We start from the raw sequence: 72,089 nt of genomic DNA, 5'->3' as shown, positions 1-72,089 counted from the left end.
AATTTGGACCTACCTCAATTAAAACTTTAAATAATGTTGCTTGAGGCTGCAGGGGTTGTGGAATAGCTTCATGATATAATGCATAAAGGGTTGTGTGTAGATCTTGTCACTGTTTGTGAAAGATGAGCAATAGATTCTGGCTGATAATGTGCTTCAGTCTGACTACATATCACTTTGTTTATGGTGTTTTTATTGTAAGTAGTCAGCTGTATGATAAAACAACATGTCAAGTGTTATGTGTGAAGCATTTGAACTCAAGGCAGATGCCCCTCTGGGGACAATAAAGGAGGCTATCGCCTGCAAAGTGGTCTCCATGATATGTAAAAATGAAAACGTTCGTAGGACTATAGCAAACACATCGTTGGAAACTTCTCAACCTGGAGAGTAACATATGTCAGTCTGAAGAGGATACATTACTCCTGCTTTGAAATATTAACCTCTGAACCTTGAACCCAGTCCATCTTTGAAGGCTTGTTATTTAGCAACAGAAGGTGCTACACACATAGGACCAGCTGTTATAGAAGCTACTACACACATAGGACCAGCTGTTATAGAAGGTGTTACACACATAGGACAAGCTGTTATAGAAGGTGTTACACACATAGGACCAGCTGTTATAGAAGGTACTACACACATAGGACCAGCTGTTATAGAAGGTACTACACACATAGGACCAGCCGTTACAAAAGGTACTACACCAGGGGTGGCTAACCAGTCCAGCATAAAGAGCCAAAAAAAAAAACGCACCATAGTAAAGAGCCACACAACACATGCACGCCCGCACTACAACAGCGGCTTGCAGATCTAATGACAGTCATAATACAAAGCAGAACAGTTTTATAGGTTTCTTTCTTACCTAGACTGACTCAGTGGGAAACTTGGCAGTCTTTGTTATCCACAAGCCTTTTCAGGTCTGGCTTGTACTCAGTTGTGGCCACTCGAAGCAACTCTTTCACGTGTGTGTCGGTAAGAACAGAACGATGTTTTGACTTTACTTGTTTCAGTGTAGAAAACACTGATTCACAGACATAAGTTGCTGCAAACATTGACATTAGCTTGAGTGCAGCCTGTTTAACATTGGGATATCTGTCTGTGGGCACTGTTTTCCAGAACTCTGTGGTTCCTTCTCTCAACACAGATTTCAGTCTGTCATCCTCACAAAGTTCAATCATCTCCAACTGGGACGCTGCTTCATTTGTCACTAAAGGGGCTTTCAAACAGTCAGATTCAGCAGTGAAAGGGTTAATGAGGAAGGTGATCTGTGGCCGTTTTTCCCTCAGGTTGCAGAATCTGTCCTCAAAACTCTGCTGCAGATTTTCAACCAGTGTTGCATAGCGTGCAGTGCTCCTTTGTAAGACCTCAGCTGCTCCTCCACTTGCCTTCAACAAGGAGGGGAAATGTGTGAGCTCTCTCTTTTGAAGATGGGTCTGGAATAGCTTGAGCTTGCTGACAAATGTGAAAACACTTTGCACCAGGTCAGGCAGCATTTTTAACTTTCCTTGCAGCTCTACATTCAGTTTGTTCAGATGATGCAGCATGTCGACCAGAAACCCCAAATCTGAAATCCACTGGGGGTCATGTAGCTGAGGATATTCCTTATGTTTCTCTCCCAGAAACAGCTTCACTGGGTTCAACATTTCAAAAAAGCGGGAAAGCATGTTACCTCTTGAAAGCCATCTCACAGTGCAGTGGAAAAGCAGATCACTGGGAAGATCCTCATCAAGTTCAGCTATGAGGTTTTTGAACTGTCTGTGATTGAGAGCATGAGTGCGAATAAAATTCACAATTTCTAGCACTGGTTTCATGACGTGGTCCAAGTTCAGCTTCTTAGACACCAGATGCTCTTGATGGATAATGCAGTGAAATGTCCAAAAATCCGGGAAACGGTCATCCGCTTTACACAGCCCAACAAGGCCATTTGCAGCTCCTAACATAGCTGGCGCACCGTCTGTGGCTATTGCTGTCAGTTTTGACAACTGTAAATGTGCCTTCTCAGCAACAGTCATGAGTGTCTCTTTCAAGTCAATGCCACGGGTCCTGTCTTTTAACGGCACAATGTCAAGCAGCTCTTCCTTAATTGTGCAGTCTTCTGACACAGACCGTACAAATATTGCCAACTGAGGCTTATCTTGAATGTCACAACTCTCATCCAAAGCAATGCTGAAATACAGGCATTTCTCAAGGTCCGTATGTAACTGTGTTTCAATGGAGTTGTTAATATCCGATATTCTCTGTTCAATTGTGTGCCGTGACAGCTGCAGGTCGGACACAGACCGCTTTAAATTGTCATTTTCAGGCGCGAGGATAGCAATGACATCTTTGAGACATGTCTTCACAAAGTCCCCTTCACTGTATGGCTTTTTGGCACGAGCAATGTTCCATGCTACCTGATATGATGCTAACGTGACAGTCTCTGAGTGCTTCGCGAATTTTCGAAAAAGCTGAGTCTGCTTCTCTGACTGCCGTTTCAACGTGTTTACCTTGTGCTTGCGAAGTTCACTGCCTTTGGGGAAATCCCGGGCGATGTTAGCATGGACTGAGGTGAAATGGCGCTCCAGGTTTGATGCTTTAAAATGCGATAGCGAAGTCTCGCAAATCAAGCAGAAAGGCTTCTCATTTCGTTCCACAAAAAAATACAGTTCCTCCCACTCAGATAAAAATGTCCTGTGCTCCTCTTCATATTTGCGCTTAGCTTTACTTTTTCCTCCTGACTCTGCCATTATTCACTCACTCACTAGCATCACCTACCCTGCATTGTCAATACACGATATACAGCTAGCTACGGCAACACCACTTAAACAAACCACATAGTTACCGTCCTATGATGTTACCGACCGACGCGATACGAAACGCGAAAGGTTTAATATATATAAATATATACACAGTATTTTTATTTTTTTCCTTTTATTTTTTTAACCCAGAGCCCAGCCGCTCAGTTAGAGCCTCACAGGAGCAGGCAAAGAGCCGCATGCGGCTCACGAGCCGCAGGTTCGCCACCCCTGTACTACACACATAAGTCCAGCTGTTATAGAAGGTACTACACACATAGGACCAGCTGTTATAAAAGGTACTACACACGTAGGACCAGCTGTTATAGAGGGTGCTACACACATAGGACCAGCTGTTATAGAAGGTGTTACACACATAGGACCAGCTGTTATAGAAGGCACTACACACATAGGACCAGCTGTTATAGAAGGTGCTACACACACATAGGACCAGCTGTTATAGAAGATACTACACACATAGGACCAGCTGTTATAGAAGGTGTTACACACACATAGGACCAGCTGTTATAGAAGGTGTTACACACATAGCACCAGCTGTTATAGAAGGTACTACACACATAGGACCAGCTGTTATAGAAGGTACTACACACATAGGACCAGCTGTTATAGAAGGTACTACACACACACATAGGACCAGCTGTTATAGAAGGTACTAAACATAGGACCAGCTGTTATAGGTGTCACACACATAGGACCAGCTGTTATAGAAGGTACTACACATAGGACCAGCTGTTATAGGTGTCACACACATAGGACCAGCTGTTATAGGTGTCACACACATAGGACCAGCTGTTATAGAAGGTACTACACATAGGACCAGCTGTTATAGGTGTCACACACATAGGACCAGCTGTTATAGAAGGTGCTACACACACACATAGGACCAGCTGTTATAGAAGGTGCTACACACACATAGGACCAGCTGTTATAGAAGGTGCTACACACACATAGGACCAGCTGTTATAGAGGTACTACACACACATAGGACCAGCTGTTATAGAAGGTGCTACACACATAGGACCAGCTGTTATAGAAGGTGCTACACACACATAGGACCAGCTGTTATAGAGGTACTACACACACATAGGACCAGCTGTTATAGAAGGTGCTACACACACACATAGGACCAGCTGTTATAGAAGGTACTACACACATAGGACCAGCTGTTCAATTCAATTCAATTCAATTTTATTTATAGTATCAAATCATAACAAGAGTTATCTCGAGACACTTTACAGACAGAGTAGGTCTAGACCACACTCTATAAAGCCCCAACAATTCCAATAGTTCCCCCAAGAGCAAGCATTAGCAGTGGCTATTGCGACAGTGGCGAGGAAAAACTCCCTTTTAGGAAGAAACCTCGGCAGACCCAGACTCTTGGTGGGCGGTGTCTGACGGTTGGGGTTATGACGGTACAGGATGTAGCGTGGCACAGCAGAGCATGGGTGGACGCGGTGGACGCAGCAGGACGTAGTCGGGCATTGCAGGGAATCGCAGAGCGTAGCAGGGTGTAGCAGGTCCATAGCCACAGCTGCACCCAAGACCGTGGTCTTGGTGTCGCCCTAATCCGAGGCGATGTTCTGGGTGAAGAAGAAACATAAGGACTCCGGGGAGTAAACTCCCCAGAGCTAGGTTAGTAACAAGCACTTCTGAGACATGATGTGCATAAAAGGAAACAAAAGAAAAGAGAGTGTCATAAGAAGGAACTTCCTCGGCAGTCTAGAATTATAACAGCATAACTAGGAGAGGCACTATATTATTGATTATACGATAGGTAAATCTGATGACTGTAAAGAGAAGCAGAGAAAAGCAGGGGTGCTGTGTCTGCAGCTATATACCGTGCCCCGCCGGTCTAGGCGTTCACTGCAACTCCTCACTCCCTAACTATAAGCTTTATCAAAGAGGAGAGTTTTCAGTTTAGTCTTAAATGTAGCGACGGTGTCTGCCCCCCGAACCCAGATTGGGAGCTGGTTCCACAGGAGAGGAGCCTGATAGCTGAAGGCTCTGCCTCCCATTCTACTTTTAGAGACTCTAGGAACCACAAGTAACTCTGCATTCTGGGAGCGTAGTGCTCTAGTGGGACAATAAGGTACTAAGAGGTCCTCAAGATATGAAGGAGCTTGACCATTTAGAGCTTTATAGGTCAGAAGAAGGATTTTAAATTCAATCCTGGATTTTACAGGAAGCCAATGGAGAGAAGCTAATACAGGAGAAATATGATCTCTTTTCTTAGTTCTTGTCAGAACACGCGCTGCAGCATTCTGGATCAGCTGGAGAGTCCTAACGGACTTATTTGAGCATCCTGATAATAAGGAATTACAGTAGTCCAGCCTGGAAGTAACGAATGCATGGACTAGTTTTTCTGCATCGTTTTGAGACAGGATGTTCCTGATTTTAGCAATGTTACGAAGGTGAAAAAAGGCTGTTCTAGAGGTGTGTTTTAGATGGGCGTTAAAGGATAGATCCTGATCAAAAATAACTCCTAGATTTCTGACAGTAGTACTTGAGGCCAGGGCAATGCCATCCAGAGTAATTATATCTTCGGCTAATGAGGTTCGTAGGGGTTTGGAGCCCAGGACAATAACTTCGGTTTTGTTTGAGTTTAACATCAGGAAATTGTAGGCCATCCATGATTTTATATCTTTAATGCAAGCTTGAAGTTTAGCTAGCTGGCTGGTTTCGTCTGGCTTGATTGACAGATATAATTGGGTGTCATCCGCATAACAGTGAAAGTTAATTGAGTGTTTCCTAATAATATTGCCTAGAGGAAGCATATATAAGGAGAATAGAATTGGTCCAAGCACTGAGCCTTGAGGAACGCCATGGTTAATTTTAGCGTAATTGGAGGGTTTATTGTTAACATTAACAAATTGCGATCGATCAGAGAAGTAGGACTTAAACCAGTTTAGTGCGATTCCTTTAATGCCAACTAAATGTTCCAATCTCTGTAAGAGGATGGTATGGTCAATAGTATCGAATGCAGCACTAAGATCTAATAAGACAAGTACGGAGACAAGTCCTTTGTCTGATGCAGTTAGAAGATCGTTAGTGATTTTCACCAGTGCCGTCTCTGTGCTATGATGCTTTCTAAATCCTGACTGAAAGTCCTCAAATAAGCTATTGCTATGTAGAAAATCACATAACTGGTTAGCGACTACTTTCTCAAGGATCTTGGAGAGAAAGGGAAGGTTAGATATAGGTCTATAGTTGGCTAAGACCTCAGGATCGAGGGTGGGTTTTTTTCAGTAGAGGTTTTATCACAGCTACTTTAAATGACTGCGGTACATAACCTGTCAATAAAGACATATTTATCATATCTAGCAATGAAGTGTTAACCACGGGTAACGCTTCTTTAAGTAGCTTCGTTGGGATGGGGTCCAAGAGACAGGTAGATGGCTTAGCTGAAGAGACCTTTAGCATTAATTGTTGAGGGTTTATAGGATAAAAGCAATCTAAGTATATGTCAGGTCTAGTCGTTCTTTCTAGCAGTCTGTCAGTTAAAGGTGACCCATTAGAGGTTGGGGGAAAGAGGTGATGAATAGTATCTCTAATTGTTATAATTTTATCGTTAAAGAAACTCATGAAGTCATCACTACTCAGAGCTATAGGTATAGATGGCTCAGTAGAGCTGTGGCTGTCTGTCAGCCTGGCTACAGTGCTGAAAAGAAACCTTGGGTTGTTCTTATTTTCTTCTATTAGTGATGAATAGTAGTCTGATCTGGCCTTTCTTAGGGTCTTCCTATAGGTTTTCAGACTGTCTTGCCAGTCTAAACGAGATTCTTCCAGTTTGGTGGAACGCCATTTACTTTCAAGTTTGCGCGAGATTTGCTTTAATTTACGAGTTTGGGAGTTATACCAAGGTGCTAGTTTCCTTTGCTTCATCGTCTTCTTTTTAAGGGGAGCAACAGAGTCTAAAGTCGTCCGTAGGCAGGCCGTAGCATCGTCTACGAAATGATCAATTTGAGAGGGACTAAAGTTTACATAAAGATCCTCTGTTATATTACGGCACGTTAATGAGTTTAGTGCTGTTGGAATATCTTCCTTAAATTTAGCTATAGCACTGTCAGATAGGCTTCTAGCGTAGAAGCTTTTATCTAATTTCGTATAATCGGGTAGTAAGAATTCGAAAGTTATTAAGAAGTGGTCTGATAATAAAGGATTTTGCGGGAATACTATTACGTCTTCAATTTTGATGCCATATGCCAGCACAAGGTCGAGGGTGTGGTTAAAACAGTGCGTGGCCTCATGCACACTCTGACTGAAACCAATTGAATCTAGTAGTGAGTTGAAAGCAGTACTAAGGCTATTGCTGTCAACGTCCACATGGATATTAAAATCACCTACAATAAGTACTTTGTCTGATTTTAGGACTACACATGATAAAAACTCTGAGAATTCCGATAAAAATTCACAATATGGACCTGGTGCTCGGTAGACAACAACAAATATAATTGGCTGTACTGTTTTCCATGTTGGATGCTGAAGGTTAAGAACGAGATTTTCAAAAGAGTTATAATTTAGTTTAGGTTTAGGATTAATTAACAGGTTAGAGTCAAATATGGCTGCAACTCCCCCTCCTCGGCCTGAGCCTCTAGGAATTTGAGTATTAATATGAGTGGGAGGAGTGGCTTCATTTAGACTGACATACTCTTCATGGCCCAGCCAGGTTTCAGTTAGACAGAATAGATCAATTTGATTATCGGATATCAATTCGTTTACTAGTATTGCTTTAGAAGACAGAGATCTGATATTTAGTAGACCGCATCTAATTTTCCTATCCTGTTCTATCATTGCAGTGGTAGTTGTAATTCCAATTAGGTTGTTAAGTATTGCCCCTTTTTTGGTTACCTGTGGCTGACGTGAACTGGATGCTAAATTGACTATGTTTGCAGTCAACTCCTTATTACTTAGGGGATTCTGTTATAGAAGGTACTACACACATAGGACCAGCTGTTATAGAAGGTACTACACACATAGGACCAGCTGTTATAGAAGGTGTTACACAGATAGGACCAGCTGTTATAGAAGGTACTACACACATAGGACCAGCTGTTATAGAAGGTGTTACACACACATAGGACCAGCTGTTATAGAAGGTGTTACACACATAGGACCAGCTGTTATAGAAGGTACTACACACATAGGACCAGCTGTTATAGAAGGTGTTACACACATAGGACCAGCTGTTATAGAAGGTACTACACACATAGGACCTGCTGTTATAGAAGGTGTTACACAGATAGGACCAGCTGTTATAGAAGGTACTACACACATAGGACCAGCTGTTATAGAAGGTGTTACACAGATAGGACCAGCTGTTATAGAAGGTACTACACACATAGGACCAGCTGTTATAGAAGGTACTACACACATAGGACCAGCTGTTATAGAAGGTGTTACACAGATAGGACCAGCTGTTATAGAAGGTACTACACACATAGGACCAGCTGTTATAGAAGGTGTTACACACATAGGACCAGCTGTTATAGAAGGTGTTACACACATAGGACCAGCTGTTATAGAAGGTACTACACACATAGGACCAGCTGTTATAGAAGGTGTTACACACATAGGACCAGCTGTTATAGAAGGTACTACACACATAGGACCAGCCGTTACGAAAGGTACTACACACATAGGACCAGCTGTTATAGAAGGTACTACACACACACACACATAGGACCAGCTGTTATAGAAGGTACTACACATAGGACCAGCTGTTATAGAAGGTGTTACACACACATAGGACCAGCTGTTATAGAAGGTGTTACACACATAGGACCAGCTGTTATAGAAGGTACTACACACATAGGACCAGCTGTTATAGAAGGTGTTACACACATAGGACCAGCTGTTATAGAAGGTACTACACACATAGGACCTGCTGTTATAGAAGGTGTTACACAGATAGGACCAGCTGTTATAGAAGGTACTACACACATAGGACCAGCTGTTATAGAAGGTGTTACACAGATAGGACCAGCTGTTATAGAAGGTACTACACACATAGGACCAGCTGTTATAGAAGGTACTACACACATAGGACCAGCTGTTATAGAAGGTGTTACAAAGATAGGACCAGCTGTTATAGAAGGTACTACACACATAGGACCAGCTGTTATAGAAGGTGTTACACACATAGGACCAGCTGTTATAGAAGGTGTTACACACATAGGACCAGCTGTTATAGAAGGTACTACACACATAGGACCAGCTGTTATAGAAGGTGTTACACACATAGGACCAGCTGTTATAGAAGGTACTACACACATAGGACCAGCCGTTACGAAAGGTACTACACACATAGGACCAGCTGTTATAGAAGGTACTACACACACACACATAGGACCAGCTGTTATAGAAGGTACTACACATAGGACCAGCTGTTATAGGTGTCACACACATAGGACCAGCAGTTATAGAAGGTACTACACATAGGACCAGCTGTTATAGAAGGTACTACACACATAGGACCAGCTGTTATAGAAGGTGTTACACAGATAGGACCAGCTGTTATAGAAGGTACTACACACATAGGACCAGCTGTTATAGAAGGTGTTACACACATAGGACCAGCTGTTATAGAAGGTGTTACACACATAGGACCAGCTGTTATAGAAGGTACTACACACATAGGACAAGCTGTTATAGAAGGTGTTACACACATAGGACCAGCTGTTATAGAAGGTACTACACACATAGGACCAGCCGTTACAAAAGGTACTACACACATAAGTCCAGCTGTTATAGAAGGTACTACACACATAGGACCAGCTGTTATAAAAGGTACTACACACGTAGGACCAGCTGTTATAGAGGGTGCTACACACATAGGACCAGCTGTTATATAAGGTGTTACACACATAGGACCAGCTGTTATAGAAGGCACTACACACATAGGACCAGCTGTTATAGAAGGTGCTACACACACATAGGACCAGCTGTTATAGAAGGTACTACACACATAGGACCAGCTGTTATAGAAGGTGTTACACACACATAGGACCAGCTGTTATAGAAGGTGTTACACACATAGCACCAGCTGTTATAGAAGGTACTACACACATAGGACCAGCTGTTATAGAAGGTACTACACACATAGGACCAGCTGTTATAGAAGGTACTACACACACACATAGGACCAGCTGTTATAGAAGGTACTACACATAGGACCAGCTGTTATAGGTGTCACACACATAGGACCAGCTGTTATAGGTGTCACACACATAGGACCAGCTGTTATAGAAGGTACTACACATAGGACCAGCTGTTATAGGTGTCACACACATAGGACCAGCTGTTATAGAAGGTACTACACACATAGGACCAGCTGTTATAGAAGGTGCTACACACACACATAGTACCAGCTGTTATAGAAGGTGCTACACACACATAGGACCAGCTGTTATAGAAGGTGCTACACACACATAGGACCAGCTGTTATAGAGGTACTACACACACATAGGACCAGCTGTTATAGAAGGTGCTACACACACACATAGGACCAGCTGTTATAGAAGGTACTACACACATAGGACCAGCTGTTATAGAAGGTACTACACACATAGGACCTGCTGTTATAGAAGGTACTACACACATAGGACCAGCTGTTATAGAAGGTACTACACACATAGGACCAGCTGTTATAGAAGGTGTTACACAGATAGGACCAGCTGTTATAGAAGGTACTACACACATAGGACCAGCTGTTATAGAAGGTGTTACACACATAGGACCAGCTGTTATAGAAGGTGTTACACACATAGGACCAGCTGTTATAGAAGGTACTACACACATAGGACAAGCTGTTATAGAAGGTGTTACACACATAGGACCAGCTGTTATAGAAGGTACTACACACATAGGACCAGCCGTTACAAAAGGTACTACACACATAAGTCCAGCTATTATAGAAGGTACTACACACGTAGGACCAGCTGTTACAGAAGGTGCTACACACATAGGACCAGCTGTTATAGAAGGTGTTACACACATAGGACCAGCTGTTATAGAAGGTACTACACACATAGGACCAGCTGTTATAGAAGGTGTTACACAGATAGGACCAGCTGTTATAGAAGATACTACACACATAGGACCAGCTGTTATAGAAGGTGTTACACACATAGGACCAGCTGTTATAGAAGGTGTTACACAGATAGGACCAGCTGTTATAGAAGATACTACACACATAGGACCAGCTGTTATAGAAGGTACTACACACATAGGACCAGCTGTTATAAAAGGTACTACACACATAGGTCCAGCTATTATAGAAGGTACTACACACGTAGGACCAGCTGTTATAGAAGGTGCTACACACATAGGACCAGCTGTTATAGAAGGTGTTACACACATAGGACCAGCTGTTATATAAGGTGTTACACACATAGGACCAGCTGTTATAGAAGGTGCTACACACACATAGGACCAGCTGTTATAGAATGTACTACACACATAGGACCAGCTGTTATAAAAGGTACTACACACATAGGTCCAGCTATTATAGAAGGTACTACACACGTAGGACCAGCTGTTATAGAGGGTGCTACACACATAGGACCAGCTGTTATAGAAGGTGCTACACACACACATAGGACCAGCTGTTATAGAAGGTGCTACACACATAGGACCAGCTGTTATAGAAGGTGTTACACACATAGGACCAGCTGTTATATAAGGTGTTACACACATAGGACCAGCTGTTATAGAAGGTGCTACACACACATAGGACCAGCTGTTATAGAAGGTACTACACACATAGGACCAGCTGTTATAGAAGGTGCTACACACATAGGAACAGCTGTTATAGAAGGTACTACACACATAGGACCAGCTGTTATAAAAGGTACTACACACATAGGTCCAGCTATTATAGAAGGTACTACACACGTAGGACCAGCTGTTATAGAGGGTGCTACACACATAGGACCAGCTGTTATATAAGGTGTTACACACATAGGACCAGCTGTTATAGAAGGTACTACACACATAGGACCAGCTGTTATAAAAGGTACTACACACATAGGTCCAGCTATTATAGAAGGTACTACACACGTAGGACCAGCTGTTATAGAGGGTGCTACACACATAGGACCAGCTGTTATAGAAGGTACTACACACATAGGACCAGCTGTTATAGAAGGCACTACACACATAGGACCAGCTGTTATAGAAGGTGCTACACACACATAGGACCAGCTGTTATAGAAGGTACTACACACATAGGACCAGCTGTTATAGAAGGTGTTACACACACATAGGACCAGCTGTTATAGAAGGTGTTACACACATAGGACCAGCTGTTATAGAAGGTGTTACACACATAGGACCAGCTGTTATAGAAGGTACTACACACATAGGACCAGCTGTTATAGAAGGTACTACACACACACATAGGACCAGCTGTTATAGAAGGTACTACACATAGGACCAGCTGTTATAGGTGTCACACACATAGGACCAGTTGTTATAGAAGGTACTACACATAGGACCAGCTGTTATAGGTGTCACACACATAGGACCAGCTGTTATAGAAGGTACTACACACATAGGACCAGCTGTTATAGAAGGTGCTACACACACACATAGGACCAGCTGTTATAGAAGGTGCTACACACACATAGGACCAGCTGTTATAGAAGGTACTACACACATAGGACCAGCTGTTATAGAAGGTGTTACACACACATAGGACCAGCTGTTATAGAAGGTGTTACACACATAGGACCAGCTGTTATAGAAGGTGTTACACACATAGGACCAGCTGTTATAGAAGGTACTACACACATAGGACCAGCTGTTATAGAAGGTACTACACACACACATAGGACCAGCTGTTATAGAAGGTACTACACATAGGACCAGCTGTTATAGGTGTCACACACATAGGACCAGCTGTTATAGAAGGTACTACACATAGGACCAGCTGTTATAGGTGTCACACACATAGGACCAGCTGTTATAGAAGGTACTACACACATAGGACCAGCTGTTATAGAAGGTGCTACACACACACATAGGACCAGCTGTTATAGAAGGTGCTACACACACATAGGACCAGCTGTTATAGAAGGTGCTACACACACATAGGACTAGCTGTTATAGAGGTACTACACACATAGGACCAGCTGTCCTAGAAAGCTCTGGACCTCCGCTGTCATGTAGATATGGTCACCAAACTTTACCCACTGTAAGCACTGTCAAATATGGTAATAAGCTATTTTCACCTATTCAACGATTAGAAATTCTACACTGCCAACTTTTAATTATGAGAAATATACCAATATATTTAAAAACTACAACTCCCACTATAGACAGGCCCCAGAACCTGTTACAAAGCTTGTGCACTTGTGGTTCGTCCGGGGTGGGTGGGAGGACATGTTCGACTCCTGTGTTTCTGCTGTCGGCCGTGAATGGGCTTCATTCTATTTCAGATTGCTGCCGCCCGCCGGCCGGCCGAGCAAACATTACATAAGACAAATACATGAAAGTGTATTTTATGAGGGCCCGAGCGCTGACAGCGGCTTAACATATACAAAAACTCAAAAAAATTGGCACTCGCATCAAGTCTGGTGAAAATTTACATATTTTAAGGGTTTCGGGAATAGGCGCGCAAAAATGGCCTCCTACAATATTAAAAAAATTTAGCCCCTGCAGTACGTTTAACGTAGACTCACGAAACTTGGTACACATATGTAACATGTCAAGATGTACAAAAAACGTCATTGGAGCCATACACTAAACCCAACAGGAAGTCCACCATTTTGAACTGAAAGTTCGAAATTTGTTCAATTTTAGCCATTTCCACATGTCGTACTTTAACGAACTCCTCCTAGAAATATCATCCGATCAACTTCAAATTCGGTCTGTGCCATCTTAAGACATTAAAGATGAAAAGTTGTTAAAAGAAAAACTTTTCGTCATAGGGTGTGGCTGTGGCGGGGCGGCCATTTTGTGCGTTTCGCCATCGAAACAGGACGTGGGTTTAACTCGAGTGTACATTGTCCGATTGGCTCGAAACTTTTCAGGATTCATAAGAATCCAACCCTGAGGACAAATAAAGGCCGATATTTACTTAAAGTCATAGCGCCCCCTAGTGGCAACAGGAAGTAGGCCTAAAAGTCAAGGTGCTATAATTTAACGAACTCCTCCTAGAGATTTCATCTGATGGACTTCAAACTTGGTCTGTATCTTCTCAACACCTTAAAGATGAAAAGTTATTAAAATTTATATTAATATTTGTCAGACGGTGTGGGCGTGACGGCCATTTTGAGCGTTTAGCGATGGACAAAGAAGTTGTTGTAACTTGAGTGTACGTTGTTGTATCTGCCCGAAATTTCTCACGATTGACAAGGGTCCAGGTCTGAGGACATATACAGGCCAAAACTGACTTTTGGTCATAGCGCTCGGATGCGGGGGGCTGGCAACAGGAAATGTGCCTTATATGACAAACATCATCCGATTTACATGAAACTTAGAATGTTTGGTCTACATGTGATACTGAGCCGCCGCCTATAATATAACCAAGCCCACTTACTCAGGCCACGCCCCCTTTCATAACATTTGAACCATTTAAGGTAGAGTCTTGTGTGAGGTGTCATTGAACTCAGCAGAGACTTCTTTCTTCATTGGTGATGGTTTGGCCCGCCCTTCTATGCTTAAGCCACGCCCCCTTTCATAACTGCTGACCCATTTAAGGTAGAGTCTTGTGTGAGGTATCATTGAACTCATCATTTTTAATTGGTGATGGTTTGACCCAACCCCTATGCTTTGGCCACGCCCCCTTTTACAGCTAATAAATTGTATGATGTAGAGTCTTGTGTGAGGTATCATTGAACTCAGCAGGCAGAGTTCCCTTTTCATTGGTGACGATTTGCAGTGTCTGAGTGCCGCGCAAATGCTCGGTCGCAAGGAGCGGCGTCCGCAAGTAACCCCAACGCGCGCAGAGGCACGAGGGCCCGTCCATCGCTGCTTGCAGCTTTAATTATTATTAATATCTTCATTGTTTACATCCTCAAATACAACGTTAGACAAAAACATCAATATTACGAATATTATGTATTTTTTATTTTCTTATCCACCGAGTGGCACGTATCACATCACTTCCGGAGTATTCCGCGGATTTTTTTAAACGTTATTACGGTGCATAACTTACTGGAACAAAGCTGAGCAACGTGTTATTGCTGGTGACTAAACCACTGACTATATATATGTACAATGAAGTGTACTGGCGTTAAAGATCCGCTGATCACTGTCTGATTCTCTGAAATGAATGCCCGCATTGCATTGTGGGAAATCGGCTTTGCATGCGCCCAGCTCGGATCATATCGTGTTCTTTTTTACAGCATACTATAATATTTCACCGGTATTAAGAGCAAAATAATATTATTAAAATAAAGAAATGTATACTATGATACCAACTAAATAAATGTTGCTAGATGTTGCGTTATAGTTTTAAAAATATCAATAAATAACAAAGCTATCCAGCTTCCCTGGCCGAAATAGACCAAAAATAATAACATTAAAAGAAATACAAATAAACCATGATAAGATCTGGTGAATAAATGTTGATTAAAACAGCGGTTATTGGGCTAAAAATACCAATAATACCAAAGCTATACAGCTTCTCTGCTGCAGCCCGACTGGCAGAAAGAAACGTGCTGTGATCAGGGAATCTGAGCGTAGACCACAGATGATGCCTGTCATTGACCTAAATAGGCATCGCATCCGTGGGCCTGTCACGGAATTTTCGGTGATTCCGTGAAACTGCCACAGATTTTGAGTTAATGTTCATTTCACGAAATTCTGTGAGACCAGGTTGCTCCTTCAGCTAAGGGGTCTTCGGCCTAAAAAACGTTGAAGACCCCTGTCTTAAACAGTTCATCTATATTTTCTTAATCAAATTCTTTGGAAGTGTAGCAGTATGAGTTTTACTCCTAACTACCTGGCGTTGTTTTGGCCAATCACTGCTGCAGGGCCCCCTATAAAAATAGGTAGTAGTCGTACACGATCCGTGCTGCCTGCAAGATCCGTTCTGCGCATGTTGTACGAGGAGTTACGACACTGCACAATCTGTTCCACGCTTCTGGTCGTAGTTGTAGCGGTCTGCCGTTAGCCTCCACTGGAAAGCTAACGTTAGTTTAGCTAACAGCTAATTTGGCTAACCGCTAGCTGAGACAGCATGTAAAAGACCCTCAAACTTGAAAATAACCGTTAAATTATATAACAGCTGTTACGTCAGTTCTACTTTACTACTTGTGCTCATTTAAAATACAATCAATCAATACTTGTCTTTATTGTTATTACTGTAAAGTCTTACTTTAGCTGTAGCCTGCTTTCTGAGTTCCTGAGTTCTGAGTTAACGTTATTTTAGACTGAATCAAGCTGTCAACTAGCGCTTAGCAGAATTAGCTGTTAGCTAAACTAGCATTAGCTTCCCGGTGGAGGCTAACCGTTCTCTTAATACATCCATGAGGCTAACGGCAGACCGCTACAACTTACAACTATGACAGATCGTGCAGTGTCGTAAATCCCATGGATGTATTAAGAGAACTCGTAAAACAGGATTGTCATCTTGCGCATGTGCAGAATGGATCATGCAGGCAGCACGGATCATGTACCGACACTCCTGACTCCCCTCTTGCTCGTTGGTGACGGAAGTGTGTCATACTTCCGGGTCGCTCACTCCATGTGTCATTCTGCTGCGCTACAGGTAAGGAAGCACCTTTGCTGTCTCTACACTTATTCCACTGTTATCGGCTGCCGTCATGTTTACTATGTATTGAACGCTCGTAGATCTCTGGTTGGCGGGCCAGTCTTCCACCCCGCTGTTCAACGCATTCAAAAAGCGGATCTCACCGATAGTTGCTGTGTGGTTTGCACGCTTTGAGCTGCCTCCTTCGGGTCGACGCAAACGCTGCTTGATAAAATTGAACCTCGTCTCTGGCTAAATTGTATACGTACCTGTGTGTCCTTAATTGTATCAATAACATTGCAGTTAGGAAGTAAAATCATTCCCTGGGTGAAATTCCGAGGGTGGCGTTGTCGGTGTTTTTGGGTCAGGTTCCAGCTAGACCACAACTTCCTCTGTTCTGTCCGCTCTCGTGCCGCCACAGAAGCAAAAATGAAATTGCAAACTATAGACTTTAAACGTAGCACTCGTGTGTTAAAAGATGCTGGGCGCCATTAAGATAACGTTATAGCTGTAGCTTCATAGCCTAAATACATATAATACATACATATGAAAATACAAAGATATTGAACAACATTGCTTATTTGTGACAATCACGTAGCGACAGTAATCATAATTAGCAAGAACCTTCCTCCTCCGTTTGTCAACAACACACTCACATCTGTTGTCACTCACTTCCATTGTCACTCAATGTTGTCGCTTATGTATTTGTGTTGTGGCTTTTGCGTTCATGTTGTGGCTTTTGCATTTGTGTTGTGGCTTTTGTGTTTGTGTTGTGGCTTTTTTGTTTGTGTGGAACCATCTCGGCCACCGTACAAGAGCACCTTGGCAGTGCCCAGGAGGTGAACTGGCTACTACCAGTCCACCACCACCATACTTTGGTCCGTATGGGAACTTGAACCAGCGACCCTCCAGTTCCCAACCCAACTCCCTACAGACCACTGCCACCCACATTTGACCCAGAAATAGGCATTCTGTGCACAGCTTTTATTAGTTTTACTGTATGTTCACCCTTACATTTACGTTCATACAGTATAAGAGATTTGAACAATTAGTATTTAGTAGTGTTGTTTGTCCCCATGGACTAGTTTGTAAAGATCTAGCACATAAACTGTTATTATACTGATAGTAAGAATGGCTAAAATTATGAAAGGAAGATGTATGTTGTAAAAGAGTCTTTGCATACACATTTTACTTTTTGCAAGCGTGTGTAAATCTCAAAAGCTCTGAATCCGATCGCTGCAGACGAAGAGAACTTGACACAGCAGTGAGAGGTCAGTCTGAGGCTGTAACATTGATCAGTGCTCGGAAATCTCCTGCTTTTCATACTGTTAGAATAACCATGCACCTTTACACAATTGTTGACCTGCTGAAGGTCATTTAAACAACAAAAAGACCAAGGAATGGTTCTCTTAGGGCTCTTTCACACCTACAGTTCGGTGGACTCGTGCGATTTGGGGGTGAAGTTGCAACATTGTTGGATTTTTCATTTGGTTTGGTTTGCTTTCACACTGCACTTTGTCAAACACACCAAACACTGTAAACACGTCACACGATCGAGACGGTCTCTTGTTTATTGGACAGAATATCTGAAACTGGCCGACACTTCATTGCTCTCAGAAATAATGGAGCAACACCAAATTTATAATGTCTCGGGTTTTCTGGCTCTGCTTTAGTGTTTCTAATTTTTTAGAAGAAGGCAAACAATGAGCAGCTGACAGACAGCGAGAGAAGGTGAGAGATGATGATGTCACACAGACTGATGATGTCACACAGACTGATGATGTCACACAGACGACCAGCGATATGTGGTCAGAACAGCTCATGGATCTAAAAGTTATCATCCCTTAAATCATGTATAAATCCGTAAATTGTGTGCAAGGTTGAAGTTGCAGCTAGTAAATGCTCTGTTTTTGGTTCTCTTCCTGTGTTTGGATCGGATCGCATTCTCACCTGAAGTGAACTGAACTCTAGTTCCCTTGGAAGAGAACTGAGACCCCCGTTTTTAAGAGGACCAGAGTTTGTTTGATCTGCTCCAGAGTTGAGATGAGCTTTCACACCAGCCCGAACCATCTGGACTATCAGACCAAACGCTCCAGGGTTGGGTTAAAACGGACCAAACAAGGCAGGTGTGAAAGCAACCTTAAATGAAGTCATACTCATTTTTCTGATTAGTGGCGATCACAGTTTCATCAGCATGTGAAAAAGAAATGGTCTTTTCCTCACATGAACAACTATAGCTCTCCTTTTGACCCTACAAATACCCCCAGTGACCTCTCCTTCAGTCCACTGAGGGTAGAGCTAGAGCTGGCTCTAGAGACTGCAGTTGTGCTGTTTCTGAGCACCAAAGATCTGTTGTCAGATTAAAAGCTTGCACTGGCAGTTGTTCCAAATAGAGGCAAATAGAAAGACTCCTAGAGGTGCTGTTGTGTGGTTAGCATTGAAGTGGTTAGTTCCCCATTTGCTTAGTGTTTTGGCTTACGTCCATTCACTCCTAAGAACTGGTTGTTAATTACAGCATAACTGCAATGGCAAACGGTCACAGCAGATCAGCCACTGGAGCTCTGGTTGAGCGGTCAGCAGCAGTCAGCAGGTCAATAAAACTGTCTCTGATAAAGTACAAGTTGATGTATGGGTTCAATGTCACTGGATGTGCTCCAAGTTCACAAAGACGGATTACAGCTGTCACATGCTGAGAAGTTAGTCTCGTATTGCCAGACCTATCTCCACAGCGCTGTGTCAGCGATGGAGTATGGTCTGGCTACAGCGCCTATCTTTTCTGGGATAGGGGACTTTTATTCTTCTGTTTCCACTCTACCAATCAGAACTGTCCTGGGAGGCGCTAAGCCCCAATAACGCACACTCGTATGACTGTATATTTCAACAGAAACTGTCCGTAGAACGTGCTTCACAGTTGTATTTCTGTTTATTTACATTTCAAATTGCATTACGGGTCTTGTATCTGTGCTCCGACAACTAATGTAGTGAGCTATTCACAACGCCATTATTATAAATTATTATCCAGATTAGTGAGAGTCAAAAGCCCCAAAAAAAGTGTCTGAAGCATTAAAAAAAAGCATCATAGTGTGAAAAAAAAGTGTCAAAAGCATCAAAAAAGCTTTTGTTATTAAAGAACAGACTTCATTTCAGAAACTACTACAAATGTACTAACTGAGCAGCTTTGTCTAAGAGAATTTTAAAGTAAAAATGTTCTGTATTCCTTCACACAAAATGTATGTTTTTAATTACAGGACAAAGCCCAGGTTATGAGCTGCCAGAAGTTTTTCTGTTATTTTACTGATTTATTTCTTAGAGTGTAGATAGAGAGAGGGGAGGGACGTGCGGTGTGTGTGAGACACGCCGGATGTCAGGCTTTATCCCAGCAGTGTACATCCGTTGAGCCAGACTACGGAGCAGCTATCAACTAAATGAAACTGGCATGGGCGCACAATGGTCAGTTAAAGCTGTTGAGGACTCTTCTTCTCTTCCTCTTCCCATAAAGGTTCCTTTAGAGCCAGGTTAAAGCAGATGTTAATATTAGAGATGTGTGTATGGGTAGAGTGGTCAGTGATGCCTGCGGCGGCACGGCCCTCACCCAGGTCTGGCAGGAGCCCAGCGATCAGTGCTGGTGAAAAGACCCTTATCTGGGACATTTTCAAAGCTTAAGTGTAAGAAAAGGTTAACAAGGCCAAAAATACTTCACTTTGACTGAACAATTAAAACTATTTGTACATGAATCTCATAATGATACTCATAAAGGATGTAAAGTACACTGACATTGAAAATTTATAAAAATGTGGGAAAATAGCAAAAGTACTAGGCTTGTTTTGGCATATTGACTTTTACTTGGGTTAAGAAAACTTAGTCTCGCATTGCCATACTTTCCTCCACAGCGCCTGCGAATTCTGGGATGGGAGAAAAACGTGCTCTGGTTTATTGGCATTTCTTTAAACCAATCACAATCGTCTTTGGCGGTGCCAAGCGCCGTACAAAGCCACGGTGCCTCTGCTAAATAGCCTCAGGAAGCAACTTGTTTTGGTGGAACATGTGTACGTTCAAAAGTAGTTTTAGTCGTGCAGCAGAAAACTCAGATTGGACAGAAAAAAGTTGTATGCATCAAATCAAGCCAACTGAGGAAACTGTGAGATACATCCACATCTTGGATCATGGCAGATTTTCATTAAATTTAAACATCTGAGGTGAATTTCTTTATATTTATTATTATATTTATATATACATACCTGCAAACTCAGAAGGGCAAAAGGTGACGCATTTTATACAGCTTCCTTTCCATTCCTTGCTTTCCATTATAACGTTAACGTCAGTGGTGGAATGTAACAAAGTACAAATACTTTGTTACTGTACTTAAGTACATTTTTCACATATCTGTACTTTACTTCTACAATCAATAGTGCATACTTTTGACTTTTACTTCGTTACGTTTTGCAGCAATTATCTATACTTTCTACTCCACTACACTTCTACAACGTTCCGTTACATTTTTGTTACATTTCAGATCAGTTTTTCCCAAGGGGGTAAGCCTCTCCCCAGAACGCGTAGCTCCTATGGCGCCATTTTGATGCTACCAAGCATCCCATTGACTGCCGTTCATTTTGATGTCACTTTGACAGAGAATAACTTTACATCTGAAGAGTTTAAAGACTCTATTTGTCAATTGTTTATTTCTAAAGAAACACGACAATATATAAAAGGCTCCATTACCTTGTACCTCACGTTATGGCTCCGTAGCAGACGTTTTTATAAAAATAGGCTAACGATTATGTCATAACCACGCGACTTACTGTCACATAGTAGAGGAATTACCTGTCTCTGTAAGATTGGGAACGATTGAGAGTTCTCTTGGCACAGCTCCCAGAAGACTTCCAACTTTCAGACAGGTTGCTCACGTCACATTTACGTCGTCTCTCTCAGTTGGAGGCTGCGCAGTAACGCTCAGCACTCACCGGAAAAGTGCTTCTAACGGCCTTCACTGGTCTTCGTCCAGAGCAACGGGATCTATTGGTCCATTCTTATATACTGTCTATGCTCCAGGTACTACCGCTGCTCCTGTTACTGCTGCTGCTCCCGATACTCTGCTTGGTCATGTGTGAAGCATCCGTTCACATAAGGTTAATATACAACCCGTATATCGATCTTAAAAACACTCCCGGTCCTCCTCAGCTGTGAAGCCACGTACTTGTTGTCCAAGCCCGTGTGTTCTCGCTAGATAAAATGTGTGCAGCATTTACTGTCCCGTGGGAAATAATGCAAAGTCGAGCTTCATGCAGATCACCCTGATAGATAACCAGAATTGTAAGTCAGAATGTAAACTGGGCCACAGATGGTAAGCACCATTACATTAACCTAAAACTAACTTAATTAAAATGCCACAGCCCATTCTGTTTTTTTTAATTATTAGAATATAGACATTAAGAGAATACATTGTTATGCAAGTACTTTTACTTTTACTTAAAGTACATTTAAAATCAGGTACTTTTTACTTTTACTTAAGTAGGGTTTTCATTGTTGTACTTTTACTAAAGTAAATATATCTCTGGTTATTTGTACTTTTACTTAAGTACTGAGATTCAGTACTTCCTCTACCACTGGTTAACGTTAAACACGTTAACAACGTTATAGAAAACACTTATATTGTTGTCAGATAACAGCACTTACCTCAAAACTAATGTTAATGATTGTGATTGGCCAAATGACTCGCATGACATATCACCAAAGATGTTTTATTGTGAAGAAGACCGCAGTAAGTTTTTGAAACTCCCGTTTATGGGAAATTGTACCCCCCGCCCCAATAAAAACTCTTTGGATCTACACGATTCACATGGATGACATTTTCCCATTTAAAACGGCCGAAAAGCAACTAGTTAGCAGGTATGTATATATATTAATAATATATATTATATTTATCCAGATACTTTGAGAGAAAAGCAGATGACCCACATTTAAACTCTGCAAACATCTGCCCTGCTGAACTTTGTGAGCATATCACGGAATCCCCAAAACGTGCATTATTCAACATGCCTTTGATATTTCAATGCTCTCGACGGTCTCTGTTATGTATTAATAACTGCATGTGGTAGAATTGCATTAAAACAAACATAATCCTGAAATTTCTGGTAGGAAATACGGCAACAAAAAAAACTAGGATCTAACTTGAAACAGAACAGCCACAATTAGGAAGTTATAATTACGTTGACAGTCACATCCTCTAATTGCTAACCAGAAACAACACAACTTCCAACTTGTGCCAAACATCAGGGAAATTTGTACTTTCCTTGATTTTGTTTAGAATCTCGCTGCACATACGCCCTGCCCACTTCACATAGTGTTTACTCAGCTAACCAGCCCTGACTGAAAACCCAAACCGAGGAAAAAAACTTCTGCCAGCCTCCAATCTTTAACATCTCATGTGGTTTCAGCCGCACGGTTAGCTACAGGCTAACTGGGCATGCTAAGCTACAGAAGGCACAAGAAATGAGTGTGTGCCTGCGAGCGCTTATAATTAGAAAATGTTCCACTCTGTTGCAATTACAAGGCCCTCCGCAGAGTGTTATTAAAGACTCATTTTGTCTGGTTGTGCCCCTGAAAATTGCTCCCATGCAGTGTTTGTTTGCCTCTGCTACATGGCTGGCGTGGGCAGCACAGTTTGCTACCGCCAGCAAGAAAAAAGGCGCTCCTCAAAATGTAAACGCGAGGATTTGCTTTCTTCAGCATGGAGGGAAAGGGGTCGCCAAGAGTACAGTGGCTGTCACAGAAAATTAGGCATAGTTACATTATGTGTACACATACTCATGAAGACAATTCTTCTCTTTCAACAGTCAAGCAGAATACATTCAGTCTTTCTGTACTCTCTCTTTCTCAGAAACAGCTTCATTAGTTGTTTCCCTTCTTCCACCACAGGCTTTGCTGAAACAAGTCAAACGGAGACCTATCTTATTCTCAGGTGAATTCAAAATGCTATCATATTCCTGTTTTTTTTGTCCCTGACCTTTGTCTCGTGGCCATGTAAAAAAAAAAAGTCTATGTTTAGTAATTGTACACAAAATGATTACAGCGGTTAGGACTGACCTTGTCCTAGACTGGAGCCATCCAGGAAAAGTAAGAATACCGTCTTTCTGTCTCGCTCCCCTGCGGTCAAGAGCTTATGGGAAAGATTGTGGTGTAGACACAAGTGCATTTTCTTTGACATATTGCACCTTTTCAACAGTAGAGACATATGTTCCACAATTGAACCATAAGTCTTGCTTATTTGTCCTATCTTTTCAATAGAGGTATTACTAGAACAAAAGTTTAGGTCACCCATCACTCCTTCCTTAGGCTTTTTGTGTTGAAGATGCCCACTGATGGTTAAATACTGGTTAAATAGTACTGAATGATTCTGTTTTCTCTCTGATTTTTTAACCATTGGAAGTTGGAAAAAAAATGGTTTCAAAAGTTTGAAGTGGAGATTTTAAGATCAAATTCTTGTATCATATCAGTGTACCATTGAACTTTTTTTTGTGATAATCAATTTGTCTTAAATAAAATTGAAATAACTCCCTCTCAGAACATATTGAATTATCTCAGAAGAAATGTGGTCATCATTTATCACCAAGCTTAGTCTTGCACAGTGAGATCTATCTCTGGCTACACCGGTTTATCTACTGGGATAAGAGAAAAAAAACACTCTGGGTTGTTCGTATTTCTTTAAACCAATCAGAATCATATGGGTGGCGCTAACCCCAGAATGCAGCGATGGTGCCCTTGCAAAATCACAAAATAGATAGCAGAGAAGGGACGCACTGGATGTAAATGGATTGTATTTATATAGCGCTTTTCTAGTCTTAAAGTGCTCATATTATGCTTTTTGGCTTTTCACCTTTCCTTTATTGTGTTATATGTCGTTTTTGTGAAAAAAAAAAAAGCCTAGCCTGGTTGACACCAGACCTTTCTCAGTTGTAACTGAGAGTGGGTCTGGGGAAGGTTCATTCACAGCCCATTTCCAAAGGGGGCGTCACCAACGGACGCCGCTCAAATGCCTCTGGGCGCAATTGGATAGTCCTTCAACCAATCAGAGTGATGAAGGAGATGACGTATGTAGTCCAGCCTTTACTTCAGAGACAAACGTGGTCTCTTTGGAACACGTTATAATGCTGCCAGCTGCTACCAGGGCACGCCCTCATACTCTGCTTCTGACTGGCTAGTAGTCCTTACCTAGGTACTGTCAGGGCACGCCCTCATACTCTGCTTCTGACTGGCTAGTAGTCCTTACCTAGGTACTGTCAGGACACGCCCTCATACTCTGCTTCTGACTGGCTAGTAATCCTTACCTAGGTACTGTCAGGGCACGCCCTGATACTCTGCTTCTGACTGGCTAGTAGTCCTTACCTAGGTACTGTCAGGGCACGCCCTCATACTCTGCTTCTGACTGGCTAGCAGTCCTTACCTAGGTACTGTCAGGGCACGCCCTCATACTCTGCTTCTGACTGGCTAGTAGTCCTTACCTAGGTACTGTCAAGGCACGCCCTCATACTCTGCTTCTGACTGGCTAATAGTCCTTACCTAGGTACTGTCAGGGCACGCCCTCATACTCTGCTTCTGACTGGCTAGTAGTCCTTACCTAGCTACTGAGCATGTGCGACTCCCAACAAAGATAGAACAGAAGTGAGATGTCTCACTCTGTAGCTAAAACAGAGAGCTCAACACACAGGGTGAAAAGAGGAGCTGCAACAATGTGCAGTACAACAAAAATATGGTGTTTTTGAAAATGAAACCATGTAAACCTATTCTGATTTAACCTTTAGATACAATTATGAACCTGAAAATGAGCACTTTAACAACTACTCAAAGCACTTTTACACACTACAGGAACCATTCACCATTCACTCACATTCATACACTGTGGCCGAGGCTGCCGTACAAGGTGCCACCTGCTCATCAGATAAACATTCACACACACTCCGATGGCGCAGCATCAGGAACAATTTGGGGTTCACTGTCCTGCCCAAGGACACTTCAACATAGATCGAACCACCAACCTTCCGACTGGTAAGCGACCGCGCTACCACATGAGCCACAGCCGTCCCGTCAGGCTTTATCCCAGCAATCCAGTGAGCCAGACTGCCAAATCTAAAAAAAAAAAAATTTAAAAAAAAGCATCTTATTGTTAGATCCTGAGAGTTTACATTTTGGAGATGTCAGATAAGAACTTCATCCATGTGGCCCATCTGGATTCAACAACAGATAACTTCCTAAAATATGACTGTGTCAGTGTCTACACAGTGAAAGCAGCATGTTTTGCCACAGTACTGCTCTGGGCTCAGACATTTAGGCAGCGCTCAACATTCACTGAAGTGCCACGTGTAATTTGGAAGAAAATAGATTTGAAGCCTAAAAAGCAGCTTCAGGTTGTGGTCACAGGCGTAAACCATGACCTGTCTGATCCGTTGTATCTGGAGTACACAAGAAAGAAACACCCATCTCCAATGATGACTGCCACAATTTGCATCTGTAGATATAAAAACATTTTTATGTTTGCAACATAGCAACTTGATAACCAATGCATGTTCTGCTTTTGGGCCCTTAGCTCATAAATCTGTCACTTTTTAGTCAGGTTTTTGCGAAGCCTCAATCTGACCCGCGGAGCAGCCCGGTGCTCTGACATTTATAAACCCTGTGTGCCTGTCAGCAGTCACAGCTTAATCCAGGGAGGTGATAATGGAGCCTCCAGCTCTCGGCCTGTGAAAGGAATCACCATAAAGTGCTTCCCCATGGGGCCCAGAAAATTCATGGGTACGGATCCTATCATTTCCCCTCCTGTTTAATGTCTTCAGCAGAGCAATCTGTCTTTCATTAACTCATGCACACTTGTTTACTATGGAATAAATCTGGACTTTAGACATCAGACAGGATATAGTATTAGCAAAAAAAAAGGGCTCTCTTGCAGCATAGGTGAAGGCAAAATTAATTTCACTGGGCTATAAACGTTCATGATGTGGCATTAGTAGTCATTCATGGTGCGATTTTCATTTTCTGATTTCAATTATAGATAATCTGTGTTGGGAGTAACGCGTTACAAAAGTAACGCAATTACAGTAATGTATTCCTTTTAGCTGTAACGCAGTAACATAACGCATTAGTAATACATTTTCGGTAATATTATACCCGTTACAATCTCAGTAATGCACGTTACAACGCATTTTAACCCAAAATAAAGTGTTGTTTTTTTAAGAATTCACCAATTCCGAGAAACATTTCAGCACCAGAGAAGAAAATAAATCCGTGACATTTTTCCTGTTGCTGGACTTCTTAATTTTCCAGCATGTACTGCCAGACAGAAAGACATGGACATGTTTGACCCATTGAAGATACTGTCTCCCAGAGGTGAGGACAGAGGGTCTTTGATAATAATAAGTATGGGGGATAATAGTCATTGTACCGATTGCTGCTATTGCAGCACATTGGCACACTGAATAACTAATTACTCTCAGATGACAGTAACTACTAATCCATAATGTATTACATTTTTGAAGTAACTTGCCTAACACTGTGGATAATAACCTGTGTAAATTCTGTAAAATCCTACACAGAACTTTTTACAATTAATCTACCCACCAGAGGGTGCTGTATGACAATACAATGCCAACTACAAAGAGTACATGCTGTTTATCTTTCCTATTTTACCTATAGTTGTGTCTGCATCACTTAGAAGAGAGTCCTGTCCTTGTTGTAGCCGTAGCTGTTATCCCTGTATGATACTGATTTGCAGTTGATGCAGATGTCCCACTTGCGGTTGATCTCCTTAAAGGGTAACTACCGTTTTATTCAACCTGGACCCTATTTTCATATGGTTTTGTGTCTAAGTGACTGATGGGAACAACAATCTTTGACACTGGTCCAGTATTAAGAGAGATCGCTGCAGTCAGCAGGGGTGAAACAAACTACAATGTAAGTTAATAGAACAATTGTCCAGCTTGTATTTACCTTCACAAAAGTGCTCATTTTGCTGCTGACAGACTCAGATTAATATTCTAAGTGTCTGACAACATTATGGAAAGGATCCCTAAAACCTCTTTAAGACCTTTCTGTTTAACCAGAAACAGCTCTGAAGTCGCCAGCACTAAACCCACCAGACTCCATTTAAAAAAGCAATACTTTTAGTGTGTATAGAGCCAACATATTTTCACATGTAAATCGGTAAACTATGTGTTTATTTCAACCAAAACTAGAGTTGTGATGGTTGGAAAAGTGGAAAGACTTTGACTTTGACTTTGAATGATGTGTATTTTACGACGCTAAAATTACCGTTTATTTACATGGAGTCTGGTGGCTTTAGTGAACGCAACTTCACAGATGTTTTTATGTTTAAAAAAGAATCTTACTCTCGTACAGAAAGGTTGACCTCCTTAGAAATCCTTTCCATAATGTTGTCAGACACTTAGAATATTAATCTGAGTCTGTCAGTGGCAAAATGAGCAATTTTGTGAAGGTAAAGACAAGCTGAACAATTGTCCTATTAACTTACATTGTAGTTTGTTTCACCACTGCCGACTCCATCGATCTCTCTTCATACTGGACCAATGTCAAAGATTGTTGTTCCCATCAGTCACTTAGACACAAAAACATAGGAAAATAGGGTCCAGGTTGAAAAAAAACGGTAGTTACCCTTTAAGGGACTAATAACACTGGATAATGGTGGTCTAACATGGCTGTCTTCAGTGTTGGCCGTTCTGGGTCCCCGTGGCAGCAGCAGCATCTGTTTTCTCTCTCCACACTGGCTGTCACAGACTGCACAGTGTAGGGTTGTTTTGTCCCACTGTGGACCTTCACAGGGCAGTGGGAAAGAACGAGTTAGTCCAGCAGAAGCTGAGGGAAGTGTTGCTGCTTCCCTAGTTTCTCTATGTTTAAGTGTATAGAATACTGTAGGTGTGTGCTTAGAAAAGGCCTTTGTAGACCTTTATTTTCAGAGACTGTCCCACACTATTGTTTATTGTGTGTGAACCTATTATTTAAACTTTTATTTAGCTGGCATAGTGTCAGCGATCACGGAAGGCTTGTATCATGTGTACGCGCCGACAGTTTTGTTGTTATTACTTAGAATTCCTCATGGGGGAGACAGAAACTACACACTATAGCTTTGATATTGCAATTATTTCACAAAGTTGTGGTAAAAGAGATAAGGCAGGATATAGATATGTTAGTTTGTTTGTCTGAACATGAAACATTTTCATTTTAGACTTTTTAGAACAAGCATGGGCTAAAAGAAAGACAGCTTTGTATCGATGATTCTCTGTCTGTAACATTCCCTCTTATTTATTTACGTATTTATTTTCTGTGGCTGTTGTTTTGTTTTATGTATGACATGTTTAGTTCTAGTTGGACAATTTATGGATTACACTATCGTGTTGTGGCTGCTGTAATATGTTTTCTTTATTCTTTATTTTGTACAAAGAAGAGTATGTTGTGTGAGGACATTGGACCGGAAGCTGTCGATGAAATTACTTTTGAGTTGGTGTCATGTAATTCCGTGTGGGATGGGCCACTTAGTGGCATGACACGTAAAGAAAATATCATTAATTCGTTCATTCATTCATTCACAACCAGTCTGATCTGTTGGACCCTGAGTAGCTGGAGTTTGGGGCACCACTGCAGTGGTATGAGAGAGGAGAAGATGAGAAGTGCTGCTCTTTTCACATTTATTTTGTCTGCAACTATTTCTATTTGTAATAACAGCATTATTTTATGTCATCACTATCATCATAATAATAATTAAAAAAAATAAAAAATAAAAAAAATAAATATAAATATATATATATATATATATATATATATATATATATATATATATATATATATATATACCTGTAGCACTTTTCAAAAAGTGCTTTATAAAAACACAAGTTAAAAATAGTTGGGGAAAAGAACAACTTAAAAAAAAAAAAATTCCAACATAAAAGATGAAAAGAGTTCAATATAAGAGCATCATTAGGTAATGTAACACAAGTTCAGTTAGTAAAAAAGACTCATTTAAAATGGCATAAGTAATTTTTACTCAAATGAAACTGTTATAGGGGGTTAACAGGGGCATGGCCTATTACAGCCTAAACAGTTTTCAACAAAATTTCAGAATACATTTTATTTAAGCAATTTGGAAGACAGTTTAGGAACCCAAGGGTGGGTAAATGTGTCTTTCCTTCGGCTAGAATTTGAACTGGTCCACAGTTCTGAACCCGCTGCAGGCAGCAGATATGAGAGCTTGTTTTGCCAATGCCAGTAAACTGGGCATTACTAGTCAAGACAATGTTGTAGTCGAGTCACCAACTGTCGAGTCCGAGTCAAGTCTCCAGAACCCAGTGTTTGAGTCCGAGTCGAGTCACCATTACCTAAGTCGAGTCACAAGTCCAGAGAATAGCAACTCGAGTCGGACTAGAGTCCGGGACTTACTCCAGTTACAGACTAGATATATATCAATATCTTATGTAAAATTGTTATGAACTATAAAACATAAAGTAGTTAGAAACTTCATCCAACTTCCGAGTCAGTGAATGCTTGAGTCCGATTTCATTAATCCTCGAGTCCAAGTCATCAGTGTGTGAGTCCAAGTCGAGTCATGAATCCAGAAAATAGCGACTCGAGTCGGACTTGAGTACTCTATCACTGAGTCAAGATGTGATGTGAGGAATGACAGTTGTGAAGTTTTTCCAAGTGATGTAATCTTAGAAATGTTCCTGAGTTGAGAAAACAAGCCTGGACTACTGATTTATTTCATCAACAAGTCCCATTAAAGACCCAAACTGACAATGCATGTATCCTGCACTGTGGGGCTAGTTTCCAAGACCAAGATAGGTCAGAGTGCCCAGTTAGATCAGGAAGTGACACAGCAAAATGATCAGTGCATCCTCGCAAACCAAGCTGAGGCTGAATGCTTGGTAACGTTTCTACGTGTGTGACGTGCAGTGGCTTCTTTTGGTTACGCTTAGTTTAGTTTGTGGCACAACGCATGTTTCTCATCCAGCAGAGCAGGATTATATCAAATTGGATGGTGTGCGAACGTGACAGCATCCTCCATTTTGGACGGTCTGGTTCTCTCTGATCCCCCAACATGTCAAAGTCTACCAAATTTGAACTATGCAAAATCTATGCACATCTGTACTTTACCTGCATGAGGGTTGCAACACATTCTCACTCACATCGCGTCAAAAAGCCTTTGGCGTTTGTTAATGATGCAAAAAGTCTCCTTTAGCATCATATTGAGACACGCTTGGTCGGGACTCTTGGTGTCACTTTTTGATGCTCTGGGTCAGGATGTACGTTTAACTGACATGCAACACAAGAACGGGACAGGTTTAGGTTTAGGAGAAGATGGTGGGTGGGGTTACAAAATGTACGTTTCAGTGACACGCGGGACAAGAAGGGGACATGAACCCCGGTCTCCTGGGGAAAAGTGAAAGTCCTGTGTTGTTTGACCCATTCACCCCCCAACCAACCTCCTTATGCAGATTTTCGGTCTTTCATACTACTCTCTACCGTTGCCACTCTTAACACTACGTCATTTTACAGCGCCGCGGTCGAGCTTCTGCTCTGCCTGGTGCGTTCCATACAGATGCTAAAGTTAAGAATGAACGCTAAAGTTTTTGCGTTGGTATCTGACACTGAGAGACACTGACCAAGCATCAATATTTTACGAGTTGGGAGTAAGAACGGGTTGGCATGAGTAAATCCACTGATCGTGGATATTCCATTGAAATAAACTGACTTTTCTCCGAAATGTTGCAGTTTTATATGCTGTTGTGACTAGGACTTCCACTGTGTTCTCATCTAAGTGTTATAAATTAGGCCTAACTACAATCATCCAAAATCTGAAAGGGTACATGCAGTCTACTGTGGTAATAAAACTGCAGTGAAGACATGAATGCAAAAACACTAGATTAGTGACATTGCTGCTCTGACATTTGCATATTGTTTTTATCCTTTTGCCCTTATTTTTTAAATAATACATACAGTTTTTTGATGGATGTGGTCTCTGCTCTGTGGCACTGTGATGAGCTGAGGAAGTCACACTGCATTGATCCTACGATGGGAAATTCCTTTATCAGCAAAACACCAGAAGGGATACCAAATGTAAAAGGCTCATGGTATTAGCATGGAAATGGATGATATTCCCTCCCTGTTCGCTCTGCTGCATCGCCCCACACACACACACCACCTTCACCTCCCCACTTCTCCTCTTGTTCTCCCCAGCAGCCCGGCTCCCTGTCTGGGTCTTATTGTCATTGCCAGGCACAGCCAACGGCCTTTGCTTCCATAAAGGGTAACTACCATTTTTTTCAACCTGGACCCTATTTTCCTATGTTTTTGTGTCTAACTGACTGATGGGAACAACAATCTTTGACATTGGTCCAGTATTAAGAGAGATAGCTGCAGTTGGCAGCGGTGAAACAGGCTACAATGTAAGTTAATAGGACAATTGTCCAGCTTGTATTTACCTTCACAAAAGTGCTTGTTTTGCCGCTGACAGACTCAGATTATGATTCTAAGTGTCTGACAACATTATGGAAAGGATCTCTTCAGAGATAGACCTTTAAAACCTCTTTAAGACCTTTCTGTTTAACCAGAAACAGCTCTGAAGTCACTAGCGCTAAACCCACCAGACTCCATTTAAAAAAAGCAATACTTTTAGTGTGTATAGAACATATTTTCAAATGTACACTACCGGTCAAAAGTTTGGGGTCACTTACAAATTTCCATTCCACTCCATTATAGACAGAATATCAGCTGATCTGAGTGGGTGGCTGATCTTTAATGCAATATCTACATTGCCAATTACCAGAAACCATTCATCCAATGTTCCAAAGGCACATTCTGTTTACTAATCTGATATCATTTTAAAAGGCTCACTGAGAAAACATTGGAGAACCCTTTTGCAATTATGTAAGCACATAATGTAATCTGAAAACTGCTGCCCTGGTTGAAAAAACAATGCAACTGATCTCAGCTGGTATTCTGTCTATAATGGAGTGGAATGGACATTTCTAAGTGACCCCAAACGTTTGACCGGTAGTGTAAATGGGTAAACTATGTGTTGATTTCAACCAAAACTAGAGTTGTGATGGTTGGAAAAGTGGAAAGATGACCCAAATGGCTTTTCATAGTTTTATTTTGTTTCTGTCGACTTTGAATAAAGTAGATTTTACGAAGTATCTGTGACCTTTAAAGTTCACACACAAATGAAAAACCTTAAAGGAGTATTCAGTGATAAATTACCTTTACCAATCTCTACTGCCAACCATTAGGAACTGCATTAAGAATGTTAGAACACAGCAGCGAAAAGACAGAGATGTTTGGAACATTTTAACTTCAGTACCCAGAAATTCTGTAATGTAATGTAAGTAAACACACCTCACTCATGAGATATGTTCCAAAATGGAGACAGATGGGGAACGTAGACACGCATGAGAATCTGTATTACATATAAATGCATATTTGCAGACAAATGTGCACTATAAATCAAAATGGAGATGCTATTGTAGCTAACACTGACCCTCACCACTATGCGGAAAAATGCCTTCTAAGGCTTTTTTGACAAGAAAAAGTTGACTAGGGCGCTTTTGTAGTGAAAAAACAAGCTGGCAGCGTTTTTAATCCAAAAAGCAGCCAAGAACGTTGTGTGTTGCTATAACAACAGCTACTGCTACAGTATCATAGCTAGAGCGCTATGTGGTGCGGTGCTAACATTTGATAAAACTAAGCGGTGGAGCGAGCTAGAGAAAGAACAGAGAGAGAGAGAGAGAGAGACAGAGAGAGAGAGAGTGGTGCTAACATTAGATAAAACTAAGCAGTGGAGTGAGCTAGAGAAAGAACAGAGAGAGAGAGAGTGGTGCTGCCATAGATAACGTTACATAAAACAAAGCTAGTTCCCTGTACAGGGAGCACTAGGTCATACCGTATAAGCGTATAAACCAAGCGTATTGGTCGGCTGTCAAAAAAGCGCTTGACATAGGTTGTGTTAATGCTCCTCCGAGCTGCAAAAAAGAAGTTGGCGGTGGCTCTCAGGACTTTTTTGAAAATACAGTTTAGTCCATAGGATTATAATGTAAAACAGACACTGGCAGCTTAAAAAAAGACGCCAAGTGTGAACATAGCCTAACCCATCTTTCTCTCACTGCTCCTCCCTTTTGTAACTGCTCCTCTATTCCCTCCTAATCTGTCTGCAAGGGAGTCAAATTAGTTCATGGAAGCCTCCATAATGTTCAGAAGAAAAGAGGAATCCAGCTATGTGGTTGATCAGTATGAGGTATTATTTGCCACAGTCACATGCATACAGAACTGCCCAGGTGAGACAAACCAATCAGCCTGGAGCCACAGGAACAGGTTTGAAACCCATCACATCAGCAAGGAACTCTGGGAATAAGCTTCCTGGGAGTACAGGGAGATTTAAGGTGGGATGGAGGTTTTAAGATGGATTTGGTCTTGCTTGGCTCATCATGCCCTGCCTTATGTTGGGTCTAAATGGGAAGGCAGCTGCTGAATACATACATGAAACATGTTAAATGTGATTTTGGAAGAAAGCACCAAAAGGAGATTTGAAATATCTATATCCCAGGGGAATATAGCATAATTTAAATGTAGCCATACATACTATGAGTATCAGTGTGAAGCTTGGTAGCATGACAAACTGGTTTGACGAAATGAGAGCTCAGAATGATACGCTTTCAAAATGGTTTGGGGTAATTACACTGAATCAAATTATAGACAGATCTAAAATTGGTATCATATACAGTGTCACAGATGAGATACAATGCAGTTACCCTTTTTAAAGTGACTGCTAATTTTTATTTCCCCATAGGAAACGACTACATCTTATTTGCTAAGGAATTGCAGTAAAAGTTAAAGCAAATAAAGCGTTACATTTGGTGTTCAGAAAAAAAAGAGCTTGCCTTAAATCCTATTCTGAAACACATTTCTAAGCAACCCCATGCAACATTATTCTAACTGTTGCTATAGTTCTTACTTCCAGTCCAACCAAAAGAGGCATACTACTGTATAGGGGAGACCAGGGATAGTTGTAACATTTTTGACATTTGGAGCTCTTTTAAGCCAGTGGGGTCAAAATGTGATACCAACTATGTCTGCTAATAAATAGTGGAGCTGTTATCTCTGCAACCGAAACAGAAAATGAATGCTTTACTCTTAAACACAAGGAGGAAAATGTTACACTTTACTACATAGTCCGGGTTAGTTGTACCATACTCTGGGGTGAAATGGAACATCATGGAATTAGGATTATGACAAACAATTGATATTGAAACTTTTATTCAACACTTAAATAACTTTTTAACATAATATTTGTGTGTGTACGTGTTGAGAGGCACTCCTCTGTCCGTCTTTCTTTTCCAAGACCGAAATTTAAAGAAAAAAAGTTGCTTGGGGTAGGTTGTAACATTTTCTAACCGAGACTCTTTTTACAACTAACCCAGACTATTGTTACAACTAACCCAGACTATTGTTACAACTAACCCAGACTACAACCCGATGGCCGGCCGTCAACAGAAAAGGCCGTTGCACTGACTGCCTCCCGGAGTTGGTCAAAAAAGTGCCTTGGAACACACCGAAGCGACGCCGACTTGAGCATACATTGTGCGCTTTAGAGCGCGTATCGGGCCGCATTCTTCTGTCCGAGCCCGGCCCGTGTCCGACAGAACAGTAACCGAACCCGGCCCGAGCCCGACAGGCATTAAGATATTTATGTCCGAGCCCGACCCAGTTAAAATCTCATGTTGTTCTCATACTAATGACACATGTACGTTTGTTTGTGTGAAAGCTTTTATTAAGCAACTGTAGGAAGGCATTCAGAAATGTCAACAGATGAGGTCATCAGCGCACACGGGGCAACAAGTGCACGTTAACACAGGCGCGCACCTACATAATCAGCTGTTTTAAATTTAAAATGTTCAATGCCTTATCGCACTGATGTGACCGAGGCCGACCCGAACCCCAACATCATTTCTAAATATCTGTCTGAACCCGGCCCGGCCCGTCGGGTACCGCCGGGTCCCAACGGGCTCGGTTCGGGTATCCATCCTCTAGTGTTCAAAAATGAAAACCGGCAGCTGATTGGATGAACGTGTCACGTGGGTCTGGCTGCTCCCATATTTGATAATGGCGGAATACAATACGATCTCATATTTTACGAAGATAGTTCACCGAAATGTGTTTCTGAAAACATTTTAAGAGAGAAATAGGCCGTGCAGTTGCTGAATCTGTCTTCATTTCAGATCAGCAAAGGTCAGTTTAAAAGATTTTCGTCAGATTTTGAGAGGTATATGTTGAGTGTTGGTCAGGCTCATCCCGCTCGTCATTTCCGGGTTAGCGCTCCACCAATCAGATTGGCAATCGAGTCTGACTGCGCGCCTTCCGATTCAACAAGTCAAATCGGCCCAAATGAAGGCCAGCGGCCCCTCCGACTGACGACGCCACGGAACACACCGAACAGACTCGAGTCACGACCTCGCCAGACTGTCAGACAGCCGATAATCGGGTTGGTGTGTCAGGGCCTTAACCCAGACTATTGTTACAACTAACCCAGACTATTGTTGCCCCAGACTATTGTCGCCATGAACTAGTTTAATTTACAGCTAAATTACAACCTGCATTAAAAATATCCATATAGACACACAATAAACATGATTTAAGTTTGTTGAGTTTAACTACAAAGCTGGCATTGCTATCCCTAAAAGTTAAAACAATACTTTCCTACCTAAATATGAGTTTTTTCTTTCTAAAATATGCACATATCACAGGGGGCTGCTTCTTCACATGTGTATTAAGGACTAAACAGAGCATGTTTAGAGTGAATCAGGTGATTCCAAACGTGTTACAACTGACCCGTGTTACAACTATCCCGGGTACTGACCCGTGTTACAACTATTCTGGGTACTGACCCGTGTTACAATTATCAATTATCCCCTAAATGGCACATGAAGGAAAAGCAAGGACAGGTGCAGAGGAACAAACACCTGTCTGTTTTGCCTCCATCATGGCAGGTCCTCCTTCAGTGACAGCTGGAGATCAGGTGAACTGTAAACACCCAATTGTTCATTACTCACCTTGTTCCAGAGCAATCCATTATCCATTTAGCCCTGTGGCAAGACTACTCCCCTTAGTGTCGCTAAAACCTGTAATTACAGTCCACATCACCTGTCCTGTACAGTACATGACAGGTTTGAATGTGCAGGGATTTTAATCTGCTGTGTACAGTGGGAGCTGAAATGATAAAACCATCTGCTTTTTTCCTCTGGTAAACTGTGCTATCTGTGCCTTGTTTATTGAGACATTTTACAATGGTGCTACGATCCCATTTTTATGCAACTTTTGTGTATTTATCCACATGAGAAATAAGCACATAAGGAACTGTGTTCCCAGTCTTCTGGCGCAACGTTCTACCAAGATTTAGCCTTTAGATTCCCAGTTGCACCTTCATACACATGTCAAGTCCGTCCCATTAATTCAAGTTATGCTACATCGCCATAAAAGTAGAACAGATCCATCTGTTCTTTTATCTGCTATTGGGGACTACTTTTTAGCAGTGTTTTAACACATTTTGTGCACTAGTTAGTATTTGCAGCAGCAGGACGGTGTATGAGTGACACATAAAACTAGTGTTGATGGTAATGAAGGAACATGATAATAGTAACATAATGGAGTTCTATGGGGGGGATAAGAAAAATCTGCCTTTCTCTACACAGGCAATATTTACTAGGAGGGTCAATTAATTCTCGGTTAATGCTTTATCATGGGATTTTTTTTTATTTTTATACAATGAATAACATTATAAAATGATCCTTTAACACGCAGCATGTCAGGGCCAAAACCAGCAACACATGTCAGGAAGAGGAATTTATTTGTCTGTATTAGTTATATGTGAGGATTCCTGCACATAAACATTGCCTGCCATTTTTATTTCTACAATTGATGTTCAATTTTAGTTAAGATCCTCCAAAAAGTGTAGCATACAGTGACATTGCATTACAAAGTAGTACTTTACAAAGGGCTTTACGGTTACAAATGTAAGAATATAAGTGTATACTACAAAAGAAGATAGACAAAATGAAAAAGATATTTGAATAAAATCTAAAATGAAACAAACATAGGGGCAATAATAAGTCAAGACAAATCAAGGATAAGGCAAACATATTCAGTCCTCCGAACTAACTGTAGTTGTGCTACAGCTTCATGACTTAAATCAGGGGTCTTCAACATTTTTTAGGCCGAGGACCCCTTAGCTGAAAGAGAGACGGAGTAGAGACCCCCTACTACTGTACATATATTGTATAAAATTAAGTTGCATGTTAGACTGGGCCGGATGGATGAAAATGAATAGATATATATTATTTATACATCAAGTTTTAATGTTAAACATACATGTGGAAGGCAGAGTGAATCCTTAATCTTAACTGTATGGCTACCAGAGTGGCTACTTTAACTATAATAAGCTTATCTTCAATGTGTAAATTAAATGTTGTTTTTGTTCACAAAAAGGCCAAATTATCTTTCCTAATAATAGGCTGGATTCATATTATTGTATATTTTCAGACATATTTGAATTTTTGAAAAAACAAACTTTCAAAAACATTTTAGACATAAATTGGAAGCCCCCCTGCACTTACTCTGAGGACCCCCTAGGGGTCACGGACCCCCTGTTGAATATCTCTGACTTAAGTGTCCAGCTGACAGTGGACAGCGGACAGAGACAGGCCAGGCCTGGCTGAGTGGGTCCCCGGTGGCGCCACCACACTCACAGAGATGGATCCCGGCGTCACGCTGCATTTGTTGAAGGTTTTGATTTGGCAGCCTGTCAGGACAGCAAGAGGACCGCTGGCACTGGCTCGCTAACCATAACCCTACCAGCATCGGGCCCAGGCCTTCATTCAGTTAATTAGTACCCTGGCACCGCTGTCGCCTTGCCAACAGGCCATGAGACATATTAGGTCTCCTGAATAGACAGTTTATGTAGATGGCAGTGAGTGATAAAATCCTGCACTTATCTGGTTATATAACGGATTTGGCATGTAGAGGCAGTATGATAACCAAATCTCCCAAATGATCCACACTTAGTAATATATGGCAAAGAGATATGGCAGTCAGAGCCGAACATACAGGAAGTCTTTCAAAGTCTGCATAGCCCAATCCATGCAGATGGGTACAGTACTGTCAGGGCTGGATTAACAATTTCATGTGCCCTGGGCAACAAGACTCAGAATCTGCAGCCTCCTCTTCCTCCCTCACAGTCAATTCTTCCTTTCCCTCTTCTCTTTCACTTATTTCTGCATTTCCTTCTGTGGTCTTCTGCTCTGACCCGCCTGGTCTCTCCAGTTTCCAGCCTCTAACCCATAAAGTTATTTTATGAATGATATAGATGTTCAGGGACGTTTTTTAATCATTTACAATCCCGTAATTGTCTCCATCTGTTGAAAGCCTGACCGAGTGTGACTCGGGTCTCACACATTGTGTTTCTCTTTCCCTTTTAGCTTTTATTTGTTCTTCGTTTAATTTCCTTCTTTTCTGTGATGGCCCTGCCCCAGTATCAGCCATAACTACAGCAGATCAATTTAAAATACAATTAGGCCTATATATAGAAATCTCTGCTACCTTTTACCTGGCTGGATACTTTAACACAGGCTTTTCCGGTGTTACAAAAAAAATCTGTGACCCGTCAGAATGTGTTACTGTAGCTCCGTCTACCTGCTGCAAATCATTCTGTGACGAAATAAAGACGACATTCCTTCTACTTCTGCTCATTAGCTCGGTCCAACCAATTACAGTAATGTTTCACTGAGCCAGAAATGAGACAAATCAGAATTTGCTTAACTTTTTAAAACCATAGTAACACACTTAAAAAATATTTTTTTTAGCAAATATTCAACTTTCGACTTCAGTTTTTTACCTACTAACAGCCCTACCCAGTAGACAGTGGGCCTCTCTGTCCCCTGAGACCATACTGTTACAGGTTGTAAATTTGGACTATTTTGTCCGAAGTAAGCTTTCTGTGATTAAAGGTTCTACCAAACAAACTTCATAAGTGAATGCCATAAGAAAGCTTTTATGAAACACACGCTTCCATCACACTCCTCAGCTGTTTGCTTTAAAGGAAGAAGAGGAAAGTGTTGCTCTAAGTGTGCTGTTCCACTGTCCTGGACTCTTGATGGTTGGCTGATTTAACAAATGCGTCTACGGATGGCTGGAGACACTTCAGATAAACCTGGACTCTGTGTTGTTCCTGTCCCATCACAGGTTGCTAGAGGTACACAGGAAGTAGCCTGTTTTATGTCCTCCTCAATGAGTACCTGGTTTAGGAATGGCAGGGCAACATGGAGGAAGTGCTTGGTTGTGTTTACATACCCAGGTGACAAATGGGTAAGAGAAGGTACATAGGAATGAAGAGGGTGAAATGAGTCATCCTTGCCAGTGACTGAACGCTGCTTCAGGAAGCCAGAGGACGGATGTAGGAGATTACATGGATATACTTTCAATAACTGCAACATCCACAGTAGGAGAACGTGCAGACTTCATTTCCTTCAGACCTCAGTCAAACAGTATACAATTAATGTTATTAAAGGGCCAGACCAGTTTCTTTTCTTTTAATTTACTACACAAAACATTACCTGACTTCACAGCTAAGCATTTGGTTTTGCGTATACATCATGCAAGTGTAGGTTACATAGTTTGGTTTGTCAAATCATACATAGTATTGTCCTTTGATAATTTAACTGTGAATACTTATAACTATTGAATGTGTTGGACTGAGTTCTGAATAAATGTGTTATCTGTCTCTGCTTGGGGCAGACAGAGATAGACTCATTTGGAAATGGGTTTGGGGATTCTTCAAAATCATCTTTTTTTATTTTGTCTCCAATAGCTTGCAAAGTGCTCACTGCTGTTCTGTACTTGCTACAGCTCACCTGTGAGTCAGTGTGGATAATCATGTTATGTCTTCTTTTGGATTTATTGTATGTTGAGGACATTTTTGCTTCTTTGGGTGGCCTCTAGCCTGGAAACCAGACAAATCTGTGACCTTGTATTTAATTTGCTCTGGTAGGTATGTCTGGCCCCCTTCCATTCAGACAGATTTCCAGCTGGGCAGAACCTAGACGAACCAATCACAACCGTTTATCTCACAAAACAATGACGGACAGAGGAGCGTCATGCTTACCGAAACTATACCGTACGTAAGTGGCAGACTGCTTCTAGTGCAATGCACCAGGCTCAAGAAACTCAGGTCAAACTGTCAAACTAGGCAGTTCTGATCAAATACGTATCAAGATGCTGTTACTGTATTGCATATTGCTCGTCTCAGATGTTTTCAGAAATATTTTAGTCTATGTTTAGCTGTTATTTGAAAAAGTTTGTGACCCAGCCGCCATTTTCCTGCTTCCACACAGACCAAGCACCGCCACCCCTTGCATGTGTTGCTCAGAGTCTTGTCCGGATTGGTTGTAGGTCACATTGCGTTGCTTTGATTGGTTGTAGGTCTATTCGATTGCGTCCAGAGGCATTTTGGTCTGTGCCTTTGATAACGGCCCTTGGAAAACGAAAATGAACTGAGAGGCGATGCCAGGCTAGTGGCCCTCTACGCTTTTTTTGATATGAGGCAATTGCTGCTCAGTATTTGTATGGCTATTAAGAGTTTCTATTTTTTAATTTTTTTTTATTCTCTTTTATTATTATTTTAATATGGCATAATTCTATTGATTTTTATTTCATTTTTGTCATTTGGTGGATGCTTTTGTCCCAAAATGAGGAACAATAGTAGGTAGATAAAGGAGAAAATAACAAAAGATTTCAAAAGGCCAAATGATGTAGTCAGAGACACTTCTGCCGAAGAACTGGCCATAGACAGACAGATTATGGAGATACATCTGTGCTGTTTGAGGGAACTCTCAAAAAGTATCCAAGCAACAGCGAAAAGGGAAGTTGGAATGAAACTAACAATCTGACCCATTGTTAAAGTCCAAAAAGTCCTGTAGGAGTTAGAATACAATGACGTGTCAATCAAGAGCCATCAAAAGTACTTCTGCTCACTGTCATTCCAAACAGGCTACTCTTGACTGCTGCTGGAAACTCACCACTTCCTGTGCAAGACCAAAGCTCATTTTCAGGCACTATTTTATTTTATTAGTCATATAGTCTATATCCACCACGTTACACTTTCGGGATTGCTCTGGTGCCACGAGGAAATTCCACCAAATGTCCTTCTTTTTGGCCGTATGTCCATTACCTTTGTGTTACCTCTGTGTTGTAATTCTAACCTCCGGTGGATTTGTGAGGACTATGATTAACTGCTCCTCAGATCTCTGCAGGGTAAATCCAGACAGCTAGCTAGACTATCTGTCCAATCTGAGTTTTCTGTTGCACGACTAAAACTACTTTTAAACGTACACATGTTCCACCAAAACAAGTTCCTTCCCGAGGCTAGTTTGCAGCGGCACCGTGGCTCCGTCTGGAGGTTAGCACCGCCCAAGATGATTGTGATTGGTTTAAAGAAATGCCAATAAACCAGAGCACGTTTTTCTCCCATCCAGGAATGCTGTGTGGACTAGCCAGACCCTCCTCTGCAGCACTTTGGAGGAAGGTCTTGCAATGCGAGACTATTAGTCATTTGATTTAAACTGGTGAAACAGCCCTTTATCTTGGTGTAATTCAATATGACAGCACAAACAGTGTCATCAAACTGCTTCCTTGCAGCTGAATGTACAGTGCTGACAGTCATGCATTTACTGCTAATCAAATCACTCCAAGTGAATCAATGAAGCCGGCATAAGGTCAAAGGGGAATTCTTCTGCCACATAGATGGCCCACACAAGCAGCCCTGCTCTCTCTCTTTCTCTCTCACACACACACACACACACACACACACACACACATTACCTCATATAGTCATTTGTCTTTCCATGTACATGCACACACACACACACACACACACACACACACACACACACACACACACACACACACACACACACAGAAACACACCAACAGAGGGTACACTGAGCAACAAATATCTGCACACACATTTCTTGAGCAGCAGCAGCAGCAGCAGCAGCTGCTCCAGGGATATGGTGTGTATGTGTGTGTCCACAGCGCTCTCCACATTTCTCCCATTTCCCAATATTAATGCAGAGCTGGGATGTCCATCTGTTAATAATGCACTCAGCAAATGAGAGATAGCCACCGCGCGACATCCAATACGCAGGAAATGTGAACAGCTGCCGTGTGCTGAAGAGGTGCTTTCACCACGCGGACGTGTTGGGGGGCTACTCCTTCCTCTCAGCCTGTTCTCGTAATATTAGGCCGTCTGTTGCTGTGGCCGGACACACACTGAGCAACACATGCAGGAATCCAGGCGCATGCTGACATATGGAGCATGCAAAAACAGCCATGTATAGATTAAAAGATCAAATTCTCTCCATATCTTTACCATCATGATCTCATACAAAGCTGCATATTTACAGATAATACCCCACACCTGTGGTCAGCCTCAAGTTTATCACTGAATAAGATCCTTAGATGCATGAAGCTGCTTCCACCTCACTCGCATTAAGAAATCCACTTATTTTCTCATCATCCTCCATCAAAACTTGGAGGTGTTGATCCTCACTCTGACTGCATCACACTGAGCTGTAAACTGCTTCAGTACTCATCCATGGTTACAGTCCAAAGTCAAAAAGGATAAAAGAGATGCCAACACACTCTGAAAGCCCCTGCTGGGTATGTGTTGATATCTGGTCCATGAGTATCACAAATGGGTCAGGTGACAGGTGACACCCTTGCTGTTCACATCAACGTCTTATCAGAAGATACCAACTGAGGGCTGTTTGCAGAGAGAGTTTCTTGAAATTAAAATGTATACAATGTAAAAGAAAGAGATGGATCATTTTATGTTGTGTGATGCTAATATCCAGAGGTGGAAAGAGTACAAAAATATTCTACTTAAGTAAAATTACTTTTACTTTGATGAACTTTTACTTAAGTACAAGTAAAATTACAAGTATAAAATCTACTCAAGTAAAGTAAAACGTTACTTAGTTACTTTTTAACAGCAGGGAGGGAAGGGAGACATAATTTTTTATATTTATACTTATTTAATATCTTATTTATACTCATTATACTTATTTAATTAAATTGCAGTATTTTGTGATCTGATCAGGGCGCAGAGATATATTGCCTTTTCCATTTCAGTTTGACAAAGCCACGTTGGAGGCCTTTTTCTATTTCCTTTTTTTACTCAGAAAAAAGTTATCTGGGTAAGTGTATATGTTCTTTAGTTTTTTGTATAATTTATTTGATCTTTCTTGTCTTGTCAATTTTTTTTCCTTGACAATTTGTTTGTTACTCTTAAAATGTGAGAAGGGGGGGCCCTTTGGTTACGACCAATAAATTCATTCATTCATTCATTCATTCATTCATACTCAGTAAAGGATGCGATTTAAAATGTAGCAAAGTACAATACTTCAAACAAAACATACTTAAAGTGTCTATATGTAACTTTCAGTTAGTGTTGATTCTAGCGGCCCCTTTGGACTAAAGCGGTAGTGTTTTTACCACACCTGCTGTCATAAAGCTCTTTTCTTTACGGTGCTGTATTTCCCACTGGAGATTACTGAGTTAGTGTTACCAGGAGGTCATATAGTCACGATGAATGTTTAGCTCAGACAGAACATCATTCATTTACAATAAGAGAATAAGTTACAGTGTTCATACGGTAACTTAGCCTACTTTGGATGTCTCGTGAGATAAACCAGGTAACGTTATCACTGTCACTGTCACGAGCCAAAGCATTAAGAGATTGTTGTAGCAACCAACATAATAATAGCTTAGATTAATATAGCGCATTATATGAAACCCACGGACGCTTTACACAGGTACAGGGGGACAAGGGAAAAGAAAATAGTAGGCCAACACAAACACGGACTAAAAGGAATAAAATGTCTGCACTAAATGGAAGGGGGACGTAATGTAATGTTTTTGTTAATTGTTGAACCTGTAACCAGTCAAAATCTATTGAGCAGTCAGTACTGTTACAGTAACAAATGGAAAGCACAATGTTCAGGGCCATACAATGTGTTCATTGTACAGTATACAGCCTACAATGCACTGTACTACAGTATACCATACTCAAAGGGACAAAAATCAAAGGAGTAAACATGTGATCAATGTGCTTCTTGTCTTTGGGCTGGGTCAGGCCAGAGCACTTCATCCACATCACAAGCAATATTGTCTCTCCTGAGGCAACGGGGGAAGAATCCTCTTGTGTGTCGTATCCAGCCCTGATACCTCTCATACTCACTCGTCCTCGTCCTCTCACATCGTTTCTTCTATCCATTCTCAGACTTTCTCCTTCCCACCTTCAACAACCTGTTTGCTCTCTGAACTGGCTTATATTGTTTGTGTCACATAATTTGAAACAAGTGAAATCAATTTTGAGTGGTTGTGTTCAATCAATGCCATGTGTTCTCTATGTGTATTTGATTGTTGCCCCTTGTGTTGACCAGTATGGATGACATGTGCATTAGAGTGCAGAATGTGTTTTGAGAATGAGAACGTGTTTAGAGTTTTGCTGAAAAGTCTAAGTGAGATCTACAAATTGTGTTGTACCATGTGAAACGGTTTAAGGTATTGACAACAGACTGCACAATTAGCTAAATGAGTTCAGGCAACTGAGAACGTTGTTCAGCCAATGGGTTTTAGTGTTTTAGCAATTGAGAAAAACTGTAATAGCCCGACTGAAGTTCACTCGCGTTTTCGGCCATCGTCTTTCACTTTCCTTTTTAGCTTTTAGTTGTTTTTCGTTTAATTTCCTTCTTTCCTGTGATGGCCCTGCCCCAGTGTCAGCCATAACTACAGCAGATCACTTATAAAATAACATTTAAATACAATTAGGCCTGCTACCTTACACCTGGCTGGATACGCCAACACAGACAACGGTGTTACAAAAGAAATCTGTGACCTATCTGTGTACATGTAGAGAGGAGGATGGTTTGCTCTTTGATGCAGAAGGTCCACAGTTCAAATCCAACCTGTGACAGTTATCCTGCATGTCTTCCCCCCTCTCTCTCCCCTTTCAAATCTCAGCTTTCCTGTCCAATAAAGGCAGAATTTCTTTTTATTAATTCAATTTAAATAAAAAAATAAAATAAAATAAAAAAGAATGTGTTACCATAGTGCCATCTACCTGCCACAAATCATTCTGTGACTTGGCGGGAAAAATGGGACCAGAGCAACAGCATTAATAAAAACTATATAAAAATAGCGTTCTTTTCACGTTAGTCTCGTTTGCTGTTACAGCTCATTTATGATCATCACATGAAAAATGACAGTTAAAAACTACTTTAAAAAGTGAAAGTAGTGGCCGGGTTAGCTCAGTTGGTAGAGCAGGCACACATATATAGAGGATTACTCTTCGATGCAGCGGCAGCGTGTTTGACTCCGACCTGCGGCCCTTTGCTGCATGTCATTCCCCCTTTCATGTCTTCATCTGTCCTGAGGAATTAAAGGCCTAAAATGCCCAAAGAAAAAAGTGAAAGTACACAAAAAAACGACTCTATACAGTGAGTACTTTGTTCTCCACCTCAATACCGGTACTCAGAACAAGACTTAGTTTTGATAGTAGATTTGGCCCAACCCTGGATGTGGTTAGCTTCTTCTCAGTGTTTTCTACTAGAAGACACCTGCTAGTCACCCTGCAGCAGAAACCTGAAAAAGAGATGTGCTGGAAATGTCTGAAAATATTTGACATAAGGGAACCACACACTTGCGGTCCATCCATGATCCACCCAGAGTGGACCCCCTTTCTGCTTTTAAACATTGAACCCCTTTATCTGAATTTTCCAAAATGTCATCGTGGTGTCTGTGCTCAGTCATCATTTCCTTCAGGTGGTAAAGTCTCCTAATTTTCCACAAACTTTCCTAAACAGCAGCAAGTGCTCCATCCAGAGACAGCTGGCCTGATCAACATTATATTTTTTTCTTCATTTTGTGTGCCTTGGTATTTAAGTATCTCAAAGACGCCCAGGTTGGTAAACATCAGTGGGCTGCGTGCAGTTTACTGACTGGCAGGAGTTCCCAAACCTCCTTACACAAATACAAACACACGCCTTCACCAAAGTGAAAGGGCAGCATCAATTCTACATCTGATCTCATAGCCTCCATCCCACACACGCACACACACACACACACACACACACACACACACACACACACACACACACACACACACACACACACACACACACACACACACACACGCATGCACGCACACATAAACACACACACATTCCACAGTTAAAGTACGTACAACAGAATTTCCTCTCTCACTGTCGACTCACAGTAAAATCCACAGCTGCCATTTTTTCTGATGAATAACCCCACTCAGGCCTTACCACAGTAGTGTGCGTGTACTCACTTTAAGTTAAGCTAAATACTCCTAAGCGTTTAGACCTTCACATGCAAAACATTTCACCGTCCTCTCCTCCGTCCTGCAGCGAAGAGATTGATGGTTGTTTGCTTTGTGGTCACACATCAGCAGGATCTGTCAGCGCCGTGGATGATAAACTAATCTCTTCAGCCTCCTCTCTGGGCTTTTCCCTCTAAACGTGTGTGTGTGTGTGTGTGTGTGTGTGTGTGTGTGTGTGTGTGTGTGTGTATGTATGTGCGTACATGTGCATGGGAGGTATCTTTGCATGTTTCAGTGTCATGTGACAGCATGTTTTGTCTTTGTATGTTTCTGCGACCATGTCCTGTCTCTCTGCATTTGTCAGCGTTATCTTAATCTTTATGTGTGTGTCTGAGGATGTGTGTGTGTCTTTCCCAGCCATCACACGCCACGTAGATCTTCAGCCCATTACCTCCCACCGACCTGGCAACCCTTCCAGCAACCCTGCCATGCAGTGAATGAGGCAGCAGGCCTGTAATGTTTGCAGTGAACCTCAGGAAGGAAGTGATACTGGAGTTGGACTTGTTGATAGAACACTTGTCTTCATCAGGTCTCATAAGCTCTGACTGTGTGTGTGTGTGTGTGTGTGTGTGTGTGTGTGTGTGTCCAGCCATTTCTGGTGGAGTGTTTCCTGTATGCGTGAATGCTCGTCTTGTGTACACGACTTTCCTCCACGTTTGTGTGTGTGTGTGTGTGTGTGTGTGTGTGTGTGTGTGTGTGTGTGTAAATATATATCTGTCGTTGTGTAGGTATTTGCGGTTTAGTGTTTCCTGTACGTGTGAATATGCGTGTTATGTGTTAAGTGTTACATCCATGTGTGTACACAGCTCTGTATGTGTGTGTATGTTAGCCCCTAGTTTCCCCGCTGATCCTCCTTAGCTTCCTGAATCAAACAGCCCACTGGATTCCTCACATAAATCAGCCGGGTGCGTTAAAGTGAACCTAAATAAAAAGAGGTCATTATCTTCAATGGAGTTTCTGTGTGGGAAAGTCACCGGACGCCACAATCTTCTGAACATAGTCACACTGAGAAATCCAGAGAGAGTTGTGTGTAGCAACTCATTTGGCAATGGCTTGAATGTAACGGACGTTCATTAATATCAAAAAGTTACACACTAAAGCTTTAAAGTTGTCTTCTTATTAAAACTGCATACTTAGAAATATGAAGTGAGCCTCTAAAATTGACAACAGTGTTATACGTGCAGCCATCCTTTGCCTTGGTAGTGTATCAAACATAACGACAACATGACATCACAAAGACTCACAGCTTTTTTGCCACCACCGTCAACTCGTTTCGTTCCTTTCTCAAAGCGCCATCTGATATAGGTTTCAAGCCGAACAATAGCGGACAAAGCACAACACACCACATAAAACCAGATATAGCGCCCCGACAGTAGCCTGCTTGTCTTCCTCTGTGTTTACATGCTGGCTTCCTGTGTCTCAGTTAATCAGTGGGATCTGGGTGTCTGCCTGGCTCAACGCTGGATACAAGGAATAGACTAATCTCCTGGAGGAGTGAGTCTGTGTGTTATTCATAATCACAGTCGTGCAATAACAAACTACCATCCTAAATTATACAAAGGGCCAGACTAGCTGCTCATTTTCTGGCACGTAGTGAGAGGCGACATTACTGCATGCCAGAAGAATGTCTAACCGTTCACATTTCTCCAAAAAAATGACCTTTGAGTAACAAAGTTTCCTGCACATTATTATTTTAATTTTCTTTATTACTTTTAGATAGTGGTGGAATGTAACTAAGTACATTTACTCAACTACTGTACTTAAGTACAAATTTGAAGTACTTGTATTTTATCTGAGTCTTTTCTTTTCATGCTACTTGTACTTCTACTCTGCTACATTTCAGAGAGAAATATTGTACTTTTTACTCCACTACATTCATCTGTTACAGCTTTAGTTACTAGTTACTTTACACATTAAGATTTCCGCACACAAAACACATGTAGTTTATAAAATCTGATGTTTTATTCTAAAGTAAACTAGCCAACAATATAACGGCCTACAAGTCCAGCTGAGATGATGAGACCATTAAACACACAACTGGTTGGATCCTTTACACTTTCTACAATGGGAGGGTTTTACTACATTAATACTTTTAATACTTAAAGTAGATTTTCCTGATGATACTTACATACTTTTCCTTAAGTAACATTTTCAATGCTTTCAATACTTTTACTTAGCCCTTGTGTTGTCTTCCTGTCGACCATGAACTTGTTGTCCTTCTGGGTCAAAATTGAAAATGTTTTTTGAAAACTTTTTTTGGCACTTTTTTCCCCAACGTTTTTGTCGCTTTCTTTGATGCTTTTGATTCTTTTTTTAAAACGTCTTTGGGGCGCCCGGATAGCTCAGTTGGTAGAGCAGGTGCCCATATACAGAGGTGTACTCCTCGATGTCAAATAAAGGCCTAAAAATGCCCAAAAAATAATCTTAAAAAAAGCTTTTTTCCAACGCTTTTCTTTTGTTGATGCTCTTACTGAGCATATATGAAAAAAAAATTTAGTTTAAAAAAAGCAGAAACTATGAATTATTTTGACTAATAGTTAAGATCAGAGGATGTTGAGTGGATCACAAATTAAATGCTATAAAATTGAATAAAACACCCCAAATTCAATGAAAGTAATCATTGATTTGACCTGCTTTTCCCATGTTGTTTTGGGGCAATTTGCTTGAAAGAAACCCTTATTTCAAATTTTTTTTTTTTAAACAGGTCAAATTTGACCCGAAGACAACACAAGGGTTACATAAAGGATCTGAATACTTTTTCCAACACTGCTTTTAGACAACTTTGACACAGGTGGCATTCTCCACCAGCACCTCCGAATGGCAAATATTTCAAGATAATCTCCTGAATCTCAGTGACTGCTGTCTATCTTAATAAACTTCTCACCGGTGTCCAGTTGTTTCCTCCCTCGCTGATTTATCAGGCAGATTGAAAAATGATGGCTGCCACCAGTCTGGGCTTTGTGCTGAGATTTGTCTTGCAGATTCCACAGCTGATTATTTAGCGAGGAGGAGGTCAGGGCGTGTGTCTGCTTGCCTGCCTTAGCTAAACTGTGTGGCATTTTTTTGTTTGCTTTTGTCTGTTCCTTGTGTACGTCTGTGCGTATCTCGATAAGGATCTCCCATCATTCCACACTTTGTTTATTTGAGATGAAGGCTTCCTGTGCTTGTTGGGGGCATTGGGTTCTTTTCTATACAGAGATGTGGTACCTTCCAGGGCAAGCTATGCAAGCTATTTATTAGGCTACTTGTCACAGTAATGACACCGAGTTTAAGGATGCTTATTGGAAGGTCATGTTTTCTGTCAACAAAACATTCCTTTGTGTGATAACAGAAAACTGCAAATAAATGAGCATAAAGTCTTGTTGAGGCCTAAAATCTTATTTTCTCAAAGAAATTGAATACATTTGCTATTGCCATTGTACCATTAATTTACTCTTTTGTTTCAGTAAAGATGTTTTTACTTAAAGAAGTCATTTGATTGGCTCAGATGGACTGCACTCTCAGCGATGAGCTCAACTGTGGTTGTGTCAAAATTGATGCAATGCGATTTAATGTAATTAACGATTTCATGAAGACGCATCTGGTCATTTTTCCTGGAAATATGAAAGCTGCAGTTTGTTTATAAAGTCAGGACATGATATATTCTACATGGTGGTCATGGGAGGGAAACAGTTCTGACTTCTGTTCACAGAAGAAGCACAGGAATGCTAATTTTATTGTATTTATTTCAATGTATTTCCTTTTCTGCACCCTGAGCTGTTGGGGGGTTCGGTGCCTTGCTTAAGGGAACCTCAGCAGTGCCCAGGAGGTGAACTGGCATCTCTCCAGCTTCCAGTCCACACTCCGTACATCGGTCCGTACGGAGACTTGAGCCAGCGACCCTCCGGTTCCCCACCAAACTCCCTACGGACTGAGCTACTGCCACCAATTTATGAATGAATGCAACATTTTGTCATGAATTCTACTTTATACTATATACTTTTTTATTGTACTTTGAACAGTTGATATATATCTTATATGAAGTTAAAAGCAGTTTGGTGAATTTGACACACAAAAAAGAAAAATATATTCACCACATGTTGAATAATGTTGACTCCATTCTTCACTGCCCATTCACTAACTTATGTACACACGCTCGCACGCACACACACACACACACACACACACACACACACACACACACACACACACACACACACACACACACACACACACATACACACACACACATACAAACACACACACACACACACACACACACTCCAAATTCTCTAAACCAACATGTTTTTGACCTGACGATGACATCCATTAGAGGACCTCTCAGAGTTAAAGCCTCCCTGGTTGATCCTGACATCCATTTTACTTTCAGCTCAGGTATGTGGAACTCCACACTGGGTTGTTAAAGAGGTTTTTAAGTGTGTGCGTTTAGCCTAGTGTGTGTGTGTGTGTGTGTGTGTGTGTGTGTGTGTGTATGTGTGTGTGTGTGTGTGTGTGTGTGTGTGTTGTTCAATTGGAATTTCTGGTTTTTAGCTCTCGTCGTGCTCTGCTGCTTCTTTGTGCTGCTGCCTGAGAGGAGAGCAGCGATGGAGGAAGACTGACGGAGAGGTGGAGGCGGTGAGGGGGGTCAGCTCTCAACCACTTCAACACAATCAACAGAAAGCTCTCCTTGCTGCTGCTCTCAGACAAAAAACCCCACCACACACCCCTACCCTAAAAACACAATGAGTAATCCCTTGCTAAAAAAGGAGAAAATAGATCAAGTATCTTAAAAGTGTGCTGTTGTGTTCTTTTCTAAATTATATGAGTTTTTAAATAAACTCCTTCATGAGAACCATCTGCTGTGACAGTATGAACAGTATACTGTTATTATGTACATGTGCCTGCTTTTAAAAATATCTAAGTTATAGTATTTTAGAGCATGGTGATGGATTGTATTTTACATTTGCAATCATATTTCGGGGGGGGTCGGTGCCACCCCGTGCCCCCCTTCTAGCGCCGCCCCTGCAGCTGAGACCACAGATAGGTCGAACCTCTGCGTTTAACTATATATTACATTCAAGGCTGAAAATGACAACAGAAAGAAACTAGTTTGCTGATTTCACATATCTCCGAAATTCAAATCAATGGCCATTTGTTTGGTGATTTTTGTGGTGGCGCAATGTCATGTTGATTCAGTCTATTTGTAGTTGTTTCCATTCTGTGGACTGCATGCACAGTACAACTGCATGCCAGTTGATACCACGGCAACAAGAAGTGTACAGGACTGCTGTAAATTGTCTTAGTAAATGTCATAATCGTTTTTGTTGGTTGTTGGAGCATGTGTACAACCCACAGTTTACAACTTGATTGTTTTCAGGAGAACCTGGGCTATCAGGATATGTATGCTGCAGTGATGTCACAGGAATGTATACATTGTTATATGACTATAAATACAAAAGAAAAAACTAAACAGAAATTCAATCTCACAGAGAACACTTTTGGCTTTTGGAAATTGTTGAAGTTTTTCCCATAGATATTAAATATGACAATAGGTGAGTGCTTTAATACAAACTCAAAAGTCAACTAACTATTGTAGCTATTATTAGCTGACATAGGCTAATGTGTTGCTAATACAACATTCTACTTACAGTAACAGCTATACTGTAACTGTAGGGCTATACTCTTCTACTACATTAATTACTTTGGAGAAGTAATGTGTTTCTTTGATTACATATTTTGCTTCTTGGCATGAGGGACAATGTAACTAATTTGGCAGTTTTGGGGATCATGCGTTTCACAAATTTTTCTCATTTGTAATCAGTACAATCACAGTTTTTTACAACTGCTTACAGACAAAATCTTACATGTCACACGATTTTTGAAACCTCTCACTCCAAGAGCCAAAATACACACCAAATCTCCAAAATCATAAGATAGCTATTTCTCAGCCTTTCACTCAGTTTTCAATTGCATAAAACACTTTTTTTCAAAACACTACACACAATTCTCTACCTAAGAGAAAATCATCAACAGGAAGTGACTTGCTTTCCTTTTCCAAACACAACCAATCAAAGTGCTACACACACACACACACTCCTCACATGTGCAAACACATTATGCTTAACTGAACACTAACCAATCACTGCTTTAGTATAGGCCTATACAGAGGTCAAAGGTCAGATTACCTGTTTTGAACAATGAATGCCAACAATAGACAGAGAGCAAGGGGAGGAGGAGGGAGAGACAGGAGACGACGAGGAGGAGGAGGAGGGAAGAAGAGGAAGGAGAGGAAGAAGGAGAGCCATCTCTGATGAGATCAGGGCCACACTTATTCATCATGTGATCAACCATGGATTGACCAATGAGAGAAGCCCATCTTGAGTAGCTTTACAGTGGCGTCCATACTTCAAACGTTCAGAAATGAGAACAGGCATGCAACTATCTGATGACTATTTCAGCATTATACAGTAAATCAATCAGACTTTGTTTTGCACAAAGTGCATACAATATGTATGCAGAGTATCAGAGATGGCAAAAGTACTCACTTCCCGTACTCAAGTAGAAGTACAGATACTTGTGTTAAAAAATACTCTGGTAAAAGTAGAAGTACTGATTTAACTTATTTACTCAAGTAAAAGTAACAAAGTACAGGCTTGGAAATAAGTAAAAGTAGCTTTGCGAATGACAAGCATTTTTTATGCAAAAATACCTGGACCACACAAATGTTACCAGAGTGCAAGCTGAGAAACTTCAGTGGACATGGAAAAAAGGCTTTTTATATGCCATTGCCTACATTTTAAATGGATGTCTGCCAATATGCCTAAAACATCACATATATGATTATTGTGACAGAGACTGGGACTCCAGGTTAATAAGATTCTGACTGAGTAGCAAGATATGAATTCAGTTGTGATTCTGTGAGAATTCACAGATCCAGTTTCTCTTTTTTTAATCTTCCCCTTAACATTTAAAGGAATCTACATGTATGTGTGTGTGTGTGCTCAAATATGGCTTCTGGAAAGAAAATAAAGGATGAAATATGAATTACTAAACAGACATTAATGAAGAAGTTCCCCATACTTTAAGAGTTGCGCAGCACATTGGCCAGGAGTCATTCTTGATGCCTACTATCTCAAACATCTCTCTCATATAAGGCCATGGATGTCTTGCTGCTTGTCTGCTGATTTCTTCATTTTCAATCATGTTGCCATCCATACTACTATGTGCTAACGTTACCACCATCAAGACGCAATGATTTGCTGCGAATGAATGCAGAATGCCGCCGAATCTGTCGAGTCGTCTTGTAGTGGTGTGTCAAGTGTAACGTACAGCATATTCCCATCCAGTTAGATTGAATGTGGTATTGATGACGTGAAAATAACGGTAACTCCAGTGAAATTATTTGAAACTTGTTAGTGAGGACTAAATTTGGACTGTATTTAAAGCTGATTCTGGTTTCCAACTTCGCCCCAGGTGTGTCTGTTAAAACACGGACGGAGACAACTTCTCTCTTCTGATGCTTTATTAAGATCAAGCAACGTGCAACCTAGGTAACAGGTGAAGAACACAAACAATAAAATCACTAGCTAACTTACTTTAAATTTGCAAGAACTATAGACCAATACAACAACAGGCTTAAATGAACTGACAACATAAGTTATACGACTTACAGTTCTTAAGGACACACACGATCTCTACTGATTATCCTCCGGACAGCTAGTCTCTTTTTCTTTTTGCTCCGTGTGTCGCGCGCGCCCGCTCGCGGTGTGAGGCGCGTGTCTGTGCTATTCTCCGACACGACGACCTCTTGTACAAAACTAAAGTAACGAGCCAATTTTGTAAAATGTAAGGAGTAGAAAGTACCGATATTCATGTTAAAATGTAAGGAGTAAAAGTAAAAAGTCGCCACAAAAAAATATAGTAAAGTAAAGTAAAAATATCTGAAAAATCTACTTGAGTACAGTAACGAAGTATTTGTACTTCGTTACTTCCCATCTCTGCAGAGTATGCATAATAGTATGCAGAGCGTCGTGTAAAGCCCGCCTCAGCGGTTGTGATTGGTGCCTCGATTTGGAAAAATTGGAAATGGGCTTGAATGGGCTCTTGGCCAGACGGACTTGCAGAGCAAATCTCAAATTTGCCGGAAGTTCGTCAGGGTTTTCCCAGGCTAGCTATTATGCACTACACATATAGTGAGGGGAGAAGATTAAGAACACTCCATGCCAAATACAATTTTAGCAGTGTACAAATGATCATGTACTATTTTGTTATTCACAAACCTACAGATGGAAGCTGATTGAACAGAGATCAACTAGCTAAATTTAGGGATCATAAAAGCAGGCAAGGCTGCTGATAAACACATCACGTTAGTATATACAGTAAGAGACTATTTCTACGTGTGTGTGTGTGTGTGTGTGTGTTTGTGTGTACACCGGTATGCAATGAGTAGCAATTTCTTCTTGCTGCCATGTGTGTGTATGAGCAACAAAGATATTGAACTTGAAGTCATATTTTCAGTATTAGCTTATAGAACAGATGCACTGTGAACCCAGTTTTGTATGTTTCAAGATGTAATAATGCACACCGTGAGCATGTAAAGTCTTACATTTATGAGCCTGTGTGTGAGTGTCGCCATGTGCTCACACACACACACACACACACACACACACACACACACACACACACACACACACACACAGTCAGCTGAAGCTGTCTGCTTGGCTGTGCCCATGTAGAGCTGCTGTGTGCATGCCTTCGACTCTGCTTGCATCCTGTTTATCTTCCTGCTGAACCTGTTGCGGGCAGCTCACTAATTGCCATGGGACAGTGCCAAGCACTCCAGTGACAGATGTTTCAGCTGGATGGTGGCTAATGAAGATCAGCTGGAAAACATCCATTGGACTATCCTCTTGAGGGCTCCCATGATTCATTATGCCTACATTTCATTGCCAGAGGCCACTGGATCCACATTATCAGCCAGCACAGATCCCAGTCAATGTGAAGGCTTTGCCATGCAATGAGCTTTTTTAAATGATTACTGTGTTATTGACACATTTTGTATTCAGTGGAAGCAATATTGTCTTTTAATTAGCCGGTCATTAGTTTTCCAGTTAATACCCTTTGGCAGTTTAGCATTTAATGACATTCATCCATTGCTGGAGGAAATGAAATTGGTTTAATTACTGAACTGTCTAAGAAAACAATGTCTGTGACTAAAAGTTGTAATCCATGATGTTTTTTTAATTAGTATTATTAGGTCCATCGGTACTGTGTATTGAAACACTTACAATGGAGTATGTATGACTGGAGGAACTCTCCATTATCTGCCATTGACAAAATGTTGACCAGTTCTTTCATGTCAAACCTGTCTGACATTTCAAAGCTCTTTAACTTAGTCTTATTATATTTGTTTCCACACTGCATATCACACCATCACTTAAAGAGTAACTTCAATTTTTTTCTACCTTCACTCCCTATTTTCCTATGTTTTTGTGTCTAAGTGACTGATGGGAACAACAATCTTTGACAAGCAAGAAACAAGCTACAATATAAGTTAATAGGACAATTGTTCAGCTTGTATTTACCTTCAGAAAGTGCTCGTTTTGCCACTGACAGACTCAGATTAATATTCTAAGTGTCTGACAACATTATTGAAAGGATTTCTAAGGACGTCAACCTTTCTGTTAAAGAGTAAGATCCTTTTGTTAAACATATAAACATCCTTGAAATTGCGTTCGCTAAAGCCACCAGACTCCATGTAAATAAACAGTAATTTTAGCATCGTAAAATTCACTTCATTCGAAGTCGACAGAAACAAAATAAAACTATGAAAAGCCGTTTTGGGTCGTCTCTCCACTTTTCCAACCATCACAACTCTAGTTTTGGTTGAAATAAACACATAGTTCACCGATTTACATGTTTGACGCTGAACATTTGCCCCATAGGGTTACATTGCAGCCCGGTCTGTGGCTGCCAGTTACAGCGTTCACGCTCAATACTGGACTAATTTTAAAGACTGTTGTTCCTATCAGTCACTTACACACAAAAACATTGGAAAATAGGTTGAAAAAACCCCAAAATTACCCTTTAATATCAACAAGAATGAGGTGAAACACTTCATAAACACGTCATGCTTGCTGCATATTGAACATAAGTTATGTTCTGTAAAATGTGTGATATGTAACTGAACACACAAATCATAACTTGGATACTCTATTTTCTTTTGTGATTCTACAAAGTAACTTGAGGAGTAAACCATAACATGCTTTTTTTTGCTTTATTCAGTATTGTACATTCTTTTCAGTGTAGGATATTTAATTTAATTTTAGAATGAAGCTTATCAAATCTAGACTCTTTCTAGGCTTTTATAAATAAAACAGAAATATTCAGTCTCCTATCTCGGGCATTCATAATCACCTCACTGAGAAATCTTGCTAAAACACACATTTATGACACATAGATTCATAGCCTTTTTTTCATTTCCCATTTCAAACCAGCTCATTAGTCCTCATTATTATCACCCGTGGTTAGCGAGGTGACGAAGCAGCCATACAGACGGCACTCAAACCGGACAGCTTCAATAACTGTCAAAGCTCCACGAGCGGACCATGTATGCTAATCACCCCAGAGAATACAGCCAATTGATTCTAATTGGTTTGCTTCCAATGGCGGAGAGGCGGACAAGAGGTTACTCTCAAGGTTCGACTGAATAGAGGCAGGTCTAATGCAGCACACAATGAGGCATATGGGACTGTGTCTTTTGCAAATCTGTGGACAGAATAAGGACTAAAGCCTGAGGTTCTCTTCTCTAAAGGGGCTAAGGCTGAATGGCTGGGAGTGGCCTGGGAGCCAGAACGCATAATTGGCGCACTGCCTTCCTGCCGGTGTGTAAAACATGAATTAATGAATTCTGGTTTGGTTAAAAAAAAAGAGTAGACTATCAGACAGATGTAGATAGATGGATGGATACATAGATAGAGAGACATAGATGTTAAGGTAAAAACAAAAAACATAGGTTCAAATGTAGTTCAAATCCAAATGATCTTAAAACAGTTGCTACTGTATATGTAACCTATATGTCTAAGGGTTTATAATATTACAAAGCATACATACTCCACCAATATTGCTTTAAAATATCAACACTTCCCATTTAGACTGAGTTCACACTGACAATAGCACTGTGTCCAGACACAAGGGGCTACATTAGTCTGAGCATGTTCGAGTCAGCATTGCATAACGTTTGCCTTTTATGTAATGATGGCTATTTATTGGTTTATTTAACAAGGACAGTGCACATTAATAAACACAGCCAAAAGGCTAGTAATTCTAAAAAAAAGTAAATCATGCTTTTGAGGTAAACAGACAAATTAGCACAATGCTACAGTTACACATGACATGCTACACGGTAAATCTAAAATGAATAAGGAGGCTGGTGTATTTTAGCCATGCTAGCTAGCATCATGGCTCTAGAGATGGCATTGTTGGTCTGTCAGTTGGTCCACCGCTTTGGTCCAGACTGAAATACCTCTACAACTATTCGACAGATTAAAAAGGAATTTTGTACAGACATTCATGGTCCCCAGTGGACGAATCCTAACTTTGGTGATCCCCTAACTTTTCCTCTAGCACCACCATGACTTTCACGTTTGTAGTTTTGAATGAAATGTCATCTATTGCATGGATGTCCATGAAATTGGGTACCAAAATGTATGCCTCCCCTTGGGAGGAATTGTAATGACTTTGGCCATTTAAAGGATAATGGTTTTTGGTGCATTGCTACCGTCGAGGCCTTACTCTTCCACTATCTGCCATTGCCAGAAACCCTGAACGCTTTAGTTTCTGCTATGTACTCTGGCAGAGCAGCACCCTCATTCCGTTTGTGCCATTATGCTGTCCAGCATTTTTCTCTCCAAACAAAATCTGTTGGCTCACACTGTAAAATGCCAAATCTGAGGTCAAGAGTGTTTCTCCGTCTGTATTTCACAAATCAATCAGACGGTACCAGTGACGAGTGTAAAGTGTTACGTAAGAAGAAATATAAAATGCAGGACATGGCACTTTTAAATATTCATACAGCTCCTTCAGGCCGTGTCCATACAGACGCTATCCTACCAGCTCCACACCAAACTCCATAATCACCTCATTCATGCTGATTCCAAAAGAGAGAGAGGCCAAGCCGACCTCTCCCAGTTTGTCCATTGTCGAGGGGCTATTAGTGCTCTGGTTTCCTGGTCACATTTGAAGGGACGGTATTGGTTTTCACTGGAAGCCTGGCCTCTGTAGTGCAGGTGCCCCACAGATTCAGTTTCAAGCCCTTTATGCAACGCACTTGCCATCTGCTTGATCTGACTTTGCAGGCAGGTCTGATGGTTGTGAAAGAAATCTTATGCTTAACTTTTACATTTGTGTGTGTGTGTGTGTGTTATTGACAGAAAGAGAGAGAGACAGAGAGAGAGAGAGAGAGAGAGAGAGAGAGAGAGAGAGAGAGAGAGAGAGAGAGAGACAGTAAGCAGAGGAAAAATCAGGAAATGTGAGCTTCACTGCAGGAGACCTTCATTCCTGTGTAAAAAAACCATCTTATAGTCGCATCGTTTTGTTTAACTATTTGGACCCAAAAATGTACGACATTGCTCTGAACAGTATCCATGCACACCCTTCCTTTCACATATTTCAAAATATTCCCCATACTATATGACAAAAAAACTCTGCACTCTTGACAGTTTTCCAGTCAGAAGACAGAACAAGCTTTGGAGGAAGATCAGGAAGACAGTTCTTCTAGGGCGAGGAATTTAAAGCATCCAGCGATGTGTACAGCGTCAAGCAGAGCGCCTGGGGGGCTGAGATGGATGCCAATCTCCCTGCTGTTTTGTCACACTGTTCCTCCTGTCAGCAGACAAAGATGCCACAAATACAGCTTGTGTATGGAGACTGACACTTCTTGCTGTGGGACTTGGGTAAACACAACACGCACCTGTATGATTGACGCCGAGACGCTTTTGCCTGATTGCCTCTGCAAACCACATGAATGTGGCAGGAGTGAGTACTGTACAGACACCTACACTGTCTTGGGAAGACGTCTGACTCAAAGAATGTTTCACAGGGGATCATCATCTTCTTCATGTGCTGCGGAGACGACGACAGTGATGATGATCAGCTCATGACGAGCCGATCATTACGTCTCAGCCAATGGTTGTTGGTGTCCCACGTGGGTGTAAACGCAAACAAACACCAGCTACAGTAAACTACAGGAATCCCACGAAATACCTCGTTACCAACATGGCCTGGATTGCACAAGCTGAATATATACTGCATGTTTCTACAACACATTCTCACTCCCAACGTGTCAAAAAGCGACGCTTGGTCAGGTGGCCTTTGGCGTTTGTTATTGATGCAAAAAGTCTCCTTTGGCGTCATATTTAAACGCGCTTGGTCGGTATTCTTGGCGTCACTTTTTGACGCTCTGGGTCGGGACGTACGCAACTCCCATGCGGAACAAGAACGGGACAGTTTTAGGAAAAGATGGTGAGTGGGGTTACAAAATGCACGTTTCAGTGACACGCGAGACAAGAACGGGACATGAACCCTGGTCTCCTGGGGGAAAGTCTTGTGTTGTTTGACCCACTCACCCCCCAACCAACCTCCTTATGCGGCATTTCGGTCTTTCATACTACTCTGTACCGTTGTTTCTCTTAATACTACGTCATCTTACAGCTCCGCAGTCGATCTGCTGCTCTGCCCGATGCGTTCCATACAGACGCTGAAGGGGGATTTTTGCATCGGTATCTGACGCTGAGAGACACGGACCAAGTGTCAGGTTTCTACCAGATCAGCTGGCAATTCATTTGTAATTATGACATCCTGGGACTGAATTTGGCCTGGGACCCTTGCAGCATTTCATTTCTCTTTCTCTACTCTATCAAATAAAAGCAAACAGATATTCTCCTCTGCTTATTACGTAACAACTGCATCATACAATGGAGGAGCATTACGCTGTAAAATTGTTATTGATACGTTTACTCAGACAGAATACAAATTAACCAGGATTAACCCATCATTGACTCCTTAAAGAACGGCTGCTGCAACAAATATTACAGGTTTTTGGTCTCTCTGCCAAATGTCACCCATAAAATTCAGTTGCAGGTAAACTTCTAAAGTTTCAAGTCGGGGCAGGTTGTTTTAAAGTTGTACCACAGTCTTAAAAAGATTTAGATTCAGCATTTTAGGGATGTATTTTGACAATGGGGTTTGTCTGCCCATGCTAAAACAACAGTCAGGCCATTGTGGTTAAGCAGTGAGTCTAATTTAGCAAAGTTCCTATAGACAGTCTACGAGGAAGAGATGAAGGGGTACATGTGGGAAGTAATCAGAATACAACTTACAGGGACAGAAATAAAAGACACTCGTGAAAACGGAAGCTCCCAAAGTGAGCAAAAGTAAAATGTAGGAAAACAGGAAAATAGAAAATGAGGAGGGGAGGGGAGAGCATTCAGAAAAGACTACAATGTGAACAGTCAATAATAATCTACATTGTCATGAGTCTTTCTTAGCTTATTTTAAACATACAGTCTAAATCAATTATTAATTTAGCCTACTTTAGAGGAAGCTAGGTGAGAACAGATTTAATATCTTAGTTATTCTGGCCATTTAAGCACTTTTAATTGTATCTTGCTCTAATCTGACAAAATCTGGGTCAGGAAATGTGGAAAGATTTAGTTATCAAGTGTGATCATATCAGCCAACAATAAGCATAAATAAGGCACAAATCAGTAAAACTCTGTCTATTTATTTTGAAACTGCAGGTTTAGCATACACAGTACTCAGCTTTTTTTAAAGTTTTGAAATGTCATGAATGTTTTTTTTTTCATTCAGTATGTGTCAGCTTGTGTGCAGAAAGCTAATGTTAGACTCAGACTAACATGCATGAGGGCTGGTGGGTGCAGACAGTTTGCAGTTGTGTGCCACATTTCAGTGCATGTTGCAGAGTCAGAGAGGGAGCGTGAAGCTGCTACTTCACCACGCTACCACGCTACATAGCAACCATGTGTTTTTCAGTTTGCGTCTTTCTGGAGATGACACAAACTGTCGAACATATGTGCGAAAGGTGCGCGCATCGATAGATTTTAAACGTCGCAGGCAACCGTGAAAAACAAAAGTATCGTGGGAAACGGCAGCGCAAACACACATGGTCATTGCATTTTCAGTCTGAGGGAAGCAACTTGTCAACTTTGGAATGTTGATGCAAAAACAAATGTCAGCGCTGATTGTTTCTACTGTTGGACGAAAACATCAAGATTATGGCCAGTGTGAGAGACGTAAATCAGACATGTTTGGCCTGTCAGGTGTGAGTTTGTGTTTAGGTGCATAGTTTGTGGGTGCCTGTCCTTGCACAGGTACAGTGTGTGCTTTGCCAGTGTTTGCTCATCTCTCGTTGTGTTGCAGCTCCTGAGGATCCACAGTAGAAAAAGTCTCAAAGTAAACAGAGACTGTAGCCCAAGGTTCAGGTAGGGTTCCAGTGTGGCGTCCAACAAAAACAGAGACAGAATTTACTCCAGTTACACCTGGGAACACTTCACTGTGAGCCACAGGCTACTCATAATGACTTTGTCTCAACAGCTTACTGTGAGCCAAAAGTTTGTCTGGCTCACAAACCTGATAACCTCACAGTGTCGACCAGATGATGTACTGTATGTACAGCAACAATACCAAGACACCGTCTAGCAGTTCATAGAATTCTAACAGTGTTGTTGTAATGGAACGACATAGCCATAACCTGTAAATAAAAAAACTGAGCTTCTGAAAAGAAGGTCAGTGGTGTCTGTCAGCCAATCAGAGAACATGTACAGCAAGTTACCAGGTCAGGGTTTCTGCAGGTTTTACCAAGTCAAATTTAAGACCTTCTTAAGACCTTTTAAAGACCTTTATGAACAAAATTTAAGACCTATATCACGACATAAAAGTACATCGAAATGCAGAGTCACAAACATACTTGCAAAGTAAATAAATGTATTCAAAGTAAACAGAGACTGTAGCCTGAGGTTCAGGTAGGGTTCCATGGTGGCGTCCAACAAAAACAGAGACAGAATTTATTCCAGTCACACCTGGGAGCACTTCACTGTGAACATGGAATAATAATAATCTGTACATATACAGCAAATTATATTTGGACGAGCGAAAGAAAGAACTACAACACCACAGAATTAAAAAAAACATTTCAATGATCATTACACGTAGCGTTACATAGACATAGGGAAATTAAAAACTGTTTAAAATTATTCATGACCTAGAACACAACACTTCAGTGAATTTAAAGCTATAGTGTGTAGTTGCTGTCTCCCCCATGAGGAATTCTAAGTAATGACAACAAAACTGTCGACATGATACAAGCCTTCCATGATCGCGCAACCCCCACCCCTCCTCCACACAGTTACTAGTAGCCAAGGAGGACACGGAGGATTAAAAAACATGATGGACTCTTCAGAAGAGGTCATTGTCTTCAGTTGAGTTTCTGTGTGGGAAAGTCACCGGACGCCACAATCTTCTGAACATAGTCACACTGAGAAATCCAGAGAGAGTGGTGTGAAGCTGATAGTCTTAATTAGCTTTGTAGCTACTCATTTGGCAATGGCTGGAATGTAACGGGCTTTTATTAATATCAAAAAGTTACGCACTAAAGCTTTAAGACTTTTTTAAGCCTTCAATTTTAGACTTTTTAAGACCCCACAGGTAATTGTTTAACAGTTGCTTTGATCCTGAGGTATAATGTAGTTCCATCCCACAGTGCACAACTTTTTCCAACAGGAGCAACGTTCTAGTCTTACTCAAGTCAAGTTTATTGATTTGGCTCAATTTCTCAGTGGGACAACACAGGAAATTCAAAGAGGGATGGAACTTTGGAGGTGCAAAAGAAAGTAAAAGTGTCTCATTCTGATGCAGAAAACTCCCCTCATCTGACTCTTACAGCTACATGCAACAACCAAAATAAGCTATGAAGAATGGAAGAGATTGGAGAGCTTCTTGGAACTTATATTAGTGATAAAAAGGCAGTGCTCTGGTAGGGGGCATGAACAAATCCAATAGACATCAAGGAAGAAGCCATGGCACTCGTCCTTTACGAAAAATATATATAAAATGCATTTAATGCATGTGTCACATTCTAAATAGAATAAGATTTATTTATTTTTTAAACTTCAACGCGTTTTGGCATCCAAAATAAGCTCCTGGTGTACAGGAGGTAGACAGTTTTAATGTGAACAACCATCACAACATTTTCCCCAGTATGGTATTCTGGCATAATCAATTAGCATGAAGGACTGCAGACATGTCAACATTTATTTTGGTACTTCACCCCAGGCGTATCAATATCATTTCAGTGTTTAAAGTGTGAGCTAGTTCTGCTCGCAGTGTGTCCCAGGGCGGTTTTCTACACGCTGAAGCTAGTTGAGGATGTTACCATGGTGGTGTGCACATCAAAGTGTGGGCCATGTGTTGAACGGGTAAATTATCCTCTGATCCCCTGTGGACAGCTGGGTAGAAGCGATCCAGCCAACCAATGCGGCCAGTTAGTGCTTAATATTCCAAACTGCTGATCCATCACATGGCAGTTTTCTAAACTGGCCAACTGAAAACACGGAGCTGCTAACCACTGCTTTGGATACTGCGGGGAGTTGTGAGTAGCTATTATGGGATTTACCAGAGATTTACCACAGCATTATTTGAATTTAGGAAAGTGCTCGAGGAAGCAGTTGTGAAAGAGTTCAAAACTTGCAGATGTCTTCAGTTTCAGTTGGCTTTCAGCTCCCTGATATTAACATGAGCAACACATTTTAGGAAGCCGCTGTCATTAACACAGAGACATGTTTTACCAGAGAGAAACAGGACAGAATAATACAAATTGGAAGGCAAGGAACCAGGGAAGAAAGGATGCAAGTTCTAGGGGAAATGCAATAGCCTGCCTGCCTGCCTATTTTGTGTGTCAGAGTTTTCTAAAATTGTATTCTTTTTAACCAAAATAAAACTGTTTTGGATGTTAAAACTTAAGTATGACCTCATGCATACTCTACTGTGTTTACACACCAGCTCTTTACTCTTTTACTACTGTAAATGAAACATGAGCATTTATGTTTCAACAAGCTAACATAGACAACTTCTTTTTGAGCTGCTGGCAGTTGTTTTGATTATTATTTCCATCACAAAGTAGATGAAAAATGAAAATGATTCTGCAGCTCCAGTATCAGTATGTGAAATTCTCCATGTTCTTCGCACTTTTTTTCCCAGGAATGACAGAAACTTCACTAATTGAGGTGTGTGTAATTCTAATTTTTTGCAGGAATTTCTTTAAAAAAAAACTTTCCCTGACAGGTTTCTGTGCATAATGAGATTTGTGGATCATATATTAAAAGAAACACGCACACAAAAATAGGTTGGGTTTGTTGGGAGACATGGTGATGTCTCTATAACTTTATTTTTGTCACCTTAGAAGTAGTGCTGTCAAACGATTAAAATATTGAATTGCAATTAATCGCATTAATGTCATGGTTAAGTCGCAATTAATCGCAATTAATTGCACATTTTTCTCTATTCTAAATGTCCCTTGATTTCTTTTTTTCTCATTTTAATGCTCTTATCAACATGATACGATACTTTTAAAACGGTGCCTGAACTATATATATATATATATAGATATATATATATATATATGGGAAAAGGGTATTTTACAATAACTTTGAATGCACCACGAGGCTGGCGAGGCGAGGCTGAGTCTGTGTTTTTCAGACGTCAGCTACAGTCTGGTGTTAGAATCCTCTCCAGTGAAATACAGTCACACTTTACACCGTTTAGCTGTCAGCCTTTTAACCGTGTTTACTCCAGCTGCTAGCTAACGGTAGGCTAACGTTAGCTGCTGCTAAGTGTAGTGTTGACTAGCTAACGGTAGGCTAACGTTAGCTGCTGCTAAGTGTAGTGTTGACTAGCTAACGGTAGGCTAACGTTAGCTGCTGCTAAGTGTAGTGTTGACTAGCGTCCCATGCGGAGATGTTTCAATTCCCTCTAACGTCCGTTTTCGGAGCATCAGAGAGCAGCACAAGCATTTAAGTGGCACCTAAATAAGGCACTGAAATGCTATTCGGTCCGGTAGATAACTGTCGTTAAGGCCCCCCCACAAATAAAAACTTTGGATCTTCTTCCGTTTCCCATTCAAAACGGTGATTTTCGCCAAAAAGCGACTAGTTTGCAGTATGTACTACTCTTTGACCGGCTCGCAAGCCCAAACAAGTGTCTGTTGTTTTGTTTCCGGTCTAGCTAGATCCGGTGTGCTGTTGTAGTTTTTCTAACGTTACTAGTTGTTGCAACAGCATGTGAAAAAAACTACAAAGTTTGTTAGGCCAAAAAGAACGTTAATCTTGCGCTAAAAAAATTTACATCGTTAAAATGGGTTTGCGTTAATGCCGTTAATAACGCGTTTAACTGACAGCCCTGCTTAGAAGAAAGCTGTTGTTCATACAGTAATGTCACAGCAACAGAAAGCAACATGGTCTCCCATTGGAACCACTTTTACATTTACAGCTTTTACAGTGTAAAAAGACTTTTAATAATAAGCTGTCAGCAGAACAGATGCAGTTCATCATTGCTCATTCACAAAGCTGGTGACTACCTGCTATTGGCCCACTTGACCCTTCCACCTCTTCCTCCCCACTCACCCGTACATCCTCTGCAAACTCCACCTCATCTGTCTCCGCAGCGGAAAGTGCGCTGACCTAATACGGGGGCCCTGAGTTTACAGTAATGAGTCAAATGGCGTTTCCAAGTCAATCCATCCTCAACAAATGACTAACAAATACCGCCGCGGAGGCCGTAGGCCGCCCAGCCCGGGTCATCCCAGCTGTTGTACTGTGACAAAGAGAAGATTGTTAATTGTTTCTTCATGAGATTAATCCCCTACTTGTGCAGTTATGAAAAAAACTGAGGGAAAGCATAAACAGCTGGAAAAACATTCCACCCAACACTCCTGTCGGCCAGAGGGGTTTGGATTAACAAACCGTTTCATGAAGATGGATGGAGCTGGATGCACAGCTTGAGGGCTTCGTCATTCTCCAAGTGCCCAAAGTTTACAGAACTACACTCACTGTCTCATCTCCTGTCAAGTGGGCATATGGAGCTCACTGTGACAGTAATACATTTATTAATCATTGATGTGGTCGCTACACTACAACTGTGAGGAGACAACAAATGTCAACAGCAGAAATCCCTTCTTTCTTTTAATGACAGGTGTTTTTAGCAGCAGATATGACTGGGTCTGAGTATGTCTGAGTTAATTGGTACAGATATTGAAAAATGGAAAATATAATGACCAAAACAGCATTACACTTCTATTGGTCGGTGATAATGTTTTTGTCCGTGGCTGATGAAGGACTTGCAGTTTAAAGGAGAATTCTGGTCAATTTCAACACGTAGCTGTTGTTTGTTGTCACGTAGTGCTGTCAGTAGGGAGAAAAACGAAAATAATCTGTGTTGCCTACACCGAGTTATGCCACTGCTAGCTTTGGCACCCAGGCGGCTGAAACTTTTAGCATGTGTATGTTTCCTCCTTATGTGTAAATGTATATTTTATTTCAACCCGTTCTCATTCCGAACTCGTAAAATAAGGACGTTTGGACAGTGGCTGTCAGCATCTGATGCGACGAAAAAGGCATCTTTCAGCGTGCTTGTGTAACACACCAGGGAGAGCAGCAGTTAGAGAGGATTTAGAGAGTAGTATGTAAGGGCGAATTTCCACATACGGAGGTTGGTTGGGGGGGTGGATGGGTCAAACACAGGACTTTCACCCAGGAGAGTGGGGTTCACGTCCCGCTTGTCACGCTTGCTATAGTTGTTCTTTTCTTTTCTCCTGCGTGTCACAGAACCGTAAGCCCACCCACGACCTTTTCCTTAACATAACTGCGTCAAAAGGGACGGCAATAGTCCCAACCAAGCGCGTTTACTTAAAGCGTTAAAGGAGACTTTTAGCGTCAATAAGAACGACAAAGGCACCTGACCAAGCGTCCAGATTTTACGAGATGGGTGTGAGAACGTGTTCTTTATTTTATTCTTTATTTATGTTTTGGATATTGTTGTATGTTGTCTGCACCTTTTTATATTTTAGCGTATCCTTTTTCGTTTTGTTTTGTATGTTTTTTGTCTTCTATACTCCAACTGGTCTGCTCAAACTGTCTTGTTTGTTTTAAAAACATGTAAAAATTTGATCAAAAAAAAAAAGAGTCCACAGAGATAAGAGTTCCAGTGGAGATTCTTAACATTCTGAATTTGAAATGTCGCTGTATTTTTATTATTTTATTATTAAACTACCCACATCTCATCAGACAGTTGTGACAGTTTAGAATAACTGACCCTTCACTAAGCCCCACCCTCCTTAGTTACTGTTGCTACGCCTGACAAGCTTTCGTGCCTGGCACGTCTATTACAGTATGTATGCACCGGTGTCAGGCATTCCCAAGGAGATAATTATTAATTTTTGGCGAACAGGTGAAATATCTGAGAGAGCAAGACAAAAGGGACTGCAGTATGCATTCGAGAGATATATCCACGATATTATATGCAACCGATTAGAGAATAATTTCATCAAACTTGAAGTTTTCTTTGAAGAAAATTGTTTCTTGATTTGTGTTTTAAAACCAGTCGGAATTAGCTACTAACCTGATGAAGCTACAAAGGGTATGGTTAATATTGAAATTGTTGTCATTGTACATTTAGGAAAATGTTGGTTAATTCAGCTACAGACACATGTATTTTCCGTCCTTTTGTTGTGACTGCTATGTTTTCTGTAAGCTAGTCAGTTAAGATGGACAGATAAGATTGAGTTAAGATAAAATGTGTAAGTGAAATGTGGTTCAAATGTGTAGTATGTAAGAATATTTTGTGTCCTGAGGAGAAACACAAGTGAACTGTTACTATGGACAACTGAGTGATTATTCTGCACGTTTTGTGCAGGATACTTTTTTTGTTGAGACTCTACTAGAGACAGAACTGTGCTGCTCAAGTCAACGTCCTCAAATTGCCTCCTGGGTTTCATCTTCATCATCACCATCATCTTACCGCTCACTGGCTCTTCGCCGTTATCATCTCCACTACTCACAGGATTTTCCCGTCATCTACTCCATTCTCTGAGGAGCCAGGATGGACAGTTGTACCTGCTAAGGGTGGTGGTAGGAACTTGAGTACACTCAAACTAATGAAACAGGGTTGAACAAACAAAGACTGATTTAGTATTCCCCTGGTTATCGCTACGAAAACCTGTTTCATTCTGAGATCTCAGTTTTTGGTTAATTTGGTTTTATATATATTTTTTATTTTCTTTGTCGTTTTTTTTTTTTTTATATTTTAAGTTAGGTTTTGAGTACATTGGGATTGAACCTAATTGGCCTATCTAACTTTGATTACCATACTGAATCATTTAGTTTAGCCATGCTAGAGTAGCAAAAAATGAAAAGCGCAGTGCCGTAAATTAACATACATATGCAAGGTTGTTGTTCTAACTGAGAGGAAAGACAGGAAAAAGAACCAATAATACACTACAGTTAAACGCAGAGTTACTCTGTTGTTGGTGTGAGTTATTAAGGGAAAGTTTAAGACACTCTATTGTGTACTTCACTGCTTCAATGTATGCCAGTCTCCTCTTAGAACCTATACACTTAGATATACCTGCTAAAACTTAGCCACAAACACGCTAAACTGGGTTACACAAAGTTTGAAAAATCTGAAAAAATGAAGGCAAAAGTTCATATTAACTGTTGAGTATGAGCCTGTCCCAACAAGAAATGGTAACCTAAATTAACACAACATTAATGAACAGTGTTTTCACTGAAGATGTTACATTTAAAATCCTCACCTTGGTTTTTCTATTATGGATTATTAAATCATTATTATCAAATTATTTGAATGAGAATTATTTAAAATACACAAATAACACAAATGCTGTGTGGTTATAGGTTGCTGAACAGTGTTATGATGTAGCTCTCTGAGTTTTAGCACTGCCACTGACAGCCCTGTTACAGCTGCAGCCCATAAGGATGATATATGAAGCTCAGCGTAAACTCTTTCTGGAAGACTTCTATGCTTCACATGTCTCTCTCTCTCCCAACCTAATCAGCTGCGTTGTCATCAGCTGAATGTGGGCGTTTACTCTTTCAGTCAAACCAACCAGATTTGACACAATCTCTTTGAGCTATGGCGTTGTTGCATTCAAACTTCAAATCTGTTCTACTTCTGCTGCTGTCAGTTGTCATTTCAGGGAAAAATCGATGCAACCCTCCTCCCCCCCATTCACCTCCAGTACTCATCATTCCCAGCAGCCAGGGTTCATCCATCAGAAGCCCCGCTCCACATCATACATTAGACTCATCAACGTATTGCGATGAAGTCTAATCATAAGAAAATGTGTTAGTTAAGGTGGTAGGGTTGCCATCTGACTTGGGGGGGGGGGGTAGATAGACTACAGACTCCGTACTACATTTAACAATTACTTATTAAACACTAAATAATAAGTATTTCATATAAATAATAATATATATAATTAATAAATAACCAGCTTTTCAAAATAACAGTTGCAATGTGCAATTTTAAGCTCATTAAACTATTAAAAAAATAAAGTGCTATAACAGTGTTACTGGCATTGCTCCCATTATCCTCCGTGATCCTCTCTTCCACTTCACCTGACAACTCTTCTCCAAAACAAACAGCTCTGAGATATCAGAGTTCAGCCCATAGATTCACTCACTCCAGCAGATAGTATGCGTGAAATAAAAACAGGACACGTCATTTCACTGTGTGTAGTGTTAACTACGCTAACTAACCGTGTATTGTGAACCGCGTGTAGTGATTAAAAAAAAACAGACAACAGCTGTGTCTCAAAGACCGGGCAACAGCCGGGACGTTGAGAATCCACCGTGAGAGGTGATGATAGTTCCAGTCACTTCGTTGAAACAACAGAAGAAAGCCTCACTGATGTGAAGAACAGGACAGAGATACATATATAAATGCTCTCTGCCTGCCATATGCCAACGCTCCGGTAAGTCCATCACCCCGTCTCTGCCCGGGCATGCCCCAGCTGCCACACATTTGTTGACAAACTCCCACAAACAACGACGCACACGACGGTGAAATGGCGATTTATCCCTTTAAATGTGAATAAACAACAGTTACACTCACCCGCAGCAAATTCTCTTTCCGTTGTGATTGGTGGTATCTTGACAACTCGCCGTTACCTTGTTTTCCTGTGACTGTGTTGATGTGACTTGTACATTACAGCCCCTCAAACAGGACAGAGTAACACGGCTGATATTTTTATTTTATTTTATTTTTTTACGACTTAGTTAAGGCGGCAGGCACGTGTTAAGGCAGCCGCCTTAACTGAAAAGTGCTGCGGGAAACCATGGCGTCATCAGATATTAAGGAAACATGCTAAGTTGAAATACTATCGTTTCTGACAACAATGCTAATGCCAGTATTTTCTCCTTTTGAAATTTCCGTTCCGTGACGTAAATAGGGCCTGAGCGCCGACAGCAGCAAAGGCCCTATTGGAACTGAAGGAATTATTATTATTCTTTATCCGGCAAATTAATTGCCTTTTTGAAGGGCTTAACATATTCAAAAACTCACCAAAATTGGCGGTCGCATCAAGTCTGGGGCGAATGTACGTATTTTAAGGGTTTCGGGAATAAGTGCACAAAAATGGCTCGCTAGCGCCCCCTACAAAATTAAAAATATGTAGCCCCTGCAGTACATTTAACGTAGATTCATGAAACGTGGTACACATATGTAGCATGTCAAGATGTACAAAAAACGTCACTGGAGCCATACCCTAAAACCAACAGGAAATCCGCCATTTTGAATTGAAAGTTCAAAATTTGTGCGATTTTGGCCATTTCCACGTCATACTTACCACAAAACCCTCCTAGAGATTTCATCTGATCAACTTAAAATTTGGTCTGTGCCATCTTAAGACGTTAAAGATGAAAAGTTATTAAAAGAAAAACTTTTCGTCATAGGGCGTGGCAGTGGCGGGGTGGCCATTTTGTGCGTTTCGCCATCGAAACAGGAAGTGGGTGTAACTTGAGTGTACATTGTCCAATTG

General features: G+C 41.1%; 1 long non-coding RNA gene across 1 annotated transcript; it reads right to left on the bottom strand.

The window, feature by feature from the left end:
- Nucleotides 1–26,884: 26,884 nt before the first annotated feature.
- On the bottom strand, nucleotides 26,885–49,079 carry LOC116044935. The gene is made up of 3 exons (XR_004103784.1): nucleotides 49,067–49,079; nucleotides 34,801–34,808; nucleotides 26,885–26,964 (listed from the first exon to the last, which is right to left on the bottom strand). It is a non-coding gene; the product is annotated as an uncharacterized LOC116044935 (long non-coding RNA).
- Between the last annotated feature and the right edge of the window lie 23,010 nt (nucleotides 49,080–72,089).

The sequence above is a fragment of the Sander lucioperca genome, chromosome 9, assembly GCF_008315115.2.
Source record: "Sander lucioperca isolate FBNREF2018 chromosome 9, SLUC_FBN_1.2, whole genome shotgun sequence".
Taxonomy (NCBI): Eukaryota; Metazoa; Chordata; class Actinopteri; order Perciformes; family Percidae; genus Sander; species Sander lucioperca.
Note: the sequence above shows the minus strand (reverse complement) of the source record. Positions and strands in the feature narration are given on the sequence as shown.